The following is a 72089-nucleotide window of genomic DNA, read 5'->3' on the forward strand; positions in this document are numbered from 1 at the left end:
AACCAAGAAACCAATCTTCTCCAAGAAAGAAAGCTCCTCCACTGGTGCTCTTTCCCTCATCCTTACTACCTACCCAATCTGCATCAGTATGAGCACTTAGAGTAAAATCATTAGATATGTCATACCATAATCCAAATTTTGAAGTTCCTTTTAGATATTTGAATATCCTTTTCACTACTACATAATGTGCTTCTCTGGGATCAACCTAGAATCTTGCAACATTTCCAATGGTATTTTCTATATCTCAGCTTGTGTGAGTCAGATATTACAATCCTCCAATCATAGATCTGTACTTCTTCTATTCAATAGTAGGTGTCTCGTCCTTTGTAGATAACTTGTGTCTAGTTACCATAGGTGTTCCAACAAGTTTACATGTTTCCAAACCAAAACTTTTTAGAAAATCCTTCAAGTACTTAGTCTGCAAAATAAAGATTCCTTCTTTGTTCTATACTATCTACAATCCTAGGAAATATTTCATCTCTCCTATCATACTCATTTCAAATTATTTCTTCATTTTTTCTACAAACTTCTCACTTTCTTCATCATTTCCTCTAGATATGATATCATCAAAAAATACTACCAAAATCATCAAAGCATTATTAGTTTCTTTCTAATATAGACTACTATCTGTCATACCTTTTCTATATTTGAGCTTTGTCAAATTTTTGTCTAACCTCACATACTAGGTTATGGGTGCTTACTTCAATCCATACAATGATTTCCTTAGTCTAGATACTATGTCCTTGTCATCTTCATAAGGACATCCTTCAGGCTACTCAATGTATACCTCTTTTTCAAGTTTTCTATTTAGAAATGCTAACTTGGCATCCATCTAATATACTTTGAATTTCTTCTGTGCTACATAGGCTAAGAATAATCATACTACTTCTATTCTAGCCATTGGAGCATAAGTCTCCTCATAATCTATTCCTTCTTGCTGTGAGTAACTTTACACACCAATCTTGCTTTGTTTCTTACAACTTCTCCTTGCTCATTCATCTTGTTCCTGAATACCCATTTAGTTCCTATCACATTCTTATCTGCTAGTCTGGGGACCAATTCCCATGTCTCATTCTTTACTATTTGATTCAATTTCTCTTTCATAGCTTGCTTCCAATAATCATCTTTACATGATTCATTTGCATTCTTTGGCTCAACTTAAGATATCAAGCATAGTTCTTCATTGACTCTGCTTCTTGTCATCACACCTTTGCCTTTACTTTCAATGATCTATTCAAATGTGTTATTTTTTATCATGTTCTTTCCTGAAGTAGGAGGTGTTATCTCAACTCATGGCTCTACTAAAGTTTCTCAGCTTTGTTCCTACCTTTGCTCTCCTTCATTCTAAAAATCATTGTTAGTATCAAGAAATACCTCATCATTCCTTGACTTAGTAACAACATTATCATCTAAATTGTAATGAACTATTCTCTCTTGAATTTTGAATTTCTCATCAATTCTCACATTTGCACTTTCCATAATAGTCGCTAAAGCTATTTCTTTTGATACATGCTTTCCATTAACCAATCTAGACTCATTAACATAGTCTTTCAAGTATCTTTCCATACTTTCTCTAAATTCCACAACTTTATTAGAAAGTAGATTTTTCCTAGATTTTATCAATCTCTTAGGATATTTTCTTGAAAAATGACCAAACTCTTTACATGTCTAGCAAACAAATTTTTTTATACCTTCAGGTTCTCTCTTTGTAAGTCAATCAATACGTTCTTTTATCTTTATGTCATCTTCTATTCTGGATCTAACTTTTCTTGTGCTATTGTTCCCTTGTATACAACATAAGGATTTTGGATTTGTAAACTCAATTTACTCTACTCTTTACACAAATATGATAATTCACCAAGAATTTCCATAACTTAGGTGTCAAATTTTCTTCTATTAGATGTAGGACTATCTTCTCTGAATATGTTTTCCATGGATCTCCCAAAGCTATCAAACTTTTTCTTCACGGACTTAATGCTTTGATACCAATTTTTAGAAACAATAGTCCACCAAGATAACTAAGAGGGGGTAGGGTGAATCAATTATATAATAATTAAAACATTTATCTCTATAAAAAAACTTAAACATTCAACCAAAGTAAACAACAATCGTAATGAGATGCACATAGACAATTACACCAAATATGTTAACTAGGGAAACCCTTGATTAGAGGGAAAACCTTGGTGGGAATGATGCCAACAAGATGATGTACTAATATAAATATTCCTTGAATATTTATGCTTCTGGTGAGATTGTGTGAAAGTTTATAGCATCAACGTTTCGGATCATACTACATGATCCATCATCAGGATGAGAGAGCTAAGAAAAAACATGTTTTTTCTTAGCTCTCTCATCCTGATGATAGATCATGTACTATGATCCAAAATTTTGATGCTATAAACTTTCACACAATCTCACCAGAAGCATAAATATTCATAGCATGGATTGTGGAAATCTATTACAATTAATAAATATTCCTTGTTAGAGGATAGACCTGTTAGGAGTCTGTTAGAACATTTAGTACAATGAGTCCTTGTTAGGAGACTTTGAATCCCTATTAGGAGATTCCAAACCTATTAGGAGTTGTGCCAAACCTGTTAGGAGTTGTGGTACAATGTATGCAAGAAGAGCCCACTGCCCAAACATGCAATTTCAACTACAAGAAGAGTTCACTACTCAAACAAGTAATTTACTGGTATCTTCTTCTTTCCTTTGTCCTTTCCTCTATCCTATCAGCCAGACCAATCACTGTCAAACCTTGTAGACTAGGTCACAAACCTCAAATCCAAATACCAAACCTAAGATCACTCAACAAAACCTTGGCAATGAAGTTTCCTTCATTTCTGCACTGCTCTACTCAACTTTGCATTCTACACTCTTTGCTGCTTTTTGAACATTCACAATTCACATTAATTCATACCATGATAAAGAAAAATGTCCTTCCTTTATATCGAGTCCATAAAAAAATTCCTTGAGTTAGTTTTTAGTCCTTCTCAATTTATTATTATAGGACCTCATTAAGAACACATTACACTTAGAGATAACCTTAATCTTCTGCCTTGCAACTTGAACAACTTTTTGTACATGTAATTTTATGATGAGCTAGCTTAGCCATGTTATCCTCAACATGTCATCTTCATGCCCTCAACCTTGATCCTCAAGATATCAACTCTTCTAAGAGATATAAGAAGTTTCCCATAACATACCTTTGTAAACTCTATCTCAAATCAGACATCACCAAAACTTACATAACTTCTTCTAGACTTATCCTTTTTACTTCTAACATTAACTACATATACTAGATACTCCAAAATATCTCCCATAACCTTAGGTGGTTATCATGCTCAACTAGCCATCTGTACCAACTTGATCTTTCTATTGTTCTTCTATTAGATACCATAGAGTACATCAAACATGTTATGTTGACATCAATGAAAAATTCAGTCATGAATGTAACATATCATCATCAAACCAATCTCTCCAACAATCTTGCCAATCTTCCAAAAATCTCCCCCTTTGGAATTGGTGGCAACATAGATGAAAAATATCTAGTTCCAAGAATACCAACAAAAGACAAGTAGTCTTTAAATCCTCTTCACTGATCATAATCCCCCATTGATATACCTCAATGTGCTCTATACCAAACTTTTATTAAAAATACTTGTGCTTATGGAAAATATATTCCTTAGTATACTACCAAACTTCTCCTCTTCATACAATACTTCTCCCTTATTAGCATAATATTTTTCATGCCAAACTCTCCCTCATTGACATCAATGTCAAAGGTTTCTACAACCAACATCTCTACATCAAATTGTGCAACAACTGATACTTTTTTGGCTTGAAATTCAAGAGAGACTTTTTAAAACAACATCAACAAGAGTCTTAGATGACTCTTTCCATCTCTGATACTCCCCCATATAGGAAGCATCAACATCCAGTCCAGACAAACAATGGTGCTTTGTTACCCTAGATTGATGCTCATTGCATCTTCTATTCTGATATAGGAAGGAGCATAACCTAAAGCATACCTCAAAAATACTGAAAAGTCTCTTTAGGAAGAGGCTTAGTGAATATATCTACAATCTACTCTTTTGTGCTCACATACTCCAATCTAATTTCCTTTTCTGTAACTTTTTCTCTCAACATGTGATACTTAATAGAAATTTGCTTAGTCCTTGAATACAATATTGGATTCTTAGACATATTTAGTATGCTTGTGTTGTCACAATGTATAATATTAGGTTCACTAATTTCTATCCTTATATCCTTCAACATCCACTTCATCCAAATTACTTGAATGTAATTATTTGTTGTTGCAACATACTCTACTTCTATTGTGCTTTGAGATGTACAATCCCACTTCTTTCTTAACCAAGAAACCCTCCAAGAAAGAAAGCTCCTCCACTGGTGCCCTTTTCGTCATCCATACGACTTGCCCAATCTACATCAATATAAGCAATTAGAGTATAATCATTAGATTTGTCATACCAAAATCCAAATTCTGAAGTTTCTTTTAGATATCTAAATATCCTTTTCATTACTACATAATGTGCTTCTCTGGGATCAGCCTGGAATCTTGCAATAGTTCCAACTGCATTTTCTATATCTGGCCTTGTGTGAGTTAGATATTGCAACCCTCCAATCATAGATCTATACTTCTTCTACTCAACAGTAGGTGTCTCATCCTTTGTAGATAACCTGTGTCAGTTACTATAGGTGTTCCAATAGGTTTACATATTTCCAAACCAAACCTTTTTAGCAAATCTTTTAAGTACTTAGTTTTAGAAATAAAAATTCCTTCTTTATTCTATACTATCTACAATCCTAGGAAATATTTCATCTCTCCTATCATACTCATTTCAAATTCTTTTTTCATTTCTTCTACAAGCTTCTCAGTTTCTTCATCATTTCCTCCAAATATGATATCACCAACAAGTATTACCAAAATTATCAAACCATCATTAGTTTATTTCCAATACAGATTACTATTTGCCATACATTTTCCATATCTAAGATTTGTCAAATGCTTACTAGGTTTTGGGTGCTTGCTTCAATCCATACAATGCTTTCCTCAGTCTGCATAGTATGTCCTTGTCATCTGTCAAAGTGTTGATCGATAAGTTAGATTGATAAATGTGTGTCAACACAGTTAACCATCTTCACTATACATGCCGAGTACACAATGGAAGCCGAGCTAGAATTTCTTTATGTGCCGAGTCACAGATAGTGCCGAGAAAATTATAGTTTCTATAGAGCACAACACATTACAGTATATGTCGAGCTATATAGAATTCAATATGTGCCAAGTAACTCAGGATCCAACAGGAGCTGAGCAAAGAAAAAGTCAAATAGGTGTGGAGAAAAGCAAGAATCTAATAGGTGCCAAGTGACACAGTAATCCTATATGAGCCGAGTAATGCAGAAACTAAAATAGATGCCGAGTAATCCATAATAGATGGTGCTAAGTATTAGTATTACTTCATGTGTCAAGCAATGCAGGATCAACATAAAAGTTTGTGCAATCACAAGCCAAGATGTAAAATGATTATGCATGACTCATTGAAAGGATAAAAGGATAAGATCAAATCCTCACAATCACCTATGTGATCCTCATGCAACCAATCAAAAAATGTGAAACTACATGCAGCCAATAGGTGAATTTCAAGGGTTTGAGCGAGCACATTTGAATCAAGGATGCATGACAACCACTAATCTTTATAAGGGAGTCTTGACACCATTGGAAATAGAGAGGAGAAAGGAATTGTGAGAAGAAGGAAAAGCAGAGCCTATTAAGGTCATTGCAGAACATTGGTGTCAAAGATTTAGAGAAATGGACAACATTTACACATCCAATTGATCAAAATAGAACAAGGAACACAATCAACAGATCAGATCTAGCAGAGATCAGTTAATAGTAGACCGGATCAAGTACTTGAGATCAACATTAGAGATTGCATTAGATTAGGTGTATTATTCTAATACTCTCTCACAATTGTATTAGGAAATTGGAAATCCCATGGACTTGGGTAGGTTTTACAACCTTATGTAAATCCTTTAACAGAGTGGCATTCTAAGTTGAATGTTCTTAAGTCCTCTAACAAGGCACACTCCTAACAGGGTGTAGAAATCCTTTAACTAGGTCACATTTAATAGTGTGTTGTAGCCTTTAACAGGGAAAATCATCAGAAGTGGTTGAAATCAATTGTTGCAGTAATTTTGTGGGTATCATCCCCACCCCAGTTTTACCTTCTTATTCCTGGAGCATTTCTTGGTTACCAAAATCTCAAGTGTTATGTGGTGATGCATGTTTGTTTCTCATGATTGTTTAATGTTTATATGCATGCATGTTAATTTTAGTTATATGTTATTAAGGGTTCAAAAGTGGTTAAAAGGCCAGTACTTATGATTCACTTCCCCCCCCCCCCCCCCGCCCCCCCCTCTCAGAAGCATTCTTCCCATTAAGACATTACAACACAAAGGACATCCTTTAGGCTACTCAATGTATACCTCTTCTTCAATTTCTCCATTCATAAATGATGACTTGACATCCATTTGATATACTTTTAATTTCTTTCATGCTACATAGGCTAAGAATAATCTTATTGCTTCTATTCTAGCCACTGGAGCATAAGTCTCCTCATAATCTATTCCTTCTTGCTGTGAGTAACCTTTAAATACCAATCTTGTTTTGTTTCTTACAACTTCTCCTTGCTCATTTATCTTGTTCCTGAATACCCATTTAGTTCCTATCACATTCTTATCTATTGGTCTGGGGACCAATTCCCATGTCTCATTCTTTACTATTTGATCCAACTCCTCTTTCATATATTGCTTCCAATAATCATCTTTACATGCTTCATATTCATTCTTTAGCTCAACTTGAGATATCAAGCATAGTTCTTCATTAACTTTGCTTCTTGTCATTACACCTTTGTCTTTGCTCCCGATGATCTATTCATATGGGTGATTCTTTATCATGTTCTTTCTTGAAGTAGGAGTTGATATCTCAACTCTTGGCTCTACTAAAGGTTCTAGGTTTTGTTCTTGTCTTTTCTCTCCTTCATTCTATAAATCATTGTTAGTCTCAAGAAATACCTCATCATTCCTTGGCTTAGGAACAACATCATCATCTAAATTCTAATTAACTTTTCTCTCTTGAATTTTGAATTTCTCATCAATTCTCACATTTTCACTTTCCATAATAGTCACTAAAGCTATTTCTTCTGATACACACTTTCCATTAACCAATCTAGACTCATTAACATAGTCTTTCAAGGATCTTTCCATACTTTCTCTAAATTCTTCAACTTTATGAGAAAGTAGATTCTTCCTAGCTTTTCTTAATCTCTTAGGACATTTACTTGAAAAATGACCAAACTCTTTACATGTCCAACAAACAAATTTTTTCATATCTTTATGTTCTCTCTTTGTAAGTAGATCAATACCTTCCTTTATCTTTATTTCATCTTCTATTCTAGATCTAACTTTGCTTGTGCTACTATTCCCTTGTATACAATAGAAGGATTCTAGATCTATAAACTCAATACCCTGCTATTTACACAAATTTGATAATTTGCCAAGAATTTCCATAACTCGGGTGTCAAAATTTCTTCTGTTAGATGTAGGACTATCTTCTCTGAATATGTTTGCCATGGATCTCCCAAAGTTGTTAAACTTTTTCTTCAGGGACATGATTGTCTGATACCAATTGTTAGAAATAATAGTCCGCCAAGATGAATGGGGGGGGGGGTGGTGGATTAGTTATTTGACAATTAAAACATTTATCTTCTTTAAACAAACTTAACCATTCAACTAGAGTAAACAAAAACCATAATGAGATTCACCTAGATGATTACACTAGATATGATGATTAGGGAAACCCTTGATCAGAGGGAAAACTCTAGTGGGAATGATTCCCACAAGATGATGTACTAATATAAATATTCCTTTTTAGAGGATAGACCCTGTTAGGAGTCTATTACAACATTTAGTACAATGAGTCCTTGTTAGGAGACTTTGAATCCCTATTAGGAGATTCCAACCCTATTAAGAGTTTTCCCAACCTTGTTAGGAGTGGAGTTGTGGTACAATGTATCCAAGAAGATCCACTACCCAAACATGCAATTTCAACTACAAGAATAGCTCACTACTCAAACAAGTAATTTAATGGTATTTTCTTCTTTCCTCTATCCTATCAAGTGGACCAATCACTATCAAATGTTTTAGACTAGGTCATGAACCTTGGATCCAAATACCATACCTTAGATCACTCAGCAAAACCTCAACAATGAAGTTCTTTCACTTCTACACTACTTTGCTCAACTTCTCATTTTGCACTCTCTGCTGCTTTCCAAACATTCACAATTCACATTAATCCATACCATGATAAAGGAAAATGTCATTCTTTTATACCAAGTCCATAAAAAAATTCCTTGAGTTGGTTGTTAGTCCTTCTCAATTAATTATTATAGGACCTCACTAAGAACACATTACACTTAGCAATAACCTTAATCTTCCACCTTGGAACTTGAATAACTTTTCATACATGCAATATTATGATGAGTGAGCTTAGCCAAATCATCCTCAACATTTATTCTTCATTTCCTCAACCTCAATCCTCAAGATATCAACTCTACTAAGAGATATAACAAGTTTACCAAAACATACTTCTATAAACTCTATCTCAGAATAGACATTACCAAAACTTACATAACTTCTTCTAGACTTATCCTTTCTACTTCCAATTTTAACTACATATAATATATACTCCAAAGTATCTCCCATAACCATGGGTGGTTATCATGCTCAACTAGCTGTCTGTACCAACTTGATATTTCCATTGTTCTTCTGTTAGATACCACAAAATACATCAAACATGCTATGTTGACATCAATGACAAATTCAGTCATGAATGTAACATATCATCATCAAACCAATCTCTCCAAAAATCTTGCCAATCTTCCAACAAGGTTATCTATTTCTAAGTTTGGTTATTAGACCTTTTGAGTATGAGTTTGTCTTCCCCTCTTCATTTCCTTTCTTCCTATTACCAGGTATTTTTTGTTAGTTTAAAAGGCCTCACCTGGTTCCATTGTTTTTTTTTCTTGGTTAAAGAAAAAACCTAGTATGGGGGCTTATCCTAGGGCAATCTTTAAAAATGTGGGCTATGGTTGGTGGGTTTGTCGCATTCAGAGCTTCAATTTTCACAGAGATAGACCTAAGTTTTATCATTGATGACTAACACTAAGTGTTGTTAATGTGATGTTTATCATTTTCTAGTGTATGTTGTTTGTACTATAGATCATTACCCTCATGTTGCTTTTCTTTATCAAAAAATTATGTATAAATAGTAAAGTAAAAATAACTTTTTAATTAATATTAGAAAGTTTATATAGTTTTTTTTTTTTTTTAAAAAAAAACTTTATAAAAGCACTATTTAGAAAGCTATTTTTTCATAAATTCAATGTGAATTTAATTTTGTATTAATTAATTGATTATATAAAATCAATTAAAATATAAACATGGTATACTATATTTCTATACTTTTCTACAAAATGTAATAAATTAAATGTGAGGTAGTGGATCCAAAAAAATTACATCAAAGATCTAATAGAAATAGCATTTCTATGAAATCATGTATAAGAGCTCAAATCTATTAGCCAATAAGAGTAAAGGTGAATAAATTTCATCATTTTATTATTTAAAATTCCTACATATTACTTTATAAAAAAAATTAAAACTTTAAAAACATAAAAAATAATGAGTTCTAGTTTATTGAAACAAGTTTTGTTACTAACTAGTCAACATGTATTTTTTCTTTTACCTTTTCAACTTTGATTTTGTAGGATATCTGATAATATTATTTTGTTTTTGGATTTGTCTTATTATAAGAATTGGGTGTAATTTGTATTAGATAAAAATTGTTCAATGGGATAGTTCTCTTAATCTCACCTTGGGGTTTTTGTATGGAATTTGTTAATATTTTATTAAAGGTATTTTTGAAGGAAAAAAAAATATTGTTATTCTTGATCTAGGTTTTTTTCCTTAAAATGTTAATATTTAATTTGAGGGTGTGTATTGATCAATCTTTTATACTTGGGTAACTTTATACTCATTTGCAACCTTTTGAATGTACATTGGTCTTTGTTTATATTTACTTCTTTTTTGCAATGCTACATTGTAGGGCATGTTTGACTACTATATCTAGTTTGTGCATATTTCATCCATAATTATCTAGATTCTACAAATGTATGAAGTAGATTGGTTTTGGTTTTGCTTCAATTTTATTTTAGCATTACACTAAACTATCCAATGAAATACAATTTAGTGTGTTGTATAATCATGGTGGATAATGTTCATTGTCAATTTCTTCTATGCCCACTGATCACTTTATACAAAGTTGATCTATAACCACTTTAGGATTGTCTCCCATGATAAGTTGATGCTTTTACTCATACAAATTATGGATAACTATGGAGTGTAATAGATAAGGAGATCAAATTTATTTTACACTTGAGTTTTTCACTCAATTATGTGGGGATAATGAAGAACAAGAATATTGTGACCTTAATGTATGTTCATACAAAGTATCTAACTAACTTCCCATGTAACTAAGCTTGGTTCATAACTCAACTCTTGTGGTCTTGTATTGGGTAACAAAAAATTATTTTGGCTCTCACTGGGTTGGTTTTGTCACATGATTTGTGCCTCTATTGGGAAGCTATGCTCGTAGGACTAAACTTCAAACAACAACACCAACAATAAAAAATCACTCCAACATAAAAGACATATGCCATAGTAGCCTTCTGTAGTAAAAAAATGAATAAATAATTTGATCTCCTGAGACTTTATATGGATTTTTTACATGTACTCTAGCTTACATATTGTACACTATATCTTTCATGAGAGAAATTAAATGGTTACATTTAAAATTATCTATTTAGGCTCCATAGAATTGGCATATATGCAACAACAACAAAAAAAATTGATAGAAAAATAAAACAATGCCACTAAAGGGTGTCATTTCAATATGGGAAACCTACTCATGGGCTATTTCCATAAAAGGAAAGATGTATTACTTATTGCCATTTGGAATATTGGGCAATGACTCTTTGAATCATGCACAATCCTTGGTTCACTTGGTAATAAGTCTTTTTTTATGAGAATGTACTATGTGCTGAATTTTATCTTCAACCAACCTTGACACTTGGGTGTTTAATAGTAATGGGAAGTAGTGAATAAAGAATCAAATAAAGAGTTACATTCAAAATTTTTTAAGTCATACAAAAGAGTCTCTAGTAATGTCCCAACTATTAACAACAAGATAAAACATTCCCTCAAATTTAGAAGGTAATGTGTCAAAATTGAGTTACAAAAAATCTCAATTGCAATTTTTTAAAATATACTTTATAAACAATATTCAATTAAATGGAGCATAAAACTTCATGGAACTTAACATGTTAAAAAATTTCAACTCAACCTATGAATTTTTGAACCCTATTCATGTACTTCAATCCCTAAATTTTCAAACCTTAACAAATACATGCATTACTTACTAGGTATGTTATGTAGCTCTTGCAAAATATTTTTTGCCAGAGAAGGTACCATTTTTCCAAGCACTCAAATTTTATTTATGTCTTGGAATGTATAACAAGTTCATTATAAATAATAAATATCAAATATTTATAGAGTGATTTTTTGCAACAACCAAATAATATGAAAAAATATCAAATAGGTAATAAAGATTTTGCCATAGTGAGAAAATTAGACATATCTAGAAACAAAAGTCAGCTTGCAAAACTGAAACAAAATGAGTTTTTTAATTGAAAGAAAAATTTGCCTCATGATGCTCAACCTTAAAGTTGAAATAGATGCACAATGAAATATGATATTAAGAGTGCATTGATCTCATTGGCTAGTCTTGGACTTTGGTCAAAATTTACCTAGTTATAGACTATAGTTGGCTATATTTTTATGCATTATATTTAAATATATAATGATGATCTTATGGTATATGGATACTTTTATTATGTTATGTATTTGTATGATTTTATATCGAGTGATGATCTTACATGATATAATGTAATGTGTTAAGAAGGCAATGAATACTTTGATTATGTTATGTATTTTTATTATTTTACATCCAATGAGAGCGTGGTTAAGGAAGAGGAGGCTAGCTCCTGGATAGTGGTAGATTTTTGGATGATTTGGTGGTTAGAGTAAACTACTAGTTTAATTGTATTAATTAAATTAACTTTAATACCTTCTTAAGATTTCACTTTTATGCACTTGCATTAGTCATTTAATAATTTAATTAATTATTAAATGCCTCTTTACCTATTAGGGTTTTCTATTATGTTTTTTGATCTCCTTCTATAAGGATTGATCTTTTATATTTTCTATTTATTCTCTTTGGTTGATAGTAAACTTTTCATATTGTCAAAGCAAAAAATCCTAGTATTTTCTTCTAAGTACTTCCATGTAACAAGTTTTTTGCATGCATGTTTCTTGGACTTAGAAGATTTATTTTTCATCAAACCTTACATGGCTTTCAAGTCATATCTACTATAGCTTGTTCATGTTTGAAGGAAAAGAGCTAGAATGAGGGTTTGACATAATAGATCTATCTTTTTTGGGGGTATTTTTTTGTTGAGATAGGGAGATCTCTAAAATTTTGATGTAGGAGCATCCTAGGTTGCATTGCTATCCTATTCATCTTTGTTCATTCTTCATATTAGTGTTGAGTTCTATTGGTTGCTAAGCTATAGTTCTTGCCATGTTTAGTGTTGACCGAGTTCTTTAGTAATGACTAAGTGCTATGGTGGCTGACCATTCCTTCATGTACTAAGTGAACCTAATGTTTTTTGATGTGTAGTTCCTTCTTTAATTGAGTTTTTCTTTGATTGGTTCCTAGTGTGAGCCAACTTATGTATTTAATTTGGATTGTGAGTTAAATGTAAGGATCATGTATTGGGATGTGTGTGGACTGTTATTTAAGGTGTTCCTTATTATATGTAAAGATCTAGAATCTTTTTGAAGTAATTTGGAAAGTATAAGTAGAGGTATTCAGGCTTAGGTTAGACATCACTCATAGATTTCAGAGAAAATGATCATAGAGGAGCGAGTTTAAAGTTAGATTTACAAAGATCATAGAATTTGAAGTTGTAATCATGTATTAGCCGTAACCTAGAAGACATTACAGTTGAGCATGTTTGCTAATAATTTTATGAATCAATAAAGTTATTATTGTTCCTTCTCTTCTTATTGTTGTTCTATGTTATTTCCTTTTGTCATGCTTACTCTGTAGGGTATTTGGACTATTAAGTGTGCCTATGGCTCTACCTTCTCAAATCCTCCCTATGTTACGTGGCATTAGAGATTGAGGTTTTTCCTTGAGAATATTGGATCATGTAGAACCATGGTTGATTTTGGTCATAGGGTAGAAGATCTACAGATTTGACCTATAACTTGTAGAGGGTTACGATTTTGCAAGAACCTATTTGTCAAAATGGTTCGAGGTAGAGGAAATATTGATAATGCCATATTGGAAATATTGAGACAAATTTTAGCCATATTGGATGTTGTGGAGACTTCCTAGAGGAGAGGAGCACATCTTGATGATGTGAGTGATGATGAAACAATGACACCAAACCCTAATCTTGAACTTGTAGAAGATCAAGATGAGGAAATATTTGAGAGTGTTTTCTAGGGCACATTCAAATCCTACTATTGAATTTTTTCCTTATGATGGAAAATTGGATACCAATGTTGTGTTGGATTGGATCTCTAATATCAAAAAGTTCTTTGAGTTTGAAAGCACTTTGATAATAGAAAGGTGAAGATTGCAGTCATTAGATTCAAAGGTCATGCCTCCCTATGGTGGGGGCATTTACAAATTGATAAATAGAGAAGAGGAAGAGAAAATATCAAAACCTAGTTAAAAATAGTGAAAAAAGTGAAGAAGAAGTTCCTTCTTGTTGATTATGAAGTTAGTTTTTTGAGAAAGATGGAAAATTTGAGATAAAAATAAATGATTTTGAAGGAGTACACTAAGGAAGTCTATAAATTGGACATCAGATCTAGACATGTGGATGATGAGGTTGAGAAAGTTTCAAGGTGCATGAACAGATTGAGATCTAGAATTCAAGATGGGATAAGTTTTCTGAAATTGGATAGTGTGGAAGAATCATATCAATGTTCCTTGAAAGTTGAGGATATCTTGATAAAGAAGCATGAAAAAAGGAAAATAGGTAGAGGTGGTAGATTATAGAGAGGAAGAGATGGATCTTATGGAGAAGGTAGAAAATTAGACAATTTTACACAAGATAAGGGAAAATATAAATAGAAAATTGAGGATAAAGGAAAGACTAAGTGGAAAGGTGGTAATTCTTACTGAGGAGGTACTAGTTCTTACCGAGGGAGAGCTAATTCTTACTCTAGAGGTGGTTTTCATTGTAATTATTTTAGATGTGGAAAATAAGGGCATAGATCCTTTGAGTGTAGATACTCTGATGAGAAAGAAAATGGTAATATAAATGTTGTGATTCAAGGGGATCTCAAGGCTTCACCAAGTGGAGCTGAGGTTGGAGAAAACTTTATGGTAAGGAGAAATTTGTGCAACAAAAGAGTTGATGACGAACATGTCCTAAGGAGAAGTCTTTCCAAGACCAAATGTAAGTTGGTAGGAAAAGGTTGCAAAGTGATTGTTGATAGTGGTAGTTCAACAAATTTGGCATGAGAGGAGTTGGTTACAAAGTTGTGATTGCAGAAGTTGAAGCACCCTAAACGCTATAATTTTTCATTGATCAAGGATGGAAATAAGTTGTTGGTAAGTGAGAAATGCGTTGTGAAATTCAAGATTGGAAACTACTTTGATGAAGTTATGTGTGATATTATGCCTATGAATTGTTGTTATATTATGTTGTGTAGACCTTGATAATATGATAGACATGTTTTGCATGATAGTAGATTGAATAAATATATTCTTTGGGTGAATGAAGTAAAGAAAACTGTGAGGCCTCACCCTGATCCATCTTAGAATAGTTGATACATTATTATTTTGATACTTATGACTTGATATGTCAAGGCATTGTCAGATACACTAGACATTATTATGTTATTTTATGTCGTGTGATATTTTACTTTTAGATGTTTAATCATGTTATTTAATGTTTTATGAACATGAATATTGATGATATAGTGCAGTAAGTGAATGCCAAATTAGGAATACGATAAACACTTTGATTATGCAATTTTTAAATGGTTAAGCATATGAGCAGAAAAAAGATAAACAATTTGTTATATGAAAGATTGATGTTTTAATTTATGTGATTATCCTAATGATTTATATATATGTATGTGATTTTTCTCGAGCTATTGATGTGTGAAATGAGTGTGTAGGATTTATTAGCCAAGAAAGCTAATGGAGAATCATAATTGGACCCTATGTATAGTTTGTAAAAACTAGGGTTGAGTCTAATAAAAGATGGATACCATGTTGTTTCATATTTCTTTTGTATCGTAAATTGAATGTGTGTATCATTCTATAATCATTAAGTGTTAATGTTTTGTAACAGTGATTTTATAGTGTCTCTTGACACTCATGATTTGTATGTGCATTTCAACATGATAATTAGGATTAACCAAGTATCCTAAAGATCTAAGTTGGACTAGGTCAGTGGTATATTACTAATCAATTAGTAATCAAGATTAATTACCCTAATCAAGATTGGTGATAACTTGCTTTTTGAGGGTTGTTAGAATGTCCATATATTTCAAGCATTTTATTAGGTCCATAAATAATCCTAGAGGCTAGAATCATGAAAAATAAGTACCTAGGGGGTATATGTATGGGTTGGGGGCATTTTCCACCCCTTTAGGCCCTTTTGTTGACTTTTGGGATCACCCAAATATCCCATTTTTTCTTTATTGCGAAAATTGAAGTTTCACCATGAGTTTGATAAGTTCTACTCCACCTTGAGGTTAGCCTTAATGAAAAGATTGAGTTAGAAGACTCTAGAAGCCTTTGGACAAGTGGGGGAGTTATTGCCATTTTGTAGGTGGTTGAGTTGGGATCCTATTTAGTGGTAGATTTGAGAGTGGAAGAGTGTTCACCCAACCTATAGTTTTAGAGAGCAAGTTCAGGATTGAAGGAGAAGGAAGGAAAGCTCTTCTCAAATTTTAGTTGCCATAACCTTATTATGAAGGTAGGAATCCTTCAAGTTCATTTTGTTCATGTTGTCCTTAATTTGTTAAGTAGGTTTTTGTATATGTATTTTCGTGTATTTGATGAACATGTTTGGGATGAGCTTGTAATGAGTTTCTTTAAATGTTTTTCCTTCATATTTTACTTTTGATTTTTGAAGGGATTGTAAGGGTTGTATTGGTATTACTCCCCCTTAGATAAAGAAGAAGTGGCCATGTATGGGAGGAGGGCTTTAGTTGGACTTTGACAATGTAGAGTCTCTCCTCATGATGGGGAGAGGGAGAGAGTAGAGTGTTATGGGCCCCTACTTGTCAATAAAAACCATGTTTGAGTTTTGAGAAATTGAAAATGAAAGAACAGAAGTCCTTATGATTATAGCCCTAAAAGGGCATCTGTTATGGTGTTGTGATTGACATCTCCTATCTAGAAAAATCCACCTTCTCCCTATTCTAGTTCAATGATGAACCTATTATGCAAACCTAGATGGGAGTATATGTTTGATTTTTTCTTCATGTTAAATTGGTTGTCTCCCAGTCAATTTCATTCTCTCCATGGGTACCTTGATGTGTTTGTAGATTTTTGTAATGGCTACCCTATTGTGGAGCCAAGTAGGAAATTTAGAGTTGTTATTTAAATTCAAATGTGTTGGGATTTTTCTCCTTAGGATTAAGGTCTTGTTGTAAAAATGTTATTGATAAACTTACATTTGAAACAATTATGATCTTGGATTTTCTTCCTTTGCTCTTTCCCAAGGGAGTCCTTGAATCAGATGAATGAATAAAAAAATTAAATACTTTTCGTTCATTTGATTTCCATGTGATTAAATTTATATGCATATGTTTATTGGAAATGGATGCAACGATATTTTATCTTTTCCATGACGGTCTTAAAATTCAAATGTGTATTCATGGATTAAATCGTAATTAGAGGAAATGATGATAAAATAGAGTTATGCAACAAAATAAAAAAACAAAAATTATTAATCCCAAATTATGTTAAAAAATTTGATGTTATGATTGGTACTTCATTGGTATTTTTGTGATTATTAGGAAGAAAAATAATCCTACGTCATTGTATCAACATAAAACATTTAACCCTATGTTTTAATCAACTTACAAAAAAAAAATCCCCCTTGGTAAATTAATTAAAGTAGAAAATTTTACACTTGGAAAAATAAATGAGACTTGGGATTTTTTTTTTACCTCCTTAGAGCAAATAATTCCTCTAGAATTTGTACGAAGAAAAAAATTAAATCTCTTTGTGATAATAGGGAATATTCCCTTTAGATACTCTTTTAAATCCCTTTTCTTGAAATTAATTAATATCATAAAATTAAATTAAAAAAAAATAAAAAATCCAAAACTAAATATCTATCCTATCCACTAAACTTTTTTACATTAATACTCTATCTTATCTCTTATCAAACTCACGTAAGCTACCACTTACCTTTATTCATTCCTTATTCCATGCATTGAAACCCACCTTTTTAGCTGTCATGAGCTTGGAATATGGGCTAATTAATGTTCCTAGGCATATGGTCTTTAAGCCTAGTCACCTCCACTTTCTTGCAAATCCCTCCACAAGTCCATGCGTACCCTTTTTGCAGGATTCCAACTGCAGTCACAACGCATGTGAAGGATCTTGGGGGCCACCATGTCTTGGGGCCACATGCCTTGTATGGTGGTTGGGTGGGGTTAAGGAGGTCTAAGGAGTTAGGTTGGGGTTTAGCTAGTTAAAAGTAGATAGTAATTAGTGTTAGAATATGTTAGAATTTATAAATTAGATAGTGTATTTTTTGTTGTTTGAATATTTTAGTAAAATTTAAAGTTAGTTGTCTATTATATGTTAGATTTTATTTAGTATTAGTTAAGTTTAATTAGTGAGCTAATAATTAGCTTTTAATTTGTTTAAGTAATTAAATTTAGATAGCATTATTATTTTCTCTTATTTTAAATTATAATTTGGTTTTAATTTGTAAGTTAAAGATAGTTGTTAAATATTAATGTTAGAATTATTTGGTTTAATTTATTAGATTATGTTAAAATTTTAAGATAAGTTGTATTTTAGATGTGAATATTAGTGTAGTTGGTTATTACATTGAAATTTTAATATTTTGATTAATTAGATTTAAATTGTTTAAATTGTCACTAGAGTGATTTGATTATGTTGTTAATTAGTATTTTGTGTTGTTAAAAATCTATTGGTTATGTTGATATTTTTTTAAATTAGTCCAGTTTTAATTTATGTTTTACTAGTAGTTATAGTATTATTCAAAGTTTCATATGGATTATTTGAAAAGTAAGTAAAAATAATATATTGTTTTAGATCAATTTAAGTTAATTAAAAAATATATTATTTTGTCAAAATAGATTTAATTAATATTAACATTGTGAAATCTAAGATTGATTTTTAAAGGGATGAGTTAGTATGCTTAAATTTCAAAGGATTCGTAAGTCTAATGCTTGGGTCTTTTAATTAATTGTATTTGGGTTGTTTAATTTAAATAATCAATTTAATAATGAAAGCTTAATTTAACAATCTATTCCTACATGATGGTTATAAACTAAATTGTAGTCTTAAGATATTGTTAGGGGAACACTCTCTCTCTCTCTCTCTCTCTCTCTCTCTCTCTCTCTCTTCAACCTATCATAGTTTAACTTGTGAATTAAACATATCGAATTATATCAAAACCTAATGTGACTTATGTATGTCTTTTAGTCAATTGATTTTGACATAGTAGTTTAATTAATCTTTAATTTTATTTTTTACATGTGCTTTTGGCCTATATTTTGGGCATGACATTTTTCTATTAGAGCATGTGTTTTGACACTAGGAACCTAAAACCATTACACTTCAACTTGATCTAAACTTTAAATTTTGTAGGATGCCTCTTGTTACATGAAGCAACTGATGAGGCATAGGTTATAAGGCAATAGGTGGTAGAGTGAAATAGGAGGATGGACCACCACCTCCACCACCGCCACCAAACCTAAATCAGGATATTTTGGATGCCCTTCAAACTCTAGTTGGAGTAGTCCAATAGAGGCTACCACTCATAGTACAACTAGGGTAGTAGATTCCCAAAGAGGAATCATAAGGACCCAAAGGAGGCAAGGTAGGATGTTAGAGAGAGGAGTAGGAGTCCCCCACCGAGGTAGGTTGAGGGATAGGGAGAGCATGGGGGTGAGTTGATACATTGGAGAGGACCACCACTTGACAGATCTTCTAGACATGTAGGAGATGAGATCAAGGAGTTGATACGACTTCAACCACCATTGTTTACTGGCTCCACTAATGGAACAATAAAAAAAGCTTGGTTTCAGAGTTTGTAATAGTGTTTTGGATTACATCCTTATGGGAGTAATATGAAGGCACATCTAGTACTCCATTAGCTGAGTGTAGATGCCTCCAATTAGTGGTATAAGGAGGAAACTATAGGAGGGGTGAGGATGGATACCCTGACATGAGAGACATTCTTGGTTAAATTCTGAGAGAGGTACCTGTCCGAGCACTTCAAATAGAAGTAGATATAGGAATTTCATTCTCTACATCAAAGGGGCCTCACAATAGCCCACTATGAGAGTAGATTTCTTGAGCTCCTTCCATATGTTGAATACATGAAGGATGAGAAACTGTGAATACATCACTTCATCATGGGCTTAAATTTACCACTTTAGGGTGCAGTTCATTTGGCCTTCCCTACCACCTTCAGATAGGTAATTGAGATAGCATTAGTTGCTAAGGATACTTGGGGTAGATAGGAGTCATAAGATCAGACTTAGAACCAAAAATCTACCTAGCAAAAACCCCCTTGGAAAGGGAATTAGAAGTATACAACAATGTCCTCTAAGGGCCAACAATCTCAGTAGCAGGAACCACAACAGTAGTAGCAGAAACCCTCATAAGATTATTAGGGCTCCAAGCCCAAGCAATGGTAGTCATAGGGTCCCAAACAAGATCAGAAGGTATAGGCCCCATAGTCACAGCTAGTGAAGACTCAATAATCTTCTAGGGGTGGATACAATGCATCTAGCAAGTTAATGAGTTCACAAAAAACCATATCAAAGGTTGTACAGTCTCATACCTGAGAACTATACTACACTTGTAGTGGCATGGGTCATATAGCTAGAAAGTTTCTATAGGGACAATCATCTAGTGGTTAGAGAGGGGCTATTTCAGAGCTGACAGTTGGTGATATGGGCAAATCCAATAGGGTTTTTGTAGTGGTTGACAACTGCTACACTGAGCATTAGGGCATAGTCATCGAGGCCATAGGTATAATATAGGGTACTATAGTTGATATTTTATTTGATTCTAGAGCTACTAACTCTTTTATATCTTCATATGTAGTGGAGCATTGTAGGCTAGTGGCATTTAGATAGGATGTCAACTGGTAAGTAGAATTAGCCTCATGATCTATGGTGTCAATTAGTTCCATGGTGCATAATTTCTAGATTTAAATTGGAGACATGACCGTGATGTCTGATCTACGCATTACCCCTCTAGATTCTTATGATGTTGTCCTTGGCATGGATTGGCTTTATGCCCATAGTGCTAAGATGAATTTTTAACATAAGAGGGTAGAATGTGTGGATGAATATGGGATCTCTAGAGTGATCTTCAGAGTAATGAGACTAGTATCCCTTCACATGATTTCCACTATGTAGCTTAGACAGTGCATGCGAAAGGGATGTGAGATATTTTCAATCACCATTACTGATAGAGAGGAAGATTCAAAGGGAGAGCCATCCCTCAATGATTTTAGAATCCTATAGGAGTTTGTAGATGTGTTTCTTTTAGATCTCCCTGGTATGCCTCCACCTAGAGTAGTAGATTTTCACATAGATCTTGTGCTAGGAGCTGAGCTAGTATCAAGAACACTATACAGGATGACTACTCATGAGCTTAGTGAACTAAAAATTTAGTTGAAGGACTCTTAGAGAAAGGGCATATTCAACCTAGTATGTCACCTTGGGGTGCATCGTTGATCTTCATAAAGAAGAAGGACATATCACTTAGGTTGTGTATTGATTATAAGTGGTTGAACAAAGTAACCATCAAGAACTGACACCCACTGCCCATGATTGGTGATCTCTTTGACTAGTTCCAGGGTACCTAAGTATTTTCAAATATTGATCTAAAGTTGGGTTATCATCAATTGAGGATTATGGATAGTGATATCCCCAAGACTACATTTTGTATGAGGTATGGTCACTACGAGTTCATCGTGGTACCATTTGGCCTCATAAATGCTCTAGCTGTATTCATAAGCCTCATGAATGGAGCATTCCATACCTTTTTGGATAAGTTTGTGGTTGTATTCCTTGATGATATTTTGATTTATTCTCATAATGAGAAGGAGCATGAAGAGCACCTAAGATAAGTGTTATAGAAGCTAAGAAAGAACTAGTTGTATGGTAGCTTATCAAAGTGTGCATTCTATAGACCTAAGATGCATTATTTGGGTCATGTTATATCAAGTGATGGAGTCTCAATAGACCCATCAAAGATTAGGGCCATCATGGATTGGCCAACACCCACTAGTGTTACTGAAGTGAGGAGCTTTGTGGGGCTAGTAGGCTATTACCAATGCTTTATTGTAGGATTCTCTAGATTGGAACACCCAATCACATCTCTTCAGAAAAAAGGGGAAGATGTATGAATGGATAGAGAAGTGTGATAGAGCTTTTTAAGATCTCAAGAGATCCCTCATGAGTGCACCGATCCTAGTAGTGCCAGATCCTTCTATGGATTTTGTGGTGATCATAGATGCATCCTTGGATGGTATAGGGGTAATCCATAAGCAAGATGGATGACCTATTTCCTTCGAGTCTAGAAAATTGAAGATTCATGAACTAAATTACACTAATCATGACCTAGATCTTGCAACAGTGATTCATACTTTAGTGAGATGGTGACACTTCCTTCTAGGTCATAGATTCAAGCTTCATTCTGAACACTAGAGCTTGCACTACATATTTACTCAGCTAAACCTTAATGCTAGGCAAATAAGGTGGATGGAGTTCCTTTGTGAGTATGATTTTGATGTTCATTACATCAAGGGAAAGGAGAATATGGTTGTAGATGCCTTAAGTAGAAGGCACCATGAGCTTTCATCTGTGACTACTTGCATCAACTTGAGAGAGTGGGTCCTACATCATTTTGCGGTGGATGAGCTTTATGCAAAAGTTAGTCAGTTGGTGCATTCTTAGAGACCTTTACAAGGGAAGTTTTTAGAGTATTCCTTGGAGTCCAATGAACTTTTGCATCATAGAGGATTTATCTATGTACCTTCCATTGGGGGTTTGCATGACCTCATTATACTTGAGGATCACAAAGAACCTTATGTAGTGCACCCCAGTGTTAAGAAGTTACATGTAGATCTAAGGTAGTTGTATCACTAGCCAGGCATGAGGGTGCAAATTGCTACCATTATTGTGATATTTCTTGAGTGTTAGAGGGTGAAGGTAGAACATCATCATCTTGGTGGGCTTCTTCAACCTAACAAGATTACAGAGTGGAAGTGGGATGCTATATCTCTAGATTTTATTGTTGGCCTTCCCATGTCTTCTCATCGCCATTATGCCATTTTGGTGACAGTTGACACATTGACCAAGGTTTCCCACTTCTCACCCATGTGTAATAAATACATAGCACTAGACATAGCTTAGGTGTTTTTGTGGGACATTTTTAGACTTCATGGTATTCCTCATACGATCATCTTAGATAGAGACTCATTATTCACTTCATCCTTTTGGAGAGAGTTGAAGGCAGCATTGGGCACTAGGCTCAATTTTAGTACAACATACCATCCTTAGATTGATGGCTAGACTGAGTGATTGAATCAAGTTTTGGAGGACATTTTGTATATGTACATGATGGACCATCAGGTTAAATGGAAGGAATATCTACATCTTGTTGAGTTTTCCTATAATAATGGGCACCATTCCTCCATAGGTATGCTACCTTATGAGGCCTTGTATGGAAGACCTTGCAAAATTCCATTGAGTTGGTATAGGATTGAGGATTAAGTATCTATTGGTCCTCATTTAGTCAAAGAGACAGAACAACAATTGACTTTGATTAGACAATGCCTGAGAGAGGCACATGATAGGCAAAAGAAGTATGCCAGTGTGAAGAGGATAGATTGAGAGTATCAAGTTGGAGATAGAGTCTTCTTGAGGGTGTGACCACACAAGAGTCCAATTTTATTTAGAAAGGGCTCTAAGTTGGCACCTCAGTTTGTTTGACCGTTCGAGATCCTAGAGAGGATAAGACTAGTTGCATACCATCTAGCCTTGCCACCTAGCCTATCACACATCCATGATGTGTTTCACATTTTTGTACTTAGAGGATACATTTATGATGAGTCTCACATTTCAGATTGGAATGCCTTGTAGGTGGAGTCAGACGGGAAGTTAGCACTAGAGTCTATTCGTATTATTTCTTGATAGACCCTAGCTCTTTGAGGCTGAGAACTGGACTAGGTTAGGGTCTAGTGGGATTGTTATGATGAGGTCACAACTTCATGGGAGGATGCAACATAGACATGATCTCAATACTCATATCTTTTTGATGAACTCTAGGAGGAATTTCATGCCTAGTGGGGGAGGATGTGAGGCCTCACCCCAACCCATCTTAGCATAGTTGATACATTATTATTTTGATACTCATGACTCAATATGTTGAGATATTGTTAGATGCACTAGACATTATTATGTTATTTTATGTCATGTGATGTTTTACTTTCAGATGTTTAATCATGTTATTTAATGTTCAATGAACATGCATACCAATGATGTAGTGTAGTAAGTGAATGTAGAATTAGGATATGATTAACACTTTGGTTATGCAATTTTAAATGGTTGAGTATATGAGTAGAAATGAGATAAATAATTAGTTATATGGAAGATTGATGTTTTAATTTATGTGATTATCTTGATGAGTTATATATATGCATGTAATTTTTCTCAAGCTACTGATGTGTGAAATGCGTGTGCAAGATTTATTAGCTAGAAAATCTAATGGAGAATTAGAACTGGACCCTATGTACAATTTGTGAAAACTAGGGTTGAGTCTAATAAAAGATGCAGACCTCATTGTTTCATATATCTTTTGTATCGTAAATTAAATGTTTGTATCATTCTATAATCATTAAGTGTTAATGTTTTGTAACATTGATTTTATAGTGTTTCTTGACACTCATGATTTGTATATGCATTTCAACATGATAAGTAGGATTAACCAAGTATCCTAAAGATCTAGGTTGGACTAGGTTAGTGGCCTATTACAAATTGGTTAGTAATCAAGATTAATTACCCTAATCAGGATTAGTGATAACTTTCTTTTTGAGGGTTGTTAGAATGTCCATATATTTTAAGCATTTTAATAGGTCCATAAATAGCCCTAGAGACAAAAATCATGATAACTAGGTACGTAGGGGGTATATGTATGAGTTGAGGGCATTTTCCACCTCTCTAGCCCCTTTTGTTGACTTTCGTGATCACCCAAATATTCAATTTTTTATTTATTACGAAAATTGAAGTTTCACCATGAGTTTGATAAGTTAAACTCCACCTTGAGGTTAACCTTAATGACAGGATTGAGTAAGAAGACTCTAGAACCCTTTAGGCAAGTGGGGGAGTTATTGCATTTTTGTAGGTGGTTGAGTTGGGATCCTATTTAGTGGTAGATATGAGAGTGGAAGAGTGTTTAGCCAATCTCTAGTTTTAGAGAGAAAGTTCAGGATTGAAGGAGAAGGAAGGAAAGATCTTCTAAAATTTTAGTTGCTCAGTCTGTAGAGTGCTTGACACATACTATGTAACTTGAAACTTGTATTCTTGAAACTACTCAATTGATGTTGAGCTCAACTCATATGAAAAATAATTAGTGACCATTTACTTACTTAACTCTTGTAGACCTCAGTACATACTTTCTTATGTACATGACTCAGCCTATATAGGGTATATTGGTCACAATGATGGTCATCTAACTCTGCCTTGTAAATGACTAAGTGTTTGACACTAATAGAAAACAATAGTTAGAGATACCAACAATTTTCCCCTTTGACATTAGTGGAAACAAATACTGTCATATTTGCATCATTACAAATACAATCTAATATAAGATATCAACTAATTCTTATGACTTATGCCAAAAGTGAGTAAACAATGTAAAATGTATATGAATCTATTTCTCAAAAATTCAATTCCCTCTTTTTTTTGAAGGCTTATGTCATGACTTTTGGGGTTGAACGGGTGAAATAAATCCATATTTCTCAATAAATGTCATTTGAACTTAGGTGATCATGGATAATACATGATCCCATGTTGTTCTTGTTCCCTCCCAAATATGATTCTACAACTATAATCTTGTAGCTTAATCAATTAAACTACCAGCCATTAAAAGATTATGATCTTCTGTGATAATATCCTAGGCTGATTGTAGCTCCCTTTGCATGAACTCAAAATGAAGTATAATCATTACTTGAATAGAGATCAATTTTGATCTCATATTATTGTCATCTAACTGAAGCTCAGCCAATGTACCTTGAGTGTTAAGTAAATTATTGTAATGATCTATGCTAGATCCTATTGACTATAAAATAATATTGTTGGATGTCTTCATCTTAGCTTGAATTTGGTTTATTTGTGCATGAATCTTAGCACATCTAACAAATTTTTTTACAAATTTTGTACCTTCTATATTAATTGTATCATTATCCGTATTCACTATTGTAATTACACTTTCTACTTGGCAATGGTTATGGAAACTTTTTCCACAACCTTATTCTTGAATCTTCTTCTAGACCAATCCATCAAATTTTCATTTGATTCCATATTTCTAGCATTGACTACATCAATTATATTTACAAGATGGGTGATGATTGGTGCTTCTTCATCAAAATTTTGAATATCAAAAGCATAAAATTTTTTTTTTCACATTATATAGTAGCTTATTTTTCTTATGTTCTCTCCTTAACTTTTCTTGTCATTTCTTCTTCACCCAAACTTCTTCTAGTAGAATTGTTTTCTCCAAGGTGAGATTTTCCAAATCCCATTATGGAATCTCAATTATTTCATCTAGACTAACTTTAATATCTAGTGAAGTGTTCTTTATTGATTTTCCTCTTCTCAAAGAAGGAGTGCTACTACTTGCCACTACTTTGGGAGTTGGTGATGGAGTTTCACCACTTAGTTGTGTTGGTGCATCAGTGCTCGAGACAACAATGGTTGCACTTGGTTCAAATTTACTTATTTCTTTATTTTCCTCAATGTGAGGTGTTGAAATGGTCTAACTATCTATACTTATTCCTTTTTCCTTAGTTTCTATCTCTATATCTGTGAGCCTTAATTTCTTGGCTTTTGGAGTGTCAGGGGTGTTGCTATGTACTAGTGACATGCTACCTTGCAGACTAGACACACCTAAGCTTTCTCCACTACTATAATCATCTTTGATGTTTACAGTATCTTTCTCTATTGCCTTGATAAAAAAAAAATTCTTTCCCAAAGAAATTCATCTTTTTGTGCTACAACTTCCATGTTATTTTGTAAGATCAAAAAAATTCTATAATTAGGAACAAATCTGCTCCTATACTTTACCAAAATGTGTCTTGTTTATCTTGGGATAGATCAGGCATGATTATGACTAATGTGTTAGTTCTTATATTTTCTCCTCTTCCTCTACTTGATGCCATCTCCTTTCTAATATCTCATATAAGTCCTTAGGTATTTTCTTCTCAATTTCACTAGGAGCTAGCTTGTAATTTGAAATCATGCCTACCATAGGCTCCCCAATTTTGGTTTGGTTAGTATTATCCAATGTGTCATACTTTAAAAATCTAAAGCTGGATAATCTTGAAGATCTTCTTAGATCTATACATACCTCTTCAATAGACTTAGATAACCCTTTATGTGGCCATCTTACCGTTCTCCTTCTCTTTGTTCTGGGGGCACTAGGATTTGTAGTCTTTGCTACTCTCTATTTTGTAGTATGCTTAGCACTAGTAGTTTCCCTAGTCCTTGGCTTGTTTGATGGGGGAGGAGAGAGGGGTGTCACTACTGGCTTCTTCTTGGTTCCTTGAGCCTTCTTTCTTAGTAGAGTGACAATAGTTAGGGCTTTACCCTTGCATCCTTTTGCTTCTTCCTCTTCATCATCACCACTATATTTTTCTTTATCCTCTCCAAGACCTTGTGCTAAGTGTAGTGGTCCATTTCCCTTGCCTAGGGTGCCCAGTTTTGTTTCTAGGTCTTCAATCATTCTTTTCCTTTTCTTCTCCTTAGAAGAAATCTTGATATTTATAGTTATTCTTGCTTTAGCTTTCTCATATTTCCCAAAAGGTTTATCCTTACTGTCTATCTCTTTATTCAACATTGCAACAATGTTTTCACTCACTAGATCATTACCAATTTTTTTGAGAATAGATTGAAGAAGCTAATCAAAGAAGGAGATTGTTGAAAGAGGGAGATTATTGAGAACATAGGTATGAAAAATATGCTTCAATCATTATTTTATCATTGATGTCAAACCTGTTATTTGATGGAGAGATAATTGCTTATAAGATTCAAGTACTATCACTTATTTGATTGATGAAGAGGATTTGATCAAAATATGTAACAATAGAACCTAAAGGAAAGGTTGAGTTATGATTATGTAAAGGAGTACAAAAATTAGTTAAGATAGTGATGACATGATGTATTGATAATCTACTTAAGGTTACAAAGGCTGGTTATACTAAGAAAGTTTAGAAGAACAAGTTACATAAAGTTTTTCTACCAAGCAAAGTGGGTGCCGAGAAAAGTTGGTGCAAGCTAAGCAGAAAATTAGTTGGAGCTGAGTAAAAGTTCATTCTAGTGAATGCTGAGAAAAATAGTGGATTTTGAGTAAAATTTAGTTGATGCAAAGCACCAATAAACTTTAGTTCATGTCAAGTAATTTTATAGTGGATGCTAAGCAATGCAGAATGTGTCAAGAATCAGAAGCTTGATAATGCTGAGCTGCTGCATTATTTGAAAGATCATGAATTCGATGAATCTAAGCTGACAAGTTTGTTTTCTTGGATTATGTGAACTAGGTGGAAGATAAGGTTGATGATCTGGTGGCACATACTTCAAGGTGAACCATTTTTAGGAAAATTCAAAGAGGATTCTAGGAGAAGTTTCTAGAAGAGATATGGAATGTGGGGTAGATTCATTGCATCCTACCTAATCTATCCAATCCCTAAATGGAGAATGAGCGACAAAAGATCTTGATTTCCTATTTATAAGAATGCTAGTCATGAAGCAAGGTTGTCATGTGCAAGAACCTAAGGAAGACACGGAGTCAAGGATTTTGCTTCATCTAGTGACCTAAGAGAAGAGTTTGCAATGGCATGTTAAGGAAGAAGACTTAAGGGTATTAATGCTTGAAGAGTGAACAAGCTATCAGAGTTGCCAAGTATGAAGGCCACACAAAATAGAGGATTTAATAGTGATCTATAATCTTCAAATGAACTTGTAAGTTATTATTAGATCAAGCCTTACTATTACTCTCTAATAATTGTATCAATCTAGGGTAAATCCTTTGGATTAAGGTTGACCTAATAGTCATTTGTAAATCCTTCAACTAGATGACATTTCAAGTGAATGGTCCAAAGCCTTCTAACAAGGCTCACTTCTAACAAGGTGATTGAAATCTTTTAATATGTCACATTTGTCAGTGTGTATTGTAACCTTTAACAGGGTTGGCCTTTCACAGGGCATCACTTTAGAAGAGTGAAAAAGAGTAGCATGTTACTAGTGGTTTTTCCCAAATTGGGTTTCCATGTAAATCATTATGTCAAGTATGTTGAAGAATGTATTATGTTTCATGCTTACATTTCTGCAAGTTGATTTGATAGTAACCTACAAGTTTTAAGTGATTGCATAATATTATGGATGCATGCATGAGTATAAATATTTTATGGGTTCACTAAGCTATGAAGAGTTCTATTTATACATCTAGACCTTGGATAACTAATCCATGCTCCTCTCAGTTATTCTAAAGTATTCCAACAATTGATATCAGAGCCATCTACTTAAGAGGACTAGTTTGAAGGTACTAGAAGCATAAAGGTCAAGATGTCAAAAAGAGAAGTACCCAAGCTCAATAGAGATAAATTTCTTGCATGGAAAATTTTGATGAAGCTACACCTTCGAGGACTTGGAGATCATGCAAAATCTATCATTACCACTAAGCATGTTAATCCTACTGGTGCTCCAACTACTGAAGATATGAGAAAGAAGAAAGAAAACAACTAGACAATGCAAGAGATTGCCTTTTCCCTAAGATATATTGAATTTGATGATATCAAAGGTCTTGATAGTTCAAAGAAAATATGGGATGCCCTAACCACTATCTATGGAGGAGATGCAAATGTTTTAAGAGCTAAAGCTAAAATTCTTAGAGATAAGTTTGATGATATGAGAATGGGAGAAGGTGAAAATATTGCTCAATAAGTTGCAAGGATAAAAGAAGTTGTTAATGCAATAAGAGGAGTTACTAGTAAATTAGATGATGAGACTATGCTAAGTAAAGTATTGAGAACACTACTACTTGTATATGCTATTAGAGTTTCTACAATTAAAGAACTTGGATGTATACCAGGGGAATGATCTATCGCTTGAAGGTCTAGTAGGTACACTCACTACTATTGAGCTATCTAACTTTGATAATTACAAACCTAAAAGTATTGAATCTACTTTCAAAGCTAAGGTATCATTAAAGGAAATTAAAGAGAAGAAAAAGAAGAAGTATGTGTCCAATGATAGTGATACAGATGAGGAAGATGTAGAACAACTTGAAGCACTATTGGCAAGAAGATTCCACAAAGGTAAAGACAAGTTCAAAGGTAAGTTAACTTTAATTTGTTTCAATTGCAATGAGGTTGGTCATATTTCTGCTAGATGTCTAAAGAAGAAGAACCACAGAGGTGGTGACAAATACAAAAGTAGAAGAGATGAAGACAAGGACTATAGAGACAAAGGCAAGAAGTCATGCATAGTATTGTGAAAGAGGAAACAAGGGATGATTTTGATGAACATGATGATATAGGGATATATGTTGCAATGAAGGATGAATTTGATGAAGATGAGACAACTACACTTGTGACTTGTGTGAACAAGAATGATAAATGGATCATTGAGAGTGGGTGTTTACATCACATGACTAGTGACAAAAGGAAGTTCATTAACCTGAATTGTTATGATGGAAATAGTGTAAGATTTGGTAATGATGCACCATTTTTGATAAAAAGAAATGGTTTTATCAAACTCACAGATAAGATTTTATGTGATAATGCTTACTATGTTGAATGACTTAAGTATAATTTTTTGAGTGTGTCACAATTGAATATTTTGGGATGTAAGATTGAGTTTGAAAACAAGATCACTAAGATATATGAAACTAATGGGAAATTGATTGGAAAAGGGTGATCAAACTAGGAGTAATCTATTCTATCTTGATATAGAGGATGCTACTTGTCTTGTTGTAAAATTTGATGATGTGTGGTTGTGGCACAAAAGGTTATATCATGTCAATTTTGATAACCTAGTCAGTATCAGTAACATGAGAAAAGTTAGAGGTTTTCCTAAGTTGAAGAAGCCTGATAATGTAATGTGCAAACAATGTTAGTTAGGCAAAATGACAAAGTCAAGTTTTAAGAGTAAAACTTATACCTCCAAAGGAATACTAGAGATTATTCATACTAAATGATGGCAGTTATGCTTTTGAAACAAAAATGTGATGCTTTCCAAATGTTTAAGTATTACTTAGAAAGAGTTGAGAAGGAAATAGGTAAAAGCCTGAAGTGTTTAAGATTTGAAAAAGGAGGATAATTCACATCAAATGAGTTTGAGATGTTCTATAATGATAGAGGAATCAAAAGAAAAATATCTTCCCCTTGAACCCCTCCACAAAATGGAATTGATGGGAGAAGGAAAAAATCTATAATGGAATATGCTAGAACACTCATGATGGAGAAGAATGTTGCTTTGAAATACTGGAGAGAAGCTGTAAGTATAGTTGTCTATACCTTGAATCATGTACAAGTCAAGAAAGGTACTCATTCAACACCTTTTGAACTATGGTATGGATACTCACCCAATGTGAAATATTTTAGGGTATTTGGAAGTAAATGTTATATTGTTAAAGACTTCAAGAATGGTAAAATTGATGCAAAAAGTGATGAAGGTATATTCCTAGGATACTCCACAAGAAGTTATTCTTATAAGTGTTTAAATACTAACACTAACAAAATTGTGGAAGGTGAAAATGTGAACCTTGATGAATATATAGAGGTATATGAGGCTAAACCTATGAAAGAACCAAAAAAATAGAAATCATTTGTATAATTTTATGAAGGTATGCCTACTGATGAAGATGCTAGAAATCAAGTTACAAACAAACAACAAGTTTCAGTGACTGTTGACTCACACCCTATGAATGTCAAGTTGCATTTAGGAACCAAGCTACATACAAATTCTAAGTTATAGAATGAAGTGGATGCACATTTTAATTCTAAGATTAGTGTGCATGAAAGAGATGTTGAGCTACCTAATAGAGATGTACATAGTGACCCTAAAGTTGAAAGAAAAAATGAAGAAACAAGAGCTAAACCAAGATTATCTAAGTATGTCAAAAGAAATCATCTTGCTACACAAATCATTGGAGATAAAGATGCTAGACCAATGACAAGAAATAGATTGGGAAATGATACATGTTTGCTGAGTATAAAGGAACCCAAATATGTGAGAGATGTATTAGAAGATGTAGACAGGAGTAAAGCCATGGAAGAAGAGATTGAACAAATAGAGAAAAACAAAACATGGAGTCTAGTTGCTAGACCAAAAGACAAAAATGTGATCGGAATTAAATGGGTATTTAAAAAAAAGCTAGATGAAAATGTGAAGCCACAAGGAACAAAGAAAGATTAGTTTTCAAAAGATATGCACAAGAAGTAGGAATTGACTATGGAGAGACATTTGATCTTTTTGCTAAATTGGAAGGAGTAAGAACTTGCTTATTTTTCATACAAAGTTTTCAAAGATTATCATATAGATGTTAAATCTACATTTTTTGAATGGTATATTAGAGGAAGAAGTTTACATAGAAAAATCAAAAGGTTTTGTTGATGTTAACAATAAGAACATGGTGTGTAGACTACACAAGGCTCTATGTGGCTTGAAAAAAGCACCAAGAGCATGTGTAATGCCCCGCCAAGGGATCTAAAGAATTAACCTTAAGTTTCACTAAGTTTGGTAGCATTTTAAAAAAAAAAAACATGAACGTAAAACCATTCATAACATAGTAGTGAAAGCAATAACAATAGTACAAGTGAAAGTAAACATAGCATACATAACAAGTTACATTCTTCATGGATCCCTTAATATTGAATCACATCTAATTTCATAATTTAAATTCGAACCCAAACCCAATTCAAAACTAATTTCTTTTCATGAATGGAAGCTAGGGTTTTCTAATTGAATTCTCTATTGATTTCTTCACACAAGGAGTGAATCAACATGCAAATCTGAATTAAACATTCATCACAAGAATTATCCAAGTAGTCATCTAGCAGACACGATGAAGACAGGAAGAGAAAGTATGCAAAAAGAGAATATGCAAAAATAACGAGTGCACTTGGATACTGATGCTAATTCCCTTCTCTTCAGAATCCACAGTGCAAGCTCCTTCCTTCTCCCATGATTTTGGTCCTCCAACCACACTCCAAATGTTCTCTAACATTCACAAATCCTCCAAGATCCGAACCAACTGAAACCCCCAAGTGACTAGAAGTGCATGTAGAAGCATATGAGGATGTGGAAGCATCTGAGAATGTCGAGGCATATGAATGTATAGAAGCATATGATCTTGTAGAAGCCTCTCTGAATGTCCATACACACTAGGAGAGCCCCTATATAAAGGCCTTTAAGATGCATCTAGAATGTGTCTAGAAGGAACTAGGAGATAAGCATGAAAACCAAGCACATAACTTCCACGATAAAAGATGAACATGATGAGGTGTCTAGAATTTGGTAGACACCATGTGCTTAAATAATATGCTAACTCCTAAGGTAGACAACATGTGCATACTTAGAGTGCAAACTCTTGTGTTGTCTACATGACAACTCCTAAGAATTCGCAAACTCTTAAATATTAAAATAATGGTAACTCACGGTAAGTTGTTTTAATAAGTGAAAACATTTACACTAAATGGAGATTAAATAAACCTAACAAGATAATTGTAAGTTCTCACCCATGCCTTGAGTGCTAGTACAAACTAGGATGAGAGTAGAGAGAATGCTTGGTTATGACCTTTCATTCCATAATATGCCTTGTCAGTATGAGAGGATACTAGTGGCCGCATAAGGATCAGTAGGGACCCTAGAGTCCTAAGCTAACTGCCAGGGTAACTTCTTCATGATTTATTCAATGACACTTGCCCACTTACAGAGTAGGTTTCCTACATGTCATTGTGTGCCTCTGGGATTAGATGTCATTTTGTGATTGGAACCTTTGAGTTAGTATACTTTTAGGATTCTTGGACTTAGAGAATATTTATGCTATGTGATTTTGATAACCTATTTGTGACTTGAGATTATCTCCTTAGCGTGGTGGGAGTGGACCATTTAGGTTCCACATAGTTGGGTGGTAGTGCTTTTTAACTCTTACCATTTGAGATCTATCTGAGACACCATGGCTGATGCTTTCTTTGTTGGCATTTATCTTCATGGATTATTATGGTGGACTCATATACTTACATTGAAGATTTGCATATGTTAGATGATGTTATATTATTCTTTACTTTGCATGTTAGATTACTTTCTGCATATGATGTAGTATGATTTAGGAGTGACATTCCTACTATGTTAATACCGATGATCTCTTCGGTGGCTTGGGTTGTTACGCATGGAGGGATGGCCAAGATCCATGATGGTCTAATGATGCTATTTATGATTGGGAGGAACCATGCACTTAGTTAATTATGTTTGATGATTTATGGTTATGATGATGTATCATGTATGATTTGTGGTTTCATTTATGTTATTGCATCATGGATTAGAGTTAGTATAATGATATACTTTATTGTTCATAGATGTATATTCTTTTAAGCCTTTCATACCCTATGACATGTACAGTGGATGATTGAGGATTTAGAAATGTAATGGATAAACATTGGACTTATCATTATTATTTCATGTGGATGTAGTGTTAGATGGAATCATTAATACTAGTTGATTTAGATGTGATTCAACGTTAAGGGATCCATAAAGAATGAAACCTGTTATGTATGTTTGCAAATTTCTCAGGAGTTGTCATGTAGACAACACAGAAGTTTGCACTCTAAGTATGCACATTTTGTCTACACTTAGGAGTTAGCATATTATTTGAGCACATGGTGTCTACAACCTTCTATAGACCTCATCATGTCTATCTTCCTATCATGGAAGTTATGTGCTTGGTTGTCATGCTTATCTCCTAGTTCTTCTAGACACATTCTAGATGCATCTTAGAGGCCTTTAAATAGAGGCTCTCCTAGTGTGTTTGGACAAGCAGAGATGCACTCGAGAAGCTCTTATGCTTCAACATGCTCATATGCTTCTACAAACACTCTTAGTCACGCGAGGCAGTTGGTTTGGATCTTGAAGGAATTACGAATGTTGGAGAAGCAAGGGAATTAGCATCAATATCCAGGTGCACTCGTGATTTTCACATATTCCCTTTTTGCACACTTTCTCTTCTTGTCTTCATCGTGTCTGCTAGATAAGTTCTTGTGATGAATGTTTAATTCAGATTTGCATGTTGATTCTCCCCTCGTGTGAAGAAATCAATAGAGAGCTCAAGTAGGATAAACCCTAGTTTTAAATCAAGTTCGGGTTCGAATTACAATTATGAATTTAGATTGACAAGGATTTAAATTTGAAAATAGAAAGAAGGTTGAAATGGAAAATTCTTAACTTAGAGATTTGGGAAGCCCTTCTTGTTTAAGAAAATTATTATATGTTTTCTTTAATTACATATAAGTTTTAAATATGCACCCATATATATATAAAATGTTGAGGTACTATTTATCGATCTGTGAGTATATATATATATATATATGTATATATATCTATACATATATATATATATGTATATATATCTATACATATATATAAATATATATAAATATATATACATATATATAAATATATATACATATATATATATATATACATATATATATATATATATATACATATATATATATATACATATATATATATATATATATGTATATATATATATATATATATATGTATATATATATATATATGTATGTATGTATATATATATATAAAATTAAACGCTTCATTTTTCGTAGAGGAAAAACCTTATTGAAAAAATTGAATCGCAATTCACGAAAAGTGAATTTTAAAACACGTTATAAAATATATTATAAATTATGGAGGGGCGGGTTATACCCTGTACCCCCCCCCCCACATTCCACTGCATCCATTGGTCACAGGGTACTTGCATATGCAGTGCACCTGCAACACTACATTTAATGTATAAGTCGCAAGGTACCCGCGACAACAAGTCACATAAGTGATAGTCGCAGCGACGGTAAAGTCAGGCCCTTTTTAATTTGCGATTTGGTTACTTTTTTTATATAAACGTTTATGTTATGATATGTTATCGATTATATATATATATATATATATATTCATCATTATAAATAATGATATTAAATATTAATATTATATATATTATGTATTTATATATAAATTAAATATTAAAAATAAAATAAAATTAAAATGGGATATTATTAATATCCATTTAAATAATGTTTATTTGTTTGAGTTATTTAAGTTATGAAAACTCTTAGTAAAGTTTCAATTAAGATATTATTAACTTATTTGGGGTCATAAATGGGGATTTATATAGTCCATTAATTAATTTAATTAAGCGAGAATTTAATTGGGAATAAATCATAGAGAGAGACTCCTTGCTTGATAAGAATCATTATAACAGCTATGTGATTATTAATTAAATTAATTAATTAAAATTAATTGATAATTAAGTTATACAATGGAGTTAAAATGATATGATTATCGATAATATGAATTTGTTAAGGAAATATTAGTACAACAAATATGGTCATTATAGATTTATTGATAAGATTCCCAATATAACTTGTTATTAAATATTATCAAGTTATATTGAACTATTAATATGAATATTAGTAAGTTGGATTATAGTTGACTTTTAACTTAGAAAATTATAGTTAGTTATTAATCAACTGATATTCTTTGGATCTCTTGGTGGGGCATTACATCTGGTATAGGAGCTTGCTTTGCGGATTCTGAAGAGAAGGGAATCAGCATCAGTATCCAGGTGCACTCATGATTTTCACATATTCCCTTTTTGCATGCTTTCTCTTCCTGTCTTCATCATGTCTGCTAGATGACTACTTGGATAATTCTTGCGATGAATGTTTAATTCAGATTTTCATGTTGATTCGCTCCTTGTGTGAAGAAATCAATAGAGAATTCAATTAGAAAACCCTAGCTTCCATTCATGAAAAGAAATTAGTTTTGAATCAGGTTTGGGTTCGAATTTAAATCAAGAAATTAGATGTGATTCAATGTTAAGGGATCCATGAAGAATGTAACCTGTTATGTATGCTATGTTTACTTTCACTTGTAATATTGTTATTGCTTTTGCTACTATGTTATGAATAGTTTTACTTTTATGTTTTAAAAAAAAATGCTACCAAACTTAGTGAAACTTTAGGTTAGTTCTTTAGATCCCTTGGCGGGGCATTACAACATGGTATGAGAGACTTCATAACTAGCTTGTGAAGATTGGATTTGAAAGGACTAATGATAACAATAGTCTATACATGAAGACAGAGAAAGGCAAAGGTATTTTTTTGTTTGAAATTTTTGTTGATGATATCATATTTGGAGGTCAAGATGCTTTATGTAAGGATTTTACAAAATAGATGAAACAAGAATTTGAAATGTCTATGTTTGGAGAGATCAAATTCTTTGTGGGTTTTCAAGTATATCAGATGAAATACGGTATATACATCACTTAGTAAAAGTATGTCAAGGAAATATTAAAAACATTTGGATTGGAGGATTCCAAACTAGTAAGTACACCTATGGTTATAAGACACAAGTTGTCAAAGAATGATGATTTAGTCGAGGTGAATCAAACATTACATAGGTCCATGATTGGTAAATTGCAATATGTAGTGCATAGCAGACCTGATATTGCATTATCTGTAGGGATAGTTGCAAGATTTTTTGCTAAGCCTAGGGAGAATCACTTGATGGTTATAAAGAGAATAATGAGATATTTGAAAGGAACAGAAGAATTTGGTCTATACTACAAGGAAAATGAGAAATTTGAATTAAGAGCCTATATGATGCTGATTGGGCTAGAAACATTGATGATAGAAAGATCACTAGTGGAGAAGCATTTTTCTTAGGCAATAGGCTGGTTACATAGACTAGCAAGAAACAAAATTGCACTTCACAATCTCCTGTTGAAGTTGAATATGTTGTTGCTTCTATAAATTGTAAAAACATTGTATGGATCAAACAACTACTCAAAGGAATGAAGGAAGAGATCACAAAACCAGGGATAATTTATTGTGATAATACAAGTGCTATCAATATATCAAAGAATCATGTGATGCACACAAAGACTAAGCACATTGCAATCAAGTATCATTATTTGAGAGACTTAGTTCAAGATAAAGAGGAGAAGATGGAATATATTAATACAAAAGAGAAAATTGATGATATCTTCACAAAAACATTACCTAAGGATTATCATGAGTATCTAAGAGGTAAACTAGGAGTGATATCCCTATCAAAGGTTATCTAAGTAACAAGAGGAGTGCCCTGCATCAAACAAGCTAATGTTCATATGTTAAAAATTGATGTAGAGGATCTTACTTTAGGAATTACCTAAATTAATCAAAGAGCTAAAACTTCAAATTAGTCACAAGTAAGGTGACAGAGGGAGAAATTGAAGAAATTAAAAAAAGTTTATATCTATGATGTTAAAGATGACAAGTCTTTGGCATTGTTGTCAAAGAGGGAGAGTTTTACTGATCAAGAGAGATTGATTGATCAAGAGGGAGAGATTATATCAAGAAATTTTTGTTAAAGAGATGGAGAGTTTTAGAGTTTTACTAATCTAAGAGGGAGATAATTGTTGATTAATAGATCAAAGAAAGAGAAATCCTAACATCTACCTAGTAAGAGTGAGATACAGTAAAGAGGGAGATATAAGAAGAGTAAAAGGGAGTTATAAGTAAGAGTTTGTAACCTATTTAGAAGATGGAAGTTGTTAATAGAGGGAGAGATTTCAATACAAGTTTTCTTTTTGGTATTGTCTTCCTATTTTAACCGAGTCAGTTTGGTTGAACAAGGTGTTTACCATCTAGTTGATTTGGTTGATTAGTTTGGTTTGCCATCAATACCAAAGAGGGAGATTGTTTAGAATAGATTGAAGAGGCTAATAAAAGAAGGAGATTTTTGAAAGAGGGAACTTATTGAGAACATACAGGTATGAAAAATATGCTTCAATCATTGTTTTGTCACTAATGTCAAACTTGCTATTTGATGGTAAGATTATTACTTATAAGATTCAAGTACTATCACTTATTTGATTGATGAAGAGGATCTGATTAAAAGATGTAACAATAGAACTTAGAAGAAAGGTTGAGTTATGATTATGTAAAGGAGTACAAGAATCAATTAAGACAATGATGACATGATGTATTGATAATCTACTTAAGGTTACATAGGTTGGTTAAACTAAGAAAGTTTAGAAAAACAAGTTACACAAAGTTTGTCTTTCAAGCTTGACCGAGTGGATAGTGGGTGCCAAGCAAAGTCACTGCAAGCTGAGCATAAAATTAGTTGGAGCCAAGTAAAAGTTCATTCTAGTGTATGCCAAGTAGAATAGTGGATGTTGAGTAAATTTTACTTGATGCCAATCACCAATTAACTTTAGTTCATGCCGAGTGATTTTATAGTAGATGTCAAGCAACACAGTATGTGCTGAGCATTAGAAGCTTGACAATGTTGATCTGCTATATTATTTGAAAGATCATGAATTCGATGAATCTAAGCTGGCAAGTTTATTTTCTTGGATTATGTGAACCAGGTGGTAAGGTTGATGAGATGTTGGTACAAAATTCAAGGTGAACCATTTTTAGGCAAATTCAAAGAGGATTCTAGGAGAAGTTTCTAGAAAAGATATGAAATGTTGGGTAGATTCATTGTATCTTACCTAATCCATCCAAATGTTAAATTGGATGATGGAGAATGAGTGGAAAAAGATCTTAATTTCCTATTTATAGGAATGGCTAGTCATGAAGCAAGGTTTTCATGTGTGAGAACCTAAGGAAAACCAAGAGTCAAGGGTTTTGCTTCATCTACTGACCTAAGAGAAGAGTGTGCAATGTTATGTTAAGAAAGAAGGCTTAAGGGTATGAATGCTTGAAGGGTGAACAAGCTATCAGAGCTACAAAGTATGAAGGCCAAGCAAAATGGAGGACTGAATACTGATCTATAATTTGCAAATAAAGTTATAAGTTGTTATCAGATCAACCCTTAATGTTACTCTCTAACAATTGTATCGGTCTAGGGTAAATCATTTGGATTAAGGTTGACCTAATAGCCATTTTAAAATCCTTTAACCAGGTGACATTCCAGGTGAATGGTCTAAAGTCCTCTAACAAGGCTCACTTCTAATAGGGTGATTGAAATCCTTTAATGGGGTCACATTTAACAATGTGTGCTGTAACCTTTAATAGGGTTGGGCTTCCATAGGACATCACTTGAGAAGAGTGAAAAAGAGTAGCATGTTATTCTAAATTATTCCAACAAATTTCATAGTCAAAAATTTTTAACCAATCCTTCCTTAGCTTCACTACATGCACAAACATGTTTTTTGTATCTAAAAGAAAAAACATGTCACTATAATACCTTGTGACTAGTTCTTTAGGTATCCTCATTCTTATTTCATTCTTTGCTTAAATTCATCAAAATATGCATCCATTACATTCTCAAAATTTGCTCCTAATTGAGTAATGTATTCATTTATTTATTTCTTCATTAGTTTTTATTGTTCCCAAACAACATTACCAACACTAGGAAAATACTTCTATGTATAAAAGAAAATGCATACAATGAGGGATCCAAACTTACACATTAAATTCTTTATTTTTCTTAGAGATGAAAAATTCTTTGTTAGTTCCAATTTTTTTTAGCTTGGCAAGATCATATTTGTTAGCTTTTGAATTAACATCTTTTTAATATCCTCGTTGAAGAACATTTACACCTAGGGGCAGCTAACTCCCATTCTTAATGCACCTATTCAGACACCAGGGCCAACTATAAGGCTATTTAACTCTCCTTCTTCTTCTTCAAGCTCTGCAAGACCCAGGCGAGTGGACCTTAGATTCTTTATATGGTACCAATATAAAGGCATACAATTGAATCTAGATAATAGATAAAACCCTTTAATTTTCTATGTTTATGCAAGCATTCATGGATGTGGAACAGCTAATAACAAAGCACATGAACCTGATAAACCAAGTGAGGGAAACTCTTTCAACATTTAAACATAAAGGGAAAGGATATTTAGTTAATGATTGAATCATCAACATAACCTAGGTATGCAACAACAAAAACATGCAACCTCTAAGCTGACCAGTCACTTATCCATTGGGTATCAACTAAATCTTAACATACACATGGGCACCTAAAGTATACTCATATATCTAGACATCTGATCTATCTATCTAGCTTGCAAATAAACATCTATCTTCATAAAAACTCTCATACTTATTGTAGCATCCTCCTAGTGAAACCTGCAACCTAGTCAAGGTAAATAAGAATTTACTTGGCTCTTCATTCCAATACCAAACTTATCTAGACATACAACATTAAAGGATTACAAATGAGTTTAAAATCTCTGTTCTTAAACACAAAAGATTGTAGATAATAGAGGAAGGAAATGAGAATCAGAATGAAACTAAGAAAAATGAGTCTTTTGTATTAATCTCATTGAAACTAATACATCATGCAATATGCAAAAAACTCAAAGGATACACAAAATGATGACTATATATCTTAAAATGCCTAAAAAAAAAAACAACTAATTTTGTTCATAATAGAGGAATACTAAGGAAAACGGTATCACAACTCTAGAATTGGAGTCAACCTTGTGGTCTCATTAGTCATAAAAATTGGAACTTGTAGAAGAGAAGATATTTCAAGATCTAGAATCTAAAATTGACACGTGTCCCATGGAAATTGTCTTCTTTCTGATGTTGTTGAGATTGATCTTCTTTCATCTACCTGCAAATAAAACCATAACTAATGTAAAAAAATATCTGATATATCCCCCTTTAAAATAATCAACAAAATATCCTTTGAAGAAAATATTAGATGCACATCATAAAGTATGCTAGAGCTTCAAATTTGATCTTGGTTTGTCAGTTTTTATTTTGCTGTGAAATTCAATTGTACTATCAACAAATACTTCATTGCTTCCAACTACCTTTAAAACATTCAAATTTTACCTTTACAGCTGCTCAGGACACTTGATCACATCAAAATTTGATCTAATCCTATTATCACTTCATCTCAAAACATCAAATCTACCTTTGCACTAAGGATGCCCCAAAATTACAAATCCTCCTATAGCTACTTCTGGTGAATGCCTCTATGAAAAATTGTGTAGAAATGGAAAATTCATCTCTTCTTAGTTCCAATAGTATATTATAGTGTCTATTTTGGATAAAAATCATGCCTTTGAGATGCATTTGAAATTTTAGGCCCTGGGCCATGAAGAATGATTAAAATGAAAAATTTAAAATATTACATAGTCAAAACTCTATAACATTATTCAATTCAATTCTTTCAAAATATCAAAATGAATGATCAGACTTGAAGATATATGATTATTATCTTTATTTTATCCCTTATCCATTTTCCCTTTGCCATGTGTCAAATTCTCATTAGCTGACTGCCTAGGTGGGCCTACCTTCAAACTATATTTGAAACATTTGAAATATCTCTTGTAATATCTTAACATTATAATTCATCTCTCCCAACCTTATGATTCTTAGAAATTTCTATTTTGTGACATCATAGAACATTATCCTTGCCTCCTTGATTGCACGATAATGGGCCCATCATAGTATCTTAGACCTTTTAAATTAACTCTATGATCTTATTAAAATTTTGTAATATCATACTGTTTATATCTTACCTCCTCAATCTCACAGTATGATCATAACATTGTGACTCCTTATTGAGCCTCCTAATCTCCTCACTTTGCATAAGTTTGTGACTCTCCTTACTTCCTGCTATGATCTTATGAGACACCTCTTGAAGCTGCCATGTGGCACTCTTTCCTTGTGAGCATGGGGTCAAAATTTTGCCAACTTCCAATGGTATGAGCCCCTCCAAGCAAGTTACGTGTCTCAAAAACTATGAGCCTTTGGACACCAATATTTCCTATACTATTTCTTACAAAAATTATAAATGACTATTGCATATTCAATGTGGGACAATGCAAAAGGCACCTTCTTAAAACAAAAAATAGTCCCCTTGTCTTTTGCTCAGGTGCCCCTATTTCCATGATATAGAAACCAAAGATCAATTCCATCTCTTTGGTATTATTTTCGCTACCTCCATATCATATTTGACAATGATGAACTAGGCCCATTCTAGACTATGGATTTTCTCCCTCATGCAACCCTGCACTTGTTCTCCACACTTGAGCTTTTCCTTCCATGCTGCGACTTTCCCTCTAGACATGGACCTTTTTGTGGATTACCTGGTCTCATGCCAGGGGAAAGGTTACTCCATGTCCCTTCCCTATGGTTTTCCTCATGTATGTTGAAGCTTGCTACCACCCTTTTTTGTGGGATACATTGTGCTTAGCATGAGTTAATACATCATGGCAATCAAATTTCATAAGAAAATCACAAAGGTCTATGAAAATCCATTCAAAAAATCTCCATTATAATGAAAGTGATCTTGAGTAGGGATAAAGAAGAAATTCCTCCCACAATAGAAAGATAGATCCCCATATTCACACATATAATGCTACTTGTTCTTCAAAAATGGAAATAAAACATCCATTCCAAGATTTTAACAATCTCCACTTGCCCCCAAAATCCAATTGTCCTAGAGTATCGTATTGATCTTTGTATCCTTGTACATTATTTCTACATACTCATTGGATCTTGATTAAATGAAAATAATCATAGCATATTGTTGATCTGATGCAATCAATCAGGCTCGAAAGTGAGCCTGACTAATTTTTGTTTTATTTTCAAACAATTGATATTGCAAACTAATCCATAGAAACACATGATACTGACTAGAACTAATTTTGAGCACTAATTGATCATTAAAACTCATTTCACATCTTATCTACAAACTATGATTCTCTACTAGCACGACCTGTCAATTGGCTTTAAAAACTGACATAAACAGATAATAGGGCTCTAAAAGCTAACATGCTAATAATTTTTTTTGCATTCTTGCATCTTTCCAGATCTCATCTCATTATGATCAATTAGTCAAAATATATTGACGTACAAAGTTTCCCAGTTAAAACTATTTGCAAATAAAGAAGTTAGAAAACTAGAAATTGTGTTTGGTTTTGGCTTCAAAAACTTGGAAAACAGATGCTTGAAGGCTCAAAAACTAAGGAATTAGTTCATTTCCATGAGGAGAAAGTAAATCTATGATTTTGGTTCATGAAAAATAATGAGATTCATTTGGCGAGCGCTCGAAGTAGGGTACTCAGAATGGACAACAATAGAAAAGTGCTTTTTGCAAATGAAATGGCCCTTAGAAACTGCACAGAAGGATTCACTAGGTTTACAATCTAGCATACTTAAAGTATTTTTAGAGTAGATTGTATTAGTATAATCAATTTGATCTAGTTGATCATGGATTTAGAATTATAACATACCAAATAGGGATACTAACCAATCTACATTTTATGACATCAATAAAAGGTTGTGAATTGCATTCGAAATCACATTCAAAAATGTATATAATGGATTCCTGAAAAGCTCAAATCTAGAGCGTAGCAAGTGTGTGACCTCTAGAATGCAATGTAAAAGGAATTTATCTATATGGTCAACTAGGTCAAAGTTATAATTGGTCAAATAAGGCTTCCCAAATTTTTGAGAAATTAGAGATAAGTAGCCAACTTTGAGGGATTCAAAACCTATTCAAAACATATCAAAATGACTCAAAATATAAAACATAGGTTAATTGATATGCATACTAAAAAATCCAAAAATGACAAGTCATGAAACATAATCAGGTACAAGATATTCAAATGCAAACTAGGCCTCTTGTTGCTGTTTGACACAGGAAAAAATGTAGAATAAAGACTGCTAAAAAATGAACTTCACAGAATGATTCAGAATGTCAGTTTATCATCATAGACCATATAGATATGATAAATGCAAGGTGTTAGAAATTTAAAACACTTCTTATGCCTTAATATAATAACCAGGTAGATAAGCATGAAAATGCATTATCGAGCTCAAAGTGACTCAAAATTTGGAATGGTACTCAAAGTGGGGAATGCAAATTTGAATGCCATTAGTGGATCTATATAGAGATGCATTCCCCTTGTATACATGGAAAGGATTCAAATATCTAGAGGAAGAAGACCATTCAACAAAAACTTTCTTCGAACAACTTCCTGAAAATAGGGCATCTATTCTAATTGTAAAAGATGGTAGCCCCAGGCCACCAAATCTTCTCAAAACTTCTTATCTCTATCAAACACATTATTCTTATTCATATCTCTTCGAGGTAAGCTATAAGTATCATTTAAATCAGTTCCACCACACACATCAGATCTTCTCATTAGCTAATTAGGATAAACAAAATCATTCTACATAGTGTATATAAAAACTTGAATTAGTTTCTTCTTCTTGCTCACTATGAAAATGTATATCAACATTCTCTTGAATATAAAAATCAAACTAAGAATCATCATGAATATATGATGAATGCATGCTATCAAGAGGAAACAAAAAATATTCATATTCTACTTTGTTCACCAAGTTGCATATGTCAAGAAAATGCAACTCATCTTGTGTCTCTGGGTGTGAAGAGTACATAAAATTTGATCCTTGGCTCTTTGCAGTTATATCACTCATCAAATCAAATCTACCACTCACTAAAAACTCTCCACACTAAAATTTTTTGTTAGTTACCAAGTTTGAAAAACTGTTCTAAAAATGCTGATCCAAAATATGCTTATCACAATCATCGTCTTCATCTAACCAATTGTTAGAGTAAAGCTTGAAATTATCAAAATAATCATTGCATAATTTCTTAGTATAAAAAGGAAACTCAAAATTAGAAATATATCTTTTATTATTTTCCTCTTTCATTTGAAGTATCAAACTATATTGCAATGCAATCACCAACAAGAGAAAAAAATGAGATAGTAGCAAACTTCCCTTCAATGACATCCCCTACATCTAAAAATTCATCATGTGCATATACATTTGGGGTACTATCATATACACCTCCAAATTTTGATAAAGATTTTTTAGATTTTGTATCTTTTTCCACATCAAACACTGGGGAAGTGACTTGACTAAATTAAGAAACATTATGAGGGAAAATATGAATATCCTCAAAAGTAGCTACATATATCTCAAAATCACAAGCAAACAAATCTAAAATCTCATCAGGGCTCAAGAAGACTTCCTCATAAATATTCTCCTAGTTTTGATTACTATCCAGATGATATGAAGAACTCATAGTAGCAACAACAGTAGTATCAAAATCTAAAACATTAGAATCATTACTACACTCATTTTCATTAGAGGAATCATTACCTCTATCATTACCTCTACTACTATCATAAACTTCTTCAATATCATATTCACTATCACAAGAATCATTTTCCATTTCATATCCATCTTCTTTATGCTGATTGCAATCATCTGATTCACTAAAAGTTGAATCCATCTCTTCACACTCATTATTTATGGATTCATTATATTCATTACTACCTTGACTTTCAACACATGTATTATCATCATTAGGAGAGATAATATGAACTCTATCATTATCACTTTCCATATCCTTAATGAATCTTTCAGCTTGCAAAAGCTCTTGTAACCTTATAGATGCTGGTTAATTAACTGAATCAGGCACTAGAATATCAAGGAAAACACTAGGTAGGGAAGATTCCCCTAGTCCAAATGTTGATCTCAAATTGATTTTGACAATTGATTGTCAACACATTTAAGAAATTTACTAAGTTCATGCCGAGCTAGTAACATATCTGAGTATAATATGTATAGATGCCGAGTTGAAATGAGTGTTGAGTCACTCACATGCCAAGCAAATAGATAGAGCTGAGCATGTTTCAAGTGTCGAGTGAACAAGTAGATGTCGAGCAAGTTTAATTGCTGAGCCAAAAAAAATTATAGTATGTGTCGAGCATCAGTATTAAACAGGTGTCAAGTAACACAGAGTTGGCCTAGTTTTTTGTGGTTATACTCATACCTAACCCTAAGCCACCAAAGTCTTTCTAAAGGGAGATGAAGCCCCATAATTTAGAATGTGTGAGAGAGAATTAGAGAATTCATGCAAGAAGGTGATACTAGTGAAGATTTGAAGAAATTGAAAGGGGTGAAATGATTAGTATACATTCAAGGAGACTTAGAAGAAGGACAAAATTGCAGAATTAGTTATTAGAATAGAGGATTGAGAATACAAAAATTTCATATTAGATCAGAAAGGATCAAGATGGACTAAATTGAGATATGAAATTAGCAATTATAGATTGTAAGTGTATCAGGTCAAACATCCTACTATACTTTGTAACAACTGTATCAATAGAATGAAATCTTTTGTATTAAGGTTGACTTAACAGTCATTGTCAAATCCTTTAATAGGGTGACATTCCAAGTGAGTGTTCCAAAGTCCTTTAGTCAAGAACACTTTTAATAGGGTGGGATCTAAAAATCCTTTGTAATCCTTTAATAGGGCAGGCCTTTCATAGGGTAGATCGTGAGAATGGTCAAATTATGTAACCTTGCCAGGTGAACTTTATTACTACATTGGTGAAGAATTGTGGGTGTCATCTCCACCCCATTTTTACCTGCTCATTGGAGAGTTTCTAGGTAATCATATCTAGCGTCAAGTGTTTATGTGGATGCATTTACTTTACATGTTATTTTAATATGTTTATGCATGCATTTTTTTAAAGTTAAAAGTTTTATTGGTTAGAAATTAGTACTTTTGATTCACCCCCCACTCTCAAAAGTATACATTTTTCATTTTTATTTCCAACAATTGGTATCAAAGCCAAGTTCCCATTAGGAGAAGCCTTACAAATTGGAGAAAAGATCTTGAGATGGAGGTTTACAAGTTGGGAAAGACCATTGAAAATTAGGAGATTGAGATACATCTCTTACTACAACAACTGAATGAAGCCAAAGATGCATTGAGAAGTTCACTAAAGAGAAGGAAAGATATTTCTATGGTAGAAAATGACACTCAATACAAAGAGGTTAACACAACAAAGTTATTTGTAGATGGTAACTCTTGTGAATTTGATGCAACAATTGCAGATCTCATGGACAAGAATAGATCACAAGCTGAGGAAATTAGAAATTTCAAGTTGGAACAAGAATCACAAGAAATATTTCCATGTGAGGTGACTAAGCAAAAGAAGAAGGATAAATTGGTGAAGAAGATTAAAGCTAAATTTGGTGAGGGAGTTGAAAGTGATGAAGATGATGATGAAGAAGAAGAGAAAGAACAAGAATTAGGACAAGAAGCTCTTTCTCTAACCCAAGGTATGGGTGAAGATGAAAAAGAAGGTGTAGAGGAGGAACAAGCCAAGGAAGCACAAGAAAACCTAGAACCAAAGAGGAGAAAGGCTAAGTCATAGCCTACAACTTAGCCCAAGGGTAAGAAGATTACAAAACCAAGCCTTGCCAAGCCTATTGCTCCAACCACAAGAGCAACCATAAGGGAAATTACTCAAAAGGCTAAGGAGAAAATAAAAGAGGAAAATAAGGTTACTAAACAACTAGGTCATGGGAAAAAGAAAATAAGGAGAAAATATATTGCACAACCTAAACTCAATGATGAGAGGACTGAGTTAGAGGACACAAACCAATTGAAAATGGTAAGTCATGCTCCCAAGTCTAATATTGATAACATTTGTGATAATATTAGGGACAATGCAAACTTATTTGGTTTGAAAAATATTGATTTTAATAAATTAAGTAGACAAGATCAAAATAAGGTTGAGGAATCAGTGTATGCCATGATGGAAAAATTCAAGAATACCCTTCTTTAGTATGACATTACAATGCCAAAGGATTTATATTCAATTGTTGAGAATAAATGGCATTATTGCCTAAACATGGAGAAGTAAATAAGAGAGTCTACATTGGCACAAGTGATGCTAGAATTGTCTAAAGGGAAAATAACCAAGTCAAACAAGAAACATGGAAGCAAGTTTGCACCTAAGTATAGAGCCTTCAACATATGTTAAAAAAAGAATAAAGATGTTGTAAAGAAACCTGCCCAAATGTGGAAGCTGATATATGGGCTAACTACTATCAAAGAAGGAGAAGAAGATCCCTTTGAGGGAAGAAACAATGAAGAAGATGAAGAGAATGATAAGGAAGTTGAAATTGAGAAAGAAAAGGCAGATAACATAGTGGAGGAGACACAACCAAAAGGAAACGAAATGGTAATAGCTAAGGAGTAACAAATAGATCAAGGTGTTCCAAACACAACTGCCACCACTAAGCCCTCCACATGACACAAACACACCTATAGATACCGTAAAAGTAAAACATGTTCCTGATAGCTCAGTTTAGAACATCAATCCACTAACTATAGAGGATCTAAAGAAGATCCTTGACCAACCCATATTACAAAAAAAATTATTTGATAATCCAGTGTTGGTCAGTGTGGATGATTTGCAGAAAGTAGTAGCTGACATGACTAGGGATAAGGTGAAAACACAAGAACCACCTTCTGTCATTCCTATAGCTACTAGTGGTCAACCTCAAGAGAAAGCATCATAAGATACATTAGCTAAGGTTGATACCATAGTGAATGTTGTCATGATTGAAAAGCAGACTAAGACTACAAAAGAGCCCACAAAGGAACAAACAAGATAGACATAGGTATCTGTATCTACTACACAAACACAAGGTGCACTATAGTTAATTGTCATTGATCAAGAAAGATCAAAAGAAGATAAGGAAATTCCAAAGGAAAAGGAGTAGGAAGCCATTTAGACATTGGTGAATTTACCAACAATTGGCACTCCTACAAAAGTCCTTCAGAAGCTGAGCACTGATACAATGTCACTTCAAATTACAGCACCAGGCTCGAGTTCCAAAAAGGTTGCAAGGGTACTTCACTATGGAGACCCAATAGTAGATGAGGAAATAGTCATATCAAAGTATGACTATGTAACCATGAACATTGAATATATCAATGAGATGCAAGAGGCATTAGAAAGGAAGAAGAACCAAGAAATACTTACAAAAGAGTATAAGCAAAGGCAACATTACATGAGATAAAATACATCTTTTTAGATGCATTCAACTTGCAAGCACCTAATGAAACCAAGCCAATATTGGAATAATTGTTAGAAATTATAGAACATGTGACCAATGAAGACTAGGAGACCAAGACAAAACTCATGGAATGGTCTGAAAAAAAGTTTTAAGGAAAGCTAAATGAGAAGATATCCAGTGGAATAAACCATCACAAGTGGAACTTGATACCAAGATAGAAAAAGTGAAGAAGGTACTTGAGAATATATTCTCACTGTACACCAAATTTTATGACCCCACACTCTTCACACAAGAAACAAGCCAGAGAATTTTGAGTATGGAGAGAAACTTGAAAATATTTTCTATGCAGTTACTACAAAACCTAGCTCAAAGTGAGAACCACTTTCTTTCCATGCTTCACACATAGAAGGAACTAGCTGTATTAATAGTAGAAGAGGCTAATACAAGAGATAAGCCTCCCTAACCCCTCACATGGAAATCCTATAGAAGGAACTAGCCTATGCTAAAAAAATACTAAAGAAAGAGCCTAATATTTCAACATTAGATGGCTTAGTTCACCTTGCAGTAAAGACATCCATCCAAATCAAATCACTAGATGTTGCAATAGACAATTGGGGTGCTACTCTCAAGATTGTAATGGAAGTTAATAAGAACTTCTTGGATAAATATACACTTGGTGCATAAACCCTTTGAAATAAGTGTCAAAAAGGGGAAGAAATATTTAAAGGGGGAGAAGTATTTATGCAAATGGGGAGACATGTGAAAGGGGGAGTTGCAAAATTTTGAGGGAAGAACAAACAAAGGGGGACCAAACAATTAGAAACAACAAAAATAGGGCATCATATCAGATAAAGAGTATCAGAATGAAGACAAAGAGTATCAGCAGAGCCAAATTTACTTAGAGAAATTTTGGATACAGAAAATACACATAAACTTAGGGGGAGTCACAATTTTTTTGAGGTATATAGTTCCTTACAATATTTTGAACAATTTTGAAGTTTTGTATATATGTTGAACTATATGTATATTATACTCAAGGAGATTAGATTCATCATCTATAGTTAAGTGTTTTTACCACTCATGTGAAAGGGGGAGATTGTTGATCTCATATTGGTTTTGACAATTGAGTGTTAACACACTTAAAATTTTTACTAAGTTCATGTTGAGCTAGTAACATATGCCAATTATAATATGTATAGATTTCGAGTTGAAATGAGTGTTGAGTCACTCATGTGCTGAGAAAATAGATAGAGCCGAGAAATTTTCAAGTGCCAAGTGAACAAGTAGATGCTAAGAAAGTTCAAGTGCCAAGCATCAATATTAAACAAGTGTTGAGTAATATAAAATTGGCCTATTTGTTTGTGATTGCACAAACAACTATGTAAACCATTTTTGAGCTAACATATGGATAGATCTCAAAGCTTTGAAGGTAAGATTGAATCTATTTGGATTCCCTATGTGATCAACATGTAACCAATCAAAAAAATGGAAGGAATTGAGTGGGAAAGATGAATGAATCTTAATCATAAATTCATACCTAACCCTAAGCCACCAAATTCTTTTTAAAGGGAGATGAAGCCCAATAATTTAGAATGTGAGAGAGAGAATTAGAGAATGCATGTGAGAAGGTGATACTAGCAAAGATTTGAAGAAAGTGAAAGAGGTGAAATGATCGGTATACATTCAAGGTGGCTTAGAATAAGGATAGAATTGCAAAATCAGTTATCAGAATAGAGGATCAAGAATACAAAAATTTCATATTAGATTAGAAAGGATCAAGATGGATTGAATTGAGATCTGAAATCAGCAATACCAAATTGTAAGTGTATTAGATCAAACATTCTACTATACTTTCTAACAACTATATATGCAGAATGAAATCCTTTGTATTAAGGTTGACTTAATAGTCATTGTCAAATCCTTTAACAGGGTGACATTCCAAGTGAGTGTTCCAAATTCCTTTAGTCAAGCACACTTTTAATAGGGTGTTAAAATCTTTTAACAGGGTGGGATCTAACAATCCTTTGTAAGCTTTTAACTGGGCAAGCCTTTCATAGGGTAGATCATGAGAATGGTCAAATTATGTAACCTTGACAGGTGAAATTTATTGCTTTAGTAGTGAAGAATTGTGGGTGTCATCCCCACCCTAGTTTTAACTTCTCATTGGAGGGTTTCTAGGTAATCATATATGTTGTCAAGTGTTTATGTGGATGCAATTACTTTACATGTTATTTCAATATGTTTATGCATGCATTGTTTTAAAGTTAAAAGTTTTATTGGTTAGAGATTAGTTCTTCTGATTCACCCCCCCTCTTAGAAGTATAAATTTTCCATTTTTAATTCTAACACTAGAATGCAAAGGCATCATATTAATTATTGATTTAAACTTTATATAAACTTGTTCAACATTTAGACCTTGAATACTTCCCATTTCCCCTTTGACTATACTATCAATCATATTGTGGATTTTCTTATTCAACATAATGATATTACTAGCCATAGTTTCTAAACTTTCAAAAATTGGTAGACTAACCTCAGACCTGATATCTAACTCCATTTTAAAATAAAATTTTCATTTTTTTCTCTAGTGCTAAAAATCACTCAATAGAGTTATTGATTTTAACATTCAATTTTCATGGAAATGAAACTCATGTAAAGTAAAATACATTTAGTGCTAATGCAAAAATTTCCTCTGCTAAATTGGGGACAAGTGCAAACTGATACTCTTTCACACCATTGATCAAAACCTTGTAGAGCTACCACCTCATTTAAGAGGATAAACACATAATATCTATGATTGAATTTTAAACATTCAAATTTTCTTATAATAGTAGAAGCAACAACAATGAATTTTAATCAAGAAATAATTCTTTTCCAAGAAACTATCAAGAGCATCAGATCTACCCTTACAAACTTAAAGTCCTTCAAAATTTAATCATGAAATTGAATAGGATATATATTGGTACAAAAAAGAGTCACCACTAAAAAATGTGAGAAATTAAACATGGTTTGTCACTTGACAAAATATGAACTAGACTTTCAAATGTAGGAAAAACACAAAATATCAAACCACTCTTGTAGATTTACAATCTTGAAATAGAGAAAAAACTATGCTTGTTCATTCTTGACTCTAAACACTATAGCACTTTGAAAATACTTCCTAGTTGAATTGACTAATGATGGAATTACTAGTGACAATACAATCTTCATTCAACCTTCAAAGCTACTGTTGTCCTAGATAAAACTTCACTAGGAGGCATGAAACTTCAACATGACCTTGCTACTGAGAAAAACCATGCTGAAATACATGACTAAAATATATAAGTTTATACCAGAGATTCTTGTTCTTTTAATAGTGAATTACTTCACATAGTCCCCAGTAGAGTCACCATTTTGTTGGCTTCTGAATTAATAGCTTTTGAATAACCTCATTGAAGAACATTTACACCTAGGGGCAACTAACTCCCATCCTTAATGTACCTGTTTAGACACTAAGGCCAATTATAAGGCTATTTAACTCTCCTTCTGCTTCTTCAGGTTTTTCAAGACCTAGGTGGGTGGACCTTAGATTCTTTATATGGTACTAGTGTAAATGCATACAACTAAATATAGATAATAGATAAAACCCCTTAATCTTCTATGTTTATGTAAGCATTCATGGATGTAAAATAGCTAATAATAGAGCACATGAACCTAATAAACCAAGTGAGGGAAACACTTTCAACTCTTAAACATAATGGGAAAGGATATTCAATTAATATTTGGATCATTAGCATAACCCAGCTATGCAACAACAAAAACATGTAATCTCTAAGCTGACTAGTCCCTTATCCATTGGGTATCAACTAAATCTTAACATACACATGGGCACCTGAAGTATACTCATATATCTAGACATCTAATCTATCTATATGGCTTGCAAATAGACATCTATATTCATAAAAACTCTCGTACTTATTGTAACATCCTCCTAGTGAAACCTGCAACCCAGTCAAGGTAAATAAGAATTTATTTGGCTCTTCATTCCAATAGCAAACTTATCATGACATACAACATTAAAGGATTGCAAATGAGTTTAATCTCTTTGTTCTTAAGCACAAAATATTGTAGATAATAGAGGAAGGAAATGAGAATCAGAATGAAACTAAGAAAAATGAAGCTTTTGTATTAATCTCATTGAAACCAATACATCATGCAATATGCAAAAAACTCAAAGGATACACAAAATGATGACTGTATATCTTAAAATGCCTCAAAAAAAAAATACAACTAATTTTTTTCATAATAGTGGAAAACTGAGGAAAATGGTATCACAACTCTAGAACTAGAGCTAACCTTGTGGTCTCATTAGTCATAAAAATTTGAACTCGTACAAAGAGTAGAGAAGAAAGATATATAGAAGAGAATATGTTTTAGGATTTGGAATCTGAAATCGACATGTGTCCCACTAAAATTGTCTTCATTCTAATGTTGAAACTGATCTTCCTTCATCTGCCTACAAATAAAACCATAAATGATGTAACAAAATATTTGATATATCCCCCTTTAAAGTAATCAACAAAATATCCTGTAAATAAAATATTAGATACACATCATAAACTGTGATGGAGCTTCAAATTTGATCTTGGCTTGTCACTTTTGATTTTGTTATGAAATTCAACTGTACTATTGACACATACTTCATTTCTTCTAGATGCCTTTAAAAAATTCAACTTTTACCTTTACAACTGCTTGAGACACTTGATTACATCAAAATCTAATCCAATCCTACTACCACTTCATCTGAAAAGATCAAGTCTACCTTTTCACTGAGGATGCCCCAAAATTACAAATACTCATGTAGCTACTTCTAGTGAATACCTATGTGAAAACCAACTATAGAAATGGAAAATTCATCTCTTCCTGGTTCTAATGGTATATTATAGTGTGCATTTTGGATAAAAATCATGCCTCTAAGATGCATTTGATATTTTAGGCCCTAGGCCATGAACAATCATTAAAATGAAAATTTTAAAATATTACATAGTCAAAACTCTATAATATCATTCAATTCAAAGCTTTCAAAATATCAAAATGCACAATCAAACTTGAAGATATATGATTATTATTTTTATTTTATTCCTTATCCATTCTCCCTTTTCCACTTGTCAAATTCTCATTAGTTGACTGCCTGGGTGGGCCCACCTTCAAACTATATTTGAAATATTTGAAATATCTCTCATAATATCTTAACATTATAATTCATCTCTCCTAACCTTACAATTCTGGGAAATTTCTATTTAATGACATCATAGAAGATTATCCTTGCCTCCCTGATCACATGACAATGGGATCATCATAGTGTCTTAGACATTTCAAATTAACTCTATGATCTTACGAAAATTTTGTAATGTCGTATCCTTTATATCTTACCTCCCCGATCTCATAATATGATCATAACATCATTACTCTCCTTATTAAGCCTTTTGATCTCCCAACTTGGAATAAGTTCATGACTCTCTTTGCTTCATGTGACAATCTCACGAGATGCCTCTTGAAGTTGACATGTGGCACTCTTTCCCTGTGAGCATGGCGTAAAAATTTTGTCAACTTCCAATGGTACAAGCCCCTCCAAGCAAGTTATGTGTCTCAAAATCTTTGAGCCTTTGGACACCAATATTTCATGTACTATTTTTTTAAAACATTATAAATAGCCCTTGCATATCCAATGTGGCACAATGTGGAAGTTACCTTCTTAAAACAAAAAATTGTCCCCTTATCTTTTGTTTGGGTGCCCTTTTTTTCTGTGATACAAAAACTAAAGATAGGTTCCATCTCTTTGGTATTATTTCCATTGCCTCCATATCATATCTGACAATGATCAACTAGGCCCATACCAGACAACAAATTTTCTCCCTCATACAACCTTGCACTTGTTCTCTACACTGGAGCTTTTCCTTCCATGCTGTAGCTTCACATCTAGATGTGGACCTTTTTGTGGATTTCCTGGTCTCATGCCATGGGAAAGGTTACTCCATGTCACTTCCTTATGGTTTTCCTCATGTACATTAAAGCTTGCTACCACCCTTTGTTATGGGATGCTCTATGCTTAGCAAGAGTTAATACATCATAGCAATCAAATTGCATAAGACAATCACAAAGGTCTATAAAGCCACTCAAAAAGTCTCCATTGTAATGAATGTGATCTTGAATAGGGATGAAGAAGAAAGTCCTCCCACAATAGAAAGACAGATCCCCATATTCACACATATAATGCTAATTTCTCTTTAAAAATGGAAATATAAACATCCATTCCAAAATTTTAACAATATCCACTTCCTTGAAAAATCCAACTAGCCTGGAGGATCATATTGACCTTTGTATCCTTGTACATTATTTCTACATACTCATTGGATCCTGATTAAATGAAAATAATCATAGCATATTATTGATCCGATGGAATCAATTGGGCTCAAAAGTTGGTATAACTAATATTTGAAACTGATCCATAGAAACACTTGATACTGATTGAAATAAATTTTGAGCACTAATTGATCATTGAAACTCATTTCAGATTTTATCTGCAAACTGTGATTCTCTACTAACTAGGCCTATCAGCTGGCTTTAAAAATTGATATAAATAGATAATAGGGCTCTAAAATCTGACATGCTAATACTTTGTTTTTCATTCTTGCATCCTACCAAATATCATCTCATGATGATCAATTAATCAAAAGATATTGATGTACAAATTTTCCTAGTTAAAACTGTTTGCAAATAAAGAAGTTAGAAAACTGAAAATTGCATTTGGTTTTGGCTTCAAAAACTGGGCAAAAAGATGTTTGTAGGCTCCAAAACTAGGGAATTAGTTCATTTCCATGAGGAGAGATTAAATCTATTATTTTTTCTCATTATGAATAATAGGACGCATTTGGCGAGCGCTCAGAGTGGGGTACTCAAAATTGTAGAACAGGGGACAACAATAGAAAAGTATTTTTTGCAAATGCAATAGCCCTGAGAAAGTGTGTATACAGATTTTTCAAGGTATACAAACTAAGATACTTGAATTATTTTTAGATTAGATCATAATAGTACAATCCATTTGATCTAGGAAATCATGGATTTAGAGTTATAACATCCTAAACAAGGGTACCGTCCAATCTACATTTTATGTCATTAGTAAAAAGTTGTAAATTGCATTTAGAATCACATTTGAAAATGTATCAACCTTATTTGTCACAAGATCAAATCCAAAGCATAGCAAGTTTGTGACCTCTAAAATGCAATGCAAAAGGAATTTCTTTGTATGGTCAACTGGGTCAAAGTTATAATCAGTCAAACAGGGCTTCCTAAAATTTTAAGAAATATGCATTAGCACGACAAAGATAATTAACCAACTTTGAGGGATTCAAAACCTATTCAAAACATATCAAAATAATTCAAAATCTAAAAAAAGGTTCATTGATATTCATACTAAACAATCCCAAACTAGTAAGTCATGAAACATGATTGGGTACAAGATATTTGAATGCAAATTGGGCCTCTTGTCACTGTTTGACACTTAGTGAAAATGTAGAATAAACACTACTTAAAAAAGAACTTTTCAAAATGATTTAGAATTTTAGTTTATCATTTTAGAATGTATAGATATGTTGAATGAATGGTGTTAGAAACATAAAACACCTCTTAGGCCTTAATACAATAACTAGGCAGATAAGCATGAAAATGCATTATAGGGCTCAAAGTGACTCAAAATTTGGAATGGTACTCAAAATGGGGAATGTAAATTTGAGTGCCATGAATATTAATGGTCTTTCACCACTATCTTCCATGCTTGATCCACTGCCATACATGATACACTATTCAATCTACTTGACAGATAAAATTTATGACCTATAACCCTCATTGAAAATTTGATTAGTGGATTAGAAATGTTTGTAATGGACATGCCTTTTCTATTCCACTTAGCTCCCATGTTTGCCTCAACCTCTTCATGACTCAGGCATCACATTCTTTTCTTCTTATCTGGGGTTGGATAGTCTATGAATTTGGGAATCATTTTCTTTGTGATTTCCATAGGTCCATTCTGTAACCAATACTTCATGTCATGGATTATTCTCAGATCAATTTTAATCTATTCAACCTTGAAATTCTTCAAGAATTCTAGGGCACAAGTTAATCCTTTACTCTCAACAACTTCATATATGTCCTTCAAGATTCTCCATTGCATAACTTTTCATATGATTCTTTAATCTAATAGTCTCCCACTTCTCTAATTGTAAACATGTAATAAATCCTAACACCATGGATCATAATAAATTTGGGTGGTATCAAGAATAACATAACCATTGAATCTCCTTTCATCGCAATTTATGGAATAGCATGAAACTTTGGTGGAGGACAAGTGTCGCTCTTAAATAGATGAATTATACTAACCTCTTGGCTCATTCCAATAGTAGATGGAGCTTCCATATTTGGTGTTAGGATTTTAGGTCACTTCTTACTCCTCTTTCTCCTCTAAATTACTTAGCACTATTCAAATTTCCACTTGTTCAAGCCTTTCATTTGAATCACTCTTGAAATCTTTGCTAGTCGCTTAAATCATCAATCGCTCTGTGCTCTTAAAATTTGTGTGCAAGGTATGAGTTAATATCTTTGAAATTTGATATATACCTATTTTTTATTGATTTAGGGTCTTCTTTAATGCTATGTACTTAGGTAGGTGGAAGCCAGCTATCTCGATTGATAATGATGACTTTTAACTAGGTCTTTACTTTATAGCTCTGTCTCTTCCATATCACTGAATCTCTATCATTTTACCTCTAGAGTGCTTGGTCTATATTTCAATGCTTGGTCAACATAAACAATTTTATTGATGTTCTAAAATCCTTCACAAATTAGCTCTTATGAATCTTCATATATGAAATTATGAACTTTGGCACATTTCATGTAAGGAACTGATGTATGATATATCAATTAAATATATAGTTCCATACATACCTTTCTTGCTTAGTTTGAGATGACATGATCAACTTCTCCATTAGATTGGGTGACCTAACTCCATGTGCTAGACACTATTTCCATTTACTTTCTTTTTCCATTTTTGATTCATTTCCTTTTTTATTTTCTCAATGTCTACTTTACCTTTGCCTTTGTCTTTTGTTTTATTTTTTGAATGTACTTGAGTCTTGCAATTATTTCTTAGATGTCCAAACTTGTGACATTTGGAACATGTATTGTTAGGTGCATAGATTTTTTTATTTATTTTTCTACTAAGGTTTTGTCAAAGATCTTCATTCATATTCTCTATGCCCATACTTCTTACAACTATAGTAGTAAAATCTAGGTGTAGTAGATACATTCCTCATTCTTGACCTACACTCATTTATTTAAGGTCCTTGTTTCTTGTAGGGGTTTTGCATACCATGTTTTCTTTGAAAAGTGTTTGCAGTATGACCAAGTTTTCCATAGTGATAGCATGTTGGTTTGTCCTTTGGTTTTTCATTCCTCTACTCTCCATTCCTGGATGATTCTCCTTGTCTAGGGCATGAATGTCCCGACCCATCAAAATAGCTAGATAACTTCATAAGTTCTTCAAAGTTCTTCACTGCCTCTTTAGGTTTGTTCAATCTCTTCATAGATTCATTCTCAATTTTTAGTTCATTCTTTAGTATGTCCCTCTATCATTTGAGATTTGTAATTTCTACATCCCTGTGATTTAGTTCCTAATTTTCAAGTATTAGTTGATTCCACATGTTTAGTTGTGTGTCTATGAGCTTCTGTACATCTAATATCCTTTCTTCCAGTCTTGTAGCCATTACTCTTTTATATTTCTTAGCCATTGTCCTATCTTCTTCATCTTTCTTCTTTTGTTTGGTCACTTCACATAATCGTACTTATTAGATTTCATGTTCTCTCTTCAGTCCTCTTATTTCTTCATTCAAGAGTTTGTTCTTTTCAAGTAGATCTATAGATGCTTTGTCATTTGGATTGATTGATTCAAATAGTCCTTCAATTTTATCTAGATAGAAATTTCCTTTCTCCTTTGTAGAGAATCCTTCAGATCTTGTCTTGCTTTCTCAAGCTTGTACAATATGAGTTGGATGTCAATCACCCGATTGTTAATAACCTTGTCCAGTTTGAAAGCCTCCATCTCCAAGATCTGATCTCCAATCAAATAAGCTTCTCTTAGAGAATCAATTCTCTGATACCAATTGTGGACTAATGGAGGTATAAATAGGATAACCAAGTAATATAAGAGATGTGGGGAAGGGGGGTGAATCAAAATCTTAAGAAATTTTACTTTTCACCAATTCATTCACACATTCACCATTTATCTAATGTATGTAAAACTTGTAATGATAAAATATTTCTAACATGTAAATCTAGTCTATCACATGCATGAAAATAAATGCATAACACAATATTTGTTACCCAGAAGCCCTACAAGGTGAAGGTCAAACTGGGATGGGGATGACACCCAGAAATCTTCACTACTGTAGTAATAAATCTAACATATTATGGTTACAATATTTGATCATAATATATTATCTACCCTATGAGGGGTCTACCCTATTAAAAGCTTAAGAGACTACTAGGTTTCACCTTGTTAGATGATTTAACATGTACAAAAAAGTAAGGAATCTATTAGGATATTTCAAAAGATCTATTATGATCACTTTGTTAAGAGATTTACCTTGATTCAATTTGGTTAGAACTGATTTGGTACCTAAATCTCATTGTTCTCTGTAAGCTGATTTTAAATATTTTGATATGATCTTTTGTAATAACAAAACTCTTTCACTAACTTTTAATCTGATCTTTGATTCTTCACTTTATTGTTCACATATTACTCAATGTTTACATGTATACACTTATCTTATTCATGCCATACTTGTCCTCTCTCTCTCTCTCTCTCTCTCTCTCTCTCTCTCTCTCTCTCTCTCTCTCTCTCTCTCTCTCTCTCTCTCTCTCTCTCTCTCTCTCTCTCTCTCTCTCTCCCCCCCAACCCCCTCCCTCCCTTCCTCCCTTCTAGGTTAATATCTTCTCTATTTAAAGAGTTACATAAAGATTTTTTTAGATCCTTCCATAATAGCCTCTCCATCTAAATCACTATTCACAAAACATAGGGATATGTAATCCATGTCATTGTAAAACTCTCTATAACAATCTACAAACATTAAATGCTCCTTCCATGTCAGATAAAAAATGTTTTACCTCAAAATTTATTCCATTTCTAACTTTCATGTAAACTCTATGTTGCTCGGCCTCTACTGAATTCTGACACTTGATATTGTTGTTGCTCAGTCTGTATAGTGCTTGACACATATTATGTAACTCAACATTTATATGCTTGAAACTACTTGGTTGATGTTGAGCTTGACCCTTATAGAAAATACTCAGTGACCATACACTTACTCAACTACTATAGAGCTTGATATATACTTTCTTATGCACATGACTTAGCCTATATAGAGTAGCTTAGTTGCAATGACGACCATCTGATTCTACCTTGTAAATGACTGAGTAATTGATACTAATAAACAATAATATTTAGAGATGCCAAAAAGAGACATCATGTTTTTGAAGTTGGTGATGAGGTAATGATTCATTTGAAGAAATGTAGATTTCTTGTTGGAACATTAAGTAAGCTGAAAATGAAGAAGTTAGGTCCTCATATAATATTGAGGAAACTTGATAGTGGTAATGCATATAAATTTGTGTTACCTAATGACATGGATATATCTCCTATAATCAATTTTTTTGGTTGATGAATTTTTGGTACTAGATTATTTGTTGGAAACTTACAATTGGAACAATTATTATTTTATCATTGATGTCACATGTTGCTATCTAATTTAAATTTCATATCTATTTGATTGATGAAGAGGATTTGAGAAGTTACTCATAACAATAGAACCTAGAGGAAAGGTTGAGTTATGAAAATGAAGCTACAATGGACATTTCATTAGCTAGACATTGATAAGACAAAGTGATTGTTTATATCATGGATGTAAAGCTTAATCAAGTAATAGAGTAAAATATTAAGGTATACCAAGTGATGCTAGTGTCAACCAAGCCATAGTAAGTGCTAAGAAAATATAGTATTGATCAAGCCCAAGTATCAACCAAAAAAGATAGTAGGTGCCAAGAAAAGACATTTTATAATGACCGAGTGATTAAGTGATGACTGAGTGTCAGAACTTAGTGATTATTGAGTGACAATATTTTGAATATATTTGAGGAATTATGATTTCCATCTGACTTAGTTATTTTCTTGGGATATTGAAAGTGTGTTGAAGATAATATTGATAAATTGGATCACTTAATTAAAGGAGAGGATTAGGTATACTACCTATGATCAAATTTGATGGAAGATAATTTTCAAGAAGAAGAAAATGGACATATACAATGAACCCGATAAACCATATTGTAAATCCTAAGATCTATGGTGATCATGGAAAATGAAAAAGCAAGAATTTCCTATTTAAGGAGGTATAGAGACAAAATTTAAAGATAAATATATAGATAAAGGTGAAAGATAGGTGCACAAATGTGTGTGAAAGAAAAGCAAGAGGAAGAAAAATGCTTGTGTAGATGATGTTGATGTTGATAAGTAAACTTGAGAAGAAGGCTTAAGTTTGATATGAAGAGGGATGACTATTTGAAGAGTTTCCGAGGGAGTTAAGAGATAAATTTGACAAAGGGGACTTATTAGAAAATCAACACATGAGCTGAAGACAATTTGAACTTGCAAAATTGAGTTGTAAGTCACACAAATGAAAATATTCTATTTTCTTTCTAATCATTGTAAACACTTTGTATTGAAATCCTTTTAATCAAAGGTTGACCTAAAAGTCATTGAAGGACTTAATAGTCTTTATAAATCCTTTAGAAAGGTGACATTATAGATAGAATAATCAAAGTCTTGTGACAAGGCTACTCCAAACAGGGCTTACTTTGAAAGAGTGAAAAAGTGGTGATAGGTTGCTAGTGGCTTTTCCCAAATTGGGTTTCAACGTAAAGTCCTAGTGTCAAATTTATGTTGAATATTTTATGATGTTTTACATTTACATGTTTACATTCAAAAAATTCTGTTATAATAAAACATTAAACTACTAGTAATTTTTTTTATCCGTATACAATAGGGACCAAGCTACATCAAGTTAAGTAGAACAGTGAATGTTTATGTTTGATTGTTCAAATGGTACTTATGGACCTTGAGTAATTGATTCATCCCCACCTCTAATTTATTCTAAAAATTTCTAACAATTGGTATTAGAGCACAATTCTTACAAAGAGAATTTTGAAGGTACTTAGAGCTAAAGATCATGACTCACAAAAGAGAGATACCAAAGCTAAACAAGGAGAACTTTCTTGCATAGAAAAATTTGATGAGGCTGAAAATATCCAATATAATTGATGCTTCTATAAACTTTGTGGACAATGAGTATGTGAAAATATAGACTACTCCTTTAACATATGAACAACTGATGCAAAAGAAAGAACACAATCAAGTAGTGTTGGCTATTGGATCAACCCTAAGCTATAAAAAGTTTGATGATATAAAAGAATGTGATAGTGCAAAGAAGATGTGGGACAAACTAAAGACCATATATGAAGGATATGCCAATTTATTGAGAGCCAAATTAGAGAGCTAAGAGGTAAATTTGATTACATGAGAATGATGTAAGGTGAGAACATAGTACAATATTGGACAAGTGTTAAAGAAGTTGTCAATTCTATTCATGGTGCAAATGGAGAAATCAAAGATGAAATATTAACAAGAAAGGTATTGAGGAATCTACTTCCTATATATGTCATTAGAGTTTTTGCAATTCAAGAAATGAGATGTACACTAGGTAACACTTTGACTTTGGAAGGTGTAATCGGTAGACTTACTACTTTTTAGATGTCTAACTTTGATAGCTGTACACCTACTACTATTGAATCTACTTTTAAGTCACAACTAGTTCTTAGTAAAAAGAAAGGAAAACATGTGAAGAGTGACAACGATCATTCTAATGATGAGCTTGATGAACTTGGAGAACTTATAACAAAAATATTTGGAAGAGGCAAAGGTAAATAAAAAGGTAAAATATAGGTCTATCATTTTTTTTCATGCAATAAGGTTGGTCATATTTGATTTAGTGCAAGGCAAGAAAATCTCCAAAGGAGATGTCCTAGCCCCTAGAAAATAACCACACAATGGAAACACAATGACAACACAAGATCTAATACCAAATCACAACTCTTTATTTATAAAATAACTAGTTACATGCAATGTGTTAGGTTGTAAGGCCTTTCTAGCTACAACAATTACAAAGAAAGTAATAGTTATGCAAGATCCCTCAAGATCCAATCCAAACCCTAGCTAGTCTAGATCCACAATTGGCTAATAAACAAGAAGAATCTAGACTTTTACCCTTAGGTACACTAAGAAATCCTCTAGTTCTTAGGCCTCAACTACTAGACCTTCTCACAAAATCACAACTCCACCACAATCCGAGTGTAAATTGCCTCACATTTGGTGCTCTATCCACAGACTTAGGAAACCTCACTCTTTAGCTACTCCACACTAAACTTAAGATCCACTCCCTCTAAATGAATGAAATAAATGAATGCCTAAAGACTCCACAAGATCTCCTACTTATACCCAACTAAGCCACAAGTCAAACCAATTCATTACAAATTAAACTAAATCCAAACATTAAATATAAGTTGAGCCACAAGTTAGCTACAACACAAATTAAATACCCATACATAAATTAAATGTCAAAATTTGTCTCACTGATAACTCAAAACCTATAGGAACCAAGACCAAACTGAGTGTTAGAGAAACCAAGCTGAGCATTAGTCAAACCACAATCATGTCGAGCTCCCAGTGCATGTTAAGAAACCAACACATGATGAACACAAAAAGTGTCAAGCAATAGAAGGTGTCGATAAATCATAGTTGCCAAGCTCCTTTAGTGACTGAGCACTGCAATGACCTAGTACCTTTAGTGATCGAGTACACTAGTGAATACTACACCCAATGATGACCAAGAATTCACCTTTCTTCATTGATTGAGCTCCAAGATTATCCAGTAAGCCTATTTGGTCAAGTCTCTAACCAAGAAACACCATAGAGATGACTAATCACCTCCAACTTTCCATAAAAATGCTAGTCTTTAGGAACTTCAGATGCCCCTATATCACTCCTAGGGTACAAAGAAAAGTGTGTCCCACACTATGATGCCCAATGAAAAAAATCCACAACCATATTTATCTTCACCAAAGGCTTCCACTCCAAAAGGGACAAGAAAACCAACATGTAAATCATCTACATCTACATAATTCTGTCAAACACAAATATCTCAACCATACAATCAACATGCTCATTACTAGGAATAAACTAAACATAAAGCTTCATCAATAAATCCACATCAGTAACTAGTGAATTCACACAAGTGGAAACAAGCTCCACATTAGAAGCAATATTTAACTCCACATAAAAATATGCCAAAATCTCAATACCAACAACCTCATAGCTCACAACAAGATGCTCTTTAATACATAACTCATCACCAATAGCAACTTGACTATCCACAACCAAGAGCTCTAAAATTTCCATGCCAGTCTCAACTGACTAATCATGAAAACCAATCTCCATCCCAACATCAATAAGGTTAGGAATATCCTTAGCAAAAACCTCAAGTTTCTCTATAGGTTCTGTATCAGACTCCACAAACTGATCAACAAAACCAACCTCTTCCACCTTCACCTTGCTATGCCATCTTCTCTCTCAAAAAAGTCTCTTAACCAACCATAAAACTATCTTTTGGATAAATAGAATCTAACTCCAAAAACATCTATGGAATGCCTTCCTCATCCTATCCTTAACTCAATCACCCAAACTAGCTTCAAACTGAGTAGACACTTCCTTAACTTGATCATCTAAACTAGCTTCAAACCAAGAAAACATCTCAACAAGCCTCCTCTCCATCCAATCATGGAGATTCACAATTATACCAGGGTCTAATCCTCATGGAGCCATCTTCCAATATCTTCACAAACCCTCTTCAACAAATCCTTCCCATGCTCCTTGTGAAAACTCAAATTGTCCACAAGTCAGATTGAAACCTACCACCTCGCACAAACAACTAGAAACCAAATCACAAGTCCAAGAACAAAAATATACAATACACAAACCATCTATAATCATGCCTCAACAAGATCAATCTTCCATATTTGTATCCATTGATCCATCTGCAAGTCCTCTACAATTGAAAATCAAAACCATAGTATGCCACCTCACAACCAAGAGATGTAGGACTCTAGAAAGAATAATCCACTACTAGATCAAGATTTTCTTATATCAACTTCTTGCAACCCAAGGTCCTAGCTTTAGCACTCAATTTACACACTCAAGAAAAAATTCACTTTGATATCATTTGATGTAGTGTAAGGTGGGAGAATGCCCAAAGGAGATGTCCTAGCCCCCAAAAAATAACCACACAACAACAATACAAGATTTGATACCAAATCAAAACTCTGTATTTATAAAATTACTAATTACATGCAATGTGTCAAGTTGTAAGGCCTTCTCAGTTACAACCAATTACAAAGAAAGTAATAGTTCGACAAGATCCCTCAAGATCCAATCCAAACCCTAGCTAGTCTAGATCCACAACTAGATAAGAACACCAAGAATAATCTACACTTTAACCCCTAGGACCACCAAGAAATCCTTTGGTTCTTAGGCCTTACCTACTAGCCCTGCTCACAAACTCACAACTCTACCATAAATCTTGTTGTAAACCACCTCACATTTGGTGCTTTGTCCATAGAATTAGGAAAATGTATCCTTTAGCCTCTCCATGGTAAACTTAGGATCCACTCCCTCTAAATGAATGAAATGAATTAATTCCTAAAGACTCCACAAGACCCCCTACTTATACCCAACTAAGCCACAATTTGGCCCAATTCATTACAAATTAAATTAAATCCAAACATTAAATATAAGTTGAGCCACAAGTAGGCTACAACATAACCTAAGTACACATATGTAAATTAAATGTCAAAAGTTGGCTCATTAACAACTCAACACCTACAAGAACCAAGACCAAACAAAGTGTCATAGAAACCAAGCCGGCCATAAGCCAAACCATAAGCATGTCAATCTCCCAATGCATGCCAAGAAAATAACACATGTTTAACACAAAAATTTCCAAGCAATAGAAGGTGTTGAGAAATCATAGCTCTCGAGCTCCTTCAGGACTGAGCACCACAATGACGGAGTACCTTTAGTGACCAAGAACCTTGGCCAAAACTACACCTAATTATGAATGAGCATCCACCTTTCTTCTTTGAATGAGAACCAAGCTTATCTAGCAAGCCCATTTGGTCAAGCCTCCAACCAAGAAACACCATAGAGATGACTGAGCACCTCCATCTTTCCATAAAAATGCTAGAATCTTTAGGAACCTCAGATGCCCTTGCATCAATATTGTCACTAGATGTCTTGAAATGGAAAATAAGGATAAAATAAAGGAAAGAAAGTATAAAGGAAGAAGAGAAGACCAAGATTACAAGAAGAACAAGGATGAAAAAGGTAAGCAGTCTTGTTATATTATTGAAGAAGAAACACTAAATCTTAAAGTAATGATGTTGAAGTTGTCTATATTGTTGCTATGAAAGAATATTATGATGAAGATGAAAAAATGCATTAATCTCTTATATGAACAAAAGTGATAGATGTATAATTGTAATGGTTTCTCTAACCATATGACTAGTGATAAAAACAAATTTGAGAATATTGAACCATATTAAGGTGGATGTGTTAAATTTGGTAATTATATTCTATGTATTATGAAAGGTAAATGCATTATCCAACCGATTGACAAGATCAAGTGTGATAATGTTTATTGGGTTGAAGGACTTAACTATAATATATTAAGTATTTCACAACTTAAAAAATTAAGATATCGAGCTAAATCCCATCACAAGAAGGCCAAGATATATGATGTTGATGGAAAGCTAATTGGAAGTGGTAATCAAACATGAGGTAAATTTTTCTATCTAGATTTATCTAATGAGACATGTTTTTTTGTACAACAAGAAGATCTTTAGTTATGGCACAAAAGGTTATGTCATGTGAATTTTGAAAATTTGATAAAAATTAGTAAAATGAAGAAAGTAAGAGGGTTTCCTAAACTAAAGAAGCTTGAAAATGCTATGTGTATACAATGTCAATTGGGAAAAATGACCAAGTCTAGTTTCAAGGAAAAAACATATATATCAAGTGATATTTTCTATAATGCCTCGCCCAAAGATCGTTGGAACAAGGATTTAGTGTAAGCCAAGAGATTTTTTTAAATATAAACAAGAATGAAAACATACAACAAAAAACAAATGAGGATCACAAAGATCACAGTGGAAGTCTAAACAACCATCCAAATACCAATGGATCTCCAAATGCCTCTACTGACCAAAAATGACAAACTACAAAAGATGCAAATGATTTTGAATCTAAAACATTTTGAATTCAAAATACAATTCCAAGGGATTCAAGAACATAGTAGAGGGTAGTCAAATCACCTCATGAAAACTTTTAGACAAACTGAAAAGTGTCCCTTGTCTGCTCAAATAGGTTTTCCCAAGGATCCAGGTGATACATTTACGCACCACTATGCAATACATTCTAGTATCGTACGAAATTTCTACAATGGGTGTATGATACTTTCAGGTTTTGGATGACACTTCTCTTGAAGCTATGTGATGCTCTTCTAGTGTTGTATGATAGCTTCTCAAAAGATGTGTGATACTTTCCAATATCGCACAACATTTTCCCTTTAGGTGTGTGATACTTTATAAGTATCACCCAATGCTCGAACATTTTCACCCAAGAAAGAAAGAGATGCTCAAAGGACAAACAAAGGGATAAAATAGATAGTTAGAACCTCCACACCAGGGAGTACTAGATCCCCAAGTTGAGGCTTAGATACTCAAACATGAAAGCAATAAACAAAAATTCAAGTAACCATTTAACTCATAGTAGTAAAGGTAAACATACTGAAAGTAACATTGCAATGTAAAAGAACCCACAATACTCATGCACGGTTCCTCCTAATCATAATAGCATCACGAGACCTTAAAGTTCCTATCCATCCCTCACATGTAACGTCTCAAACTACCAACTAGATAGTCAGAGTTGTCTTATGAGGGTGTTACTACTAAAGTGTAATAACATCATAAGAATAAGGAAATCTAGCATGCTGATAAGTAAAGCACTAGATATTCCAACTAATCAAAACACATCATCTAAAAATTATATCCAAGCATTCTAGTGAAAGCATAAATCATAAAGGAACATACATCGGATAAACCAAAATACCAAGTGAACCTCAAGCATCAATTATACTAGAAAAATAGATAGTCTCTGTACACTAGTCCCCAATAGTGGTATATGTAGACATGCCTCCCAAACATGTGAAACTTGTAGGTCCACTCCCACCATGCTAATGGAGATAATTATCCAACCACAAACACACATAAAGAAAATATCTATGGCTAACACTCATGCTAGATAGTAAAGATGACTAAAACCAAGCTCATGAGACAATGCAAGTACTACAAGTTTTGGTCAAACTCTCAATGGCTAACTATGGAGAGAATCACTACATGGAGAGTCACTTGGCATGGAAAACCCCAAGCTAGATATTGTGTAGCTCAACTTCCCAATGGAAGGCTCTCACACTGTGTCCTCAAACTTAATTGGGTGCTCACACATTTTATTATCTTAAGTTTTATTACCACCTAATATTTTATTTAGTTATCACTTAATTAAGCTTCTACATGCCAACTCTCGAGAAATAGTCACCAAGCTACAAAAATAGAAGCCCCCTCCATGGTGCTACCCTACCCTACCAATGCTCATCCAACAACGAGTGCCCATAGCCATGCATATTCCCAACCTAACCCCAAATGATAATAACTCCTAAAAATGCCATAGAATATCAAGCCTTGCAAGTCCCCCAAAAAATGCATATGCATGTGCTCATGTGTGGCACACCACCACTACAAAGATCACACACAAGAACTAGATAAGAACACAAGAAAAATAAAACTCAACCAAAAACAAGCTCAAGAGGATGGATACGACATGTATCCCAAGGCAATATGAAAATGAAAAAATGATCTGACTAACATCCTATAGATGATCCAAGTCCATGACCAACATCATGCAAAGAAAACCCAAGAAAAATGGGCGACATGAAAATTGAGGTAAAAATCTCAAAACTCAAAAAACTTGAAAATTAAAACCCATTTGGTCATTGGGCATAAAAGCCATGAAAATCTAATAATATTTAGGTTTGAACACTATATGCAAAAATGGCTAGCGCAACGGTGCAAAACCCCAAACTCTCATCCCAAAAATTGAGTAAATGTTCATAACTAACCAATTGGGTAGAACTAGCAATCAAAATTGGAGGGAAACACTAGTTCTTAGCCTCCTAACACACAACTATCATAAATGGAAGTAGAAATGGAGCTGAAATAAAAAAATAGGAGAGCCCTACTTGATAACAAAATGGGTAGAAAAAGAAAACTACTAGATAAAATAAATATCTTGTAAAAATGTTGAAAGTCACGAAAAAGCAAGATCTCCCCGAGTTGGATCCAACGAGATTGATCTTGCAAAGATCCCATGCCTGTAGCTCTCATAGTGAACATAAATGCAATCCTCTAGAAGAGGATTTTAGAAAAAGCTCTCAAATTCTTGATTTCCAAAAGTGATAAGTGAGGAATTAATTTCCTCTTTGGATGCTTATTCACTTTATGAGCAAATAATCAATTAGCATAAATAAAAAGGAGGACTAGGTAAATCCCAAATCAACTCAAATGAAAATAGGATATTCCAAGAAATTGGAATTCATCAATGGAAAAGATGCCATAAATTAAAATCAATTAAAATAAAGCATGAAAACGCAAAATCACAAAAATTTCCTAAACAACTTTCCTGACAAAGTGAACCTGTAAATGCGTAGATACGTTCATAGGTCTAATCACATAATGCAAATGAGTCTAGATTTAATTAAATCATCGAAAGATTTAATTTAACCCATTAAATAAGATATGTCAACTGTACAAGGACAACATTGGTAAACATGAATAGTTGAATCACTAACTCCATGTGCCACTGTTGGGGATATACATCCTACACAATAAAACACATTGCATGTAATAACATGCTGAAGCAATAATGCATTAAATAACCTAACTTAACCATTTATTTAATTATACTAAAATAATCCATAAACATCAGTCATGTTTACATAAATAGTAACAAAGAAAGAATGAAGTAAATAACCATAGCATTAAATCCAACACATAAACATGACCAGAGATATGTCCAAATACTGGATAACAAGATATCATCATAAAACATATTGTTATCTCAAAATGGCATCATCATGAAAATATGATCAACTGAACAACATAGTAATCCAACATCTATGATACTAAAATAAAATTATAACATCTGAACCTTAGGTAATCTCAAATGAAAAACATACCATGAGTAACGAATATCTCTCAGATCAAAATACACAAAGTGCAGACTGTAAACACGAGAGGCTCTACATTTTGGAATCAATTCATACTGACCTATGTGGACCTATTGATGTTCAAAGTTATAGTGGAGATAAGTATTTCATATTATTTTTGGATGACTATTCTAGGATGATGACTATTATGTTTCTAAAAGCTAAATTTGATGTTTTTTAGTTATTTGTGTGGTATTTGGCCAGAGTTGAAAAACAAACAAGGAAGAGTTTTAAGTGTCTGATATCTGATAGAGGCAATGAATTCATTTCCAATGAGTTCAATACATTTTTCAATGATTGAGGAATTAAAAGATAGATGTTAGCACCAAGGACCCCTCCTCAAAATGGGATAGCTGAAAGGAGAAACATGTCAATAATGGATTGTGCAAGAATGTTGATGATGGAGAAGAATGTATCACAAAAGTATTTGAGACAAGTTGTTAGTATTTTTGTCTATACCTTGAATATAGTACAATTCAAGAAAGGTACAAATGCTACACCTTTTGAATTATAGTATGGATATGCTCTTAATGTAAAATATTTCAAGATCTTTGCAAGTAAATGTTATATACTCAAAAATAATAGGAATGGAAAAATTAGTGCAAAGAGTGATCAAGGTATATTCCTAAGATATTCCACTAAGAGTAAAGCTTATAAATATTTGAAC

Source organism: Cupressus sempervirens, chromosome 7 (genome assembly GCF_028749045.1).
Source record: "Cupressus sempervirens isolate cs-2001-9-10 chromosome 7, ASM2874904v1, whole genome shotgun sequence".
Classification (NCBI taxonomy): domain Eukaryota; kingdom Viridiplantae; phylum Streptophyta; class Pinopsida; order Cupressales; family Cupressaceae; genus Cupressus; species Cupressus sempervirens.